The sequence below is a fragment of the Anoplopoma fimbria genome, chromosome 24, assembly GCF_027596085.1.
Source record: "Anoplopoma fimbria isolate UVic2021 breed Golden Eagle Sablefish chromosome 24, Afim_UVic_2022, whole genome shotgun sequence".
NCBI classification, from domain to species: domain Eukaryota; kingdom Metazoa; phylum Chordata; class Actinopteri; order Perciformes; family Anoplopomatidae; genus Anoplopoma; species Anoplopoma fimbria.
In genome coordinates, this window is record NC_072472.1 from 3,255,097 (window position 1) to 3,327,185 (window position 72,089).

The 72,089-nt window shown below is 37.6% G+C and overlaps 5 protein-coding genes across 6 annotated transcripts in view; 4 read left to right on the forward strand and 1 right to left on the reverse strand.

Moving 5' to 3' along the window:
* Nucleotides 1-25,188: 25,188 nt before the first annotated feature.
* LOC129113083 (solute carrier family 22 member 4-like) lies at nt 25,189-32,309 on the forward strand. Its single transcript, XM_054625218.1, has 11 exons — nt 25,189-25,395; nt 26,544-26,726; nt 28,023-28,126; nt 28,824-28,978; nt 29,117-29,288; nt 29,501-29,627; nt 30,138-30,235; nt 30,569-30,783; nt 31,309-31,491; nt 31,679-31,814; nt 32,240-32,309. Exons 1-11 carry the CDS (start codon nt 25,189-25,191, stop codon nt 32,307-32,309), a joined length of 1,650 nt encoding a protein of 549 aa, XP_054481193.1.
* A 1,281-nt stretch (nt 32,310-33,590) lies between these two features.
* On the forward strand, nt 33,591-38,898 carry LOC129113845 (organic cation/carnitine transporter 2-like). The gene is given in 9 exon segments (XM_054626321.1): nt 33,591-33,797; nt 36,184-36,229; nt 36,232-36,320; nt 36,510-36,613; nt 36,824-36,860; nt 36,975-37,075; nt 37,349-37,563; nt 37,961-38,143; nt 38,750-38,898. Coding segments are annotated over 9 exon segments (1,131 nt in total).
* Nucleotides 38,899-39,266: 368 nt separating this feature from the next.
* On the reverse strand, nt 39,267-51,114 carry slc22a21 (solute carrier family 22 member 21). The gene is made up of 10 exons (XM_054625216.1): nt 50,664-51,114; nt 48,869-48,972; nt 47,283-47,437; nt 47,002-47,173; nt 45,586-45,712; nt 44,331-44,428; nt 43,276-43,490; nt 42,196-42,378; nt 41,673-41,808; nt 39,267-39,626 (listed from the first exon to the last, which is right to left on the reverse strand). Exons 1-10 carry the CDS (start codon nt 51,060-51,062, stop codon nt 39,506-39,508), a joined length of 1,710 nt encoding a protein of 569 aa, XP_054481191.1. The 5' UTR covers nt 51,063-51,114; the 3' UTR covers nt 39,267-39,505.
* Nucleotides 51,115-57,481: 6,367 nt separating this feature from the next.
* slc22a5 (solute carrier family 22 member 5) lies at nt 57,482-65,978 on the forward strand. The gene is made up of 10 exons (XM_054625217.1): nt 57,482-57,871; nt 57,967-58,070; nt 60,183-60,337; nt 60,487-60,658; nt 60,801-60,927; nt 61,895-61,989; nt 62,165-62,379; nt 64,308-64,490; nt 64,648-64,783; nt 65,577-65,978. The coding sequence occupies exons 1-10, from the start codon at nt 57,482-57,484 to the stop codon at nt 65,680-65,682; spliced, it is 1,683 nt and encodes a 560-aa protein (XP_054481192.1). The 3' UTR covers nt 65,683-65,978.
* A 907-nt stretch (nt 65,979-66,885) lies between these two features.
* LOC129113434 (solute carrier family 22 member 4-like) overlaps nt 66,886-72,089 on the forward strand; it is an 8,126-nt gene continuing 2,922 nt past the window's right edge. For both annotated transcript variants that reach the window (XM_054625710.1, XM_054625711.1), the window contains exons 1-6: nt 66,886-67,385; nt 68,951-69,054; nt 69,143-69,297; nt 69,484-69,655; nt 70,625-70,751; nt 72,088-72,089. The exon at nt 72,088-72,089 is cut by the window's right edge and continues 99 nt beyond it. In XM_054625710.1, the coding sequence (XP_054481685.1) occupies nt 66,963-67,385; nt 68,951-69,054; nt 69,143-69,297; nt 69,484-69,655; nt 70,625-70,751; nt 72,088-72,089 (983 nt within the window). In that variant the 5' untranslated portion in view covers nt 66,886-66,962. The remainder of the gene's footprint in view (nt 67,386-68,950; nt 69,055-69,142; nt 69,298-69,483; nt 69,656-70,624; nt 70,752-72,087) is intronic.

The window sequence follows — 72,089 nt, forward strand, 5'->3', positions numbered from 1 at the left end:
TCTTGAGACAGAAGAAGTGAGTGTGAGAACATCTTTAACTTACCTTCATCAACAGTTGTGGTTCTGGTTCTGTTTCGACGTTTCATTAACCAGAGACTGAGAACCAGAAGCAGAAGGACAGAAACAACACCGGCTGTCACAGAAACAGCCACAGCAGGGAACGAAGAAACGAAATCTAGAAAACACAAAGAAACATCAAACCAAATTAGACATTTTGATGAAGTCCACATAATCAATATCCGAGCTTTTTTCTTTTTCATTTTTTTGTCTTTACAGTTCAACTAAAGCAGCAGTGGATGTGAAATTATTTAAAACCGAGATTAGACCGATACACAAGACTTCAGTAATGTACAATATCAGAGAGCAAACAAATTCTGATACTATAATTTATATTATTCTTTTGTTCTACTATTAATTAGCCAAGATGTCCCATATAGCAGGAACATATTCATATATATATATTATATATATATATATATATATATATATATATATTGTTTTCTAAATATTAAATGGTAGTGAAAAGAACTGTACATTGGCAGCTTTTTAGGTGAATAACAGTTTTGTCTCTGCTCCAGATTTTATTCTCGGGAAACCCTTTTTTTATTATATATATATATATATATATTGTACATATTGTGATGTTGCAATTTTTTTTTTTTTTAAGATGTACTGTATCTATGTTTTATTTGGTCTTGATTTGTTGCTGCCTCTCTGTCTCAGCCATGTCATTATTTTAAAACAGAAATGGTTCCTCAAAATGAATAAAGGTAAAATAAATCAAATTATTTAGCGTCTGCATGTTAAGGCAAATAAAATGGTAGTCTAGTGGCCTAAGAAGCCTTTCAGTGGAGATCTATGCTTGCCTGTAATTCTTACCTTCTTCTTTTTACATAAATTAGCCTATTATGAAGGGATAAAGTGTATAAAATGTAAATATACACTCAGTGTTGGGGTCTGCTGTTGTATTGATGTTATTCTTCTTTCCTTCAATCATGACTTTTTTTTAACAGAGATAAAAATAGAACAACTCAGACACCAAATGCATCATCCACATTTGACATAGTTTTGGCCCCAAATGAAGAATAATTTAATAATTCAAGTTTACTTTTGGCATTATTGATCCCTCTAAATATCCAGTACGTCTCTCTGGCGTCTCCTCAGTGTTAAGATTAAAGAGGTTTAAACTGGGGTTTTAACCTTCTATTTCTTTTGTGAAGTTTGAAGAATAGCGTCGCCTGTTAATTCCAGCTTTGTAACTTGTTTCTTTGTTGTTAAACTCTTGACACTGAAACAGGAAGCTGCTCTGGTATAAATCTGGACACATTTTGATGCCATAAGCTTCCTGTTTCTTTCACCAATCATCGAGTTGTGGATGTGGTTCAACCGTTGTACAGTGTGTCTTTCTCCATGTGAAAAACTAAATAACATCTATTAGTAAAAAGGAGTCTTTGCCACCTAAAAGCATGAAACGCATTTAAAAAAGTATTTCCTCTCAGACATCTGACTGTTTGGAATATCACACTTTTGTGGCAGACAATCCACAAATTTTAAGCAGTTGTGTTTAAAATACCATTTATAAGATATGCAATAGATGTTTCTTCAATCCTCAATTCAACACAATTTGTTCATGAATTATTTTTACCTACCTTGTATTTCAAGATGAACATTGACTGTTTTCAGTAAAACACCATTAGATCCAAATTCTTCCAGCATGTAATCTCCAGAGTGATTCTTCATTGCATTACCCAGTGTGATGGTTCCATTGGTGAAGAGTTCAGGCTGAGTCACATATTCTTTATGCAGATCCACTATCTTATTATTTTTAACTCTTAAAATGACATATTTATCATCCTTTTTCAACCTAATATCTGTGTTTGCTGTATTTGGCAGATGAAAGACCAGCAGCTGTCCCACTGATCCAGAACACTGCCGAGCTCCAGCAGGATCAGAGAAATTGCATTCAATAGATCCTAAAAAAAAATACAATTCTGTAAATAACAGGTAAAAAGAACAATTTCTTTTTATTTGTGTTCCTCATATTGAAAAGGAAATAATGTGAGACTATTTCAACATTTTATTTAATCATTTTATAATTGAATCATGATATTTTGCCGCAAAAGTCATATGTTTTGTCATTTATTTTACTTGCATTTCAAAATTCAAGAATTTCTACCTTTTAATTAAACAGATATTTTCATTCATATTTTACCTAAATATTGTCTATACACCACAGTTAACTGCACTAATGTACTTTTTACCTTTTGCCAGAGCTGTTGTTGCCAGAGCCGTGAAGATCACGCTGATGGAAATCATTTTTTCTGTTGTAACGCATAAATCAAATGTCACATTTTATTTCTATTTTAAACTCATTTTTCTACTTTTAAACAGTTTAAAATTTAAATCTGTAGCTCACCGTCTTCACAAAGGTGCAACGCTTTTCTTCGTGGCTGTTTGGAGGCTGACCTGTGAATCTTCTAATGACAGAAGGCGAGTTTATGCTTTTTGATGTCTTGTTGTGTGATGAGAGAAGGAAGCGGTTTATTGTTTTGACACCCACAACTTGCAACTTCTTAGAATTGGCAGCACAGAGATGAAGACCACAAATAACATGCACTGGTATCAAAGATCATTGCAAATAACCTTTGCCACCAGTACATCTTCACCCAGTGGCCTAATGTGTGGGTACACATGCTGTACATTTTTAAACGTAAATTTAAAACATTACTTATTGAGCCAGACCTTCGATTAAGAACGCTTTATAGGATTATTTTATTCACTTTTTTATATGTGTTGTATAATTTTTAATTAATTTATTTCACGCTGGTTTACTACTGCTAATCTAATATTAGCTCTTAATTTTATTTTATTACATTTAATAATTTTCATGTCTTTCATGCATTGGTCTCAAATTGTTAAATTTCATTTTTTTTATCTTCTATTTTAATTTTGTTTATCTTTTATTTAATTTCTTTTATCTTTTCTATACATTTTTTTCTGCTTAATCTGTTGTTTAAAAAATGATCCCAACATATTTGCTTGAAACTTGAACTTCAAGCTTTCTCGTAGTACCTGAAATAACAGTATAGGTCCTCTAGATGTCACCAATGAGTAACACGTTTTATTACAAACCAAAGTTCAATGTAAAGCAAAGGGTTAGGAACCTAAAATTCAATTCAATTCTGTTTTATTTTGTATAGCCCAAAATCACAAATTACAAATTTGCCTCAGAGGGCTTCACAATCTGTACACATGCGACATCCTCTGTCCCGGAACCCTCACATCGGCACGAAGAAACCTATGGGAGAGCAACAGAGGGAGGAATCCTTCTCCCAAGATAGACAGAATGCAATAAATGTCATGTGTACAGAATGAACAGCATAACAGAGTTACAATACATTCAATGTATATGACATAAATGATTCATATAATCACAGTAGTAAGCAGAGTAGCAAAGGACTACTTATAAAAGCAGCAATGACTATAGTGGAATTAAAATAATGACTCTCTGTCAGCACTGTAGCCAGGCTGACAGAGAGTCACAGCTCTGTTGAGCCGTGTATTCCTATAAACCTCAGTAGTAGTGACTTCATGAACTTCTTTAATGATAAGATTCTAACTATTAGAGAAAAAAATTATAATCTACTGCCCTCAACCAGTACCGATCGATCCATAGCTGTAGAACCTGAAATATATTTAGATGGCTTTTCTCCCATCGACCTTCAACAATTGACTTTAACTATTTCTAAGTCTAAACCTTCCACCTGTCTCTTAGACCCGATTCCGACTAGGCTGCTTAAGGAAGTTTTACCTTTAATTAGCAACTCTTTATTAGAAATTATCAATCTGTCTTTACTAAGGCCTTCAAAACTAGCTGTAGTTAAACCTCTTCTTAAGAAACCTACTCTTGATCCAGAGGTGTTGGCTAACTATAGACCTATATCTAACCTTCCGTTCCTCTCTAAGATCCTTGAGAAAGCAGTAGCAAATCAGCTCTGTGACTTTATGCATAACAATAGTTTATTTGAGGATTTTCAGTCAGGATTTAGAGTGAATCATAGCACAGAGACGGCACTGGTGAAAATTACCAATGACCTTCTAATAGCTTCAGACAAAGGACTTGTCTCTGTACTTGTATTGCTAGACCTTAGTGCTGCATTTGATACCATTGATCACCAAATCCTATTACAGAGATTGGAGCATCTTATAGGCATTAAAGGAACCGCACTTAGCTGGTTTAAGTCGTATTTATCAGACCGATCTCAGTTTGTATATGTAAACAATGAAAGCTCGATGAAAACCAGGGTTAGTCACGGAGTTCCACAGGGGTCTGTTCTTGGACCTATTTTATTTACCTTATATATGCTTCCCTTGGGGAATATTATCAGAAAACACTCAGTAAACTTTCATTGTTATGCAGATGATACCCAGTTATATCTATCAATTAAGCCAGAAGAAACTAACCAGTTCTCTAAACTTCAAGCATGTCTTACGGACATAAAAACCTGGATGACCTGTAACTTCTTAATGTTAAACTCTGAAAAAACAGAAGTTATCCTACTAGGCCCAGATCACCTTCGAAATCAATTATCTAACGATATAGTTTCTCTAGATGGCATTGCTCTAGCATCCAGCATACCGTTAAGAACCTTGGAGTTATCTTTGACCAGGATCTGTCTTTTAACTCTTATATAAAACAGATCTCAAGGACAGCCTTTTTTCATTTACGTAACATTGCGAAAATCAGGCAAATCCTGTCTCAAAGCGATGCAGAAAAACTAGTTCATGCATTTACATTACATTACAGTCATTTAGCAGACGCTTTTATCCAAAGCAACTTACAATCAGTAGTATATTACATATCATTCACCCATTCACACACTGATGACAGGCTACCATGCAAGGTGCCACCATCAGACTCTAACTAACATTCATGCAACATCCAGTCCACACCGATGGCAAGCCTTCGGGAGCAACTTGGGGTTAGGTGTCTTGCCCAAGGACACATCGACTGCCGAAGCCGGGTATCGAACCACCGATCCTCTGATTGGAGAACTACCTTGCTCTCCACTACGCCACAGCCGCCCTTTGTTACCTCTAGACTAGATTACTGTAACTCCTTATTATCAGGCTGCTCTAATAGGTCTCTTAGATCTTTACAGTTGATCCAGAATGCTGCAGCACGTGTTCTAACAAAAACTAAGAAAAGAGATCATATTACTCCAGTATTAGCTTCTCTGCACTGGCTCCCTGTTAAATCAAGAATAGAATTTAAAATTCTTTTACTTACCTACAAAGCTCTAACTGGCCAGGCACCGTCTTATCTTAAGGAACTTATAGTTCCATATTACCCAACTAGAAAGCTGCGCTCAATCAATGCAGGGTTACTTGTGGTTCCTAGAGTATATAAAAGCAGGATGGGAGCCAGAGCCTTCAGTTATCAGGCTCCTCTTCTGTGGAACCAGGTTCCAGTTTCAGTCCGGGGGGCAGACACACTCACCACTTTCAAGAGCAGGCTTAAGACCTTCCTTTTTGATAGCGCTTATAGTTAGGGCTGGTTCAGGTTCGCCTTGGTCCAGCCCCTAGATATGCTGCTATATGCCTAGACAGCCGGGGGACTACCTAGGATACGCTGAGCTCCTCTCTCCTCTTCTCTCCCTCCATCTTTATGTATTCATGTCCTATTTATGCACATTACTGATTTTGCTTCTTCCCCGGAGTTCTTGTGCTTTCTCGCCTCGCAGGTTCCCAGGAATCGGGGTTATATTTGGACTGTCATCGTGCCACCTACTGAGGCCCTGCTGACACCCACTACTACTACCACTATCATTATTAGTCACATTACTATTATTATTGCCTGTACTATTACACTTATTGACTTGCTTGTACCCTGGAGTCTTTGTGCTTTCTCGCTTCGCAGGCTTCTATAAATCGTGGCTGTACCTGGACCGTGGTCGTGCATCCTGCTACGGCCCTGCTGACACCGACTGCTACCACCATTATTATTACTAGTCACATTACTATTACTATTACCTGTACCATTAAGCATTTTAGCTTTACTTCCACCCTGAAGCCCTTTTGCTTTCTCGTTATGCAGGTTTCCATGAATCGTTGTGGAACCTGGACCGTAGTCGTGCCTCCTGCTGTGAGCCAACTGACACCCACTGCTACTTCGATTATTATAATTAATCACATTACTATCCCTATTTTCATAACTATAATTCTACTGTAATAATTGCTGCTGTTATTATAAGTAGTCTTATTATATGAATCATTTATGTCATATACATTGAATGTGTTGTATCTCTGTTATGCTGTTCATTCTGTACACATGACATCTATTGCATTCTGTCCATCCTGGGAGAAGGATCCCTCCTCTGTCGCTCTCCCATAGGTTTCTTCCTTTTTTCTCCCTGTTAAAGGGGTTTTTTAGGGGAGTTTTTCCTGTGCCGATGTGAGGTTCTAAGGACAGAGGATGTCGCATGTGCACAGATTGTAAAGCCCTCTGAGGCAAATTTGTAATTTGTGATTCTGGGCTATACAAAATAAACTGAATTGAATTGAATTGAATATAGGGAATAGTATTAGTAATAAGACTAATAATAATAATTGAAGTAGCAGTGGGTGTCAGCTGGGTCACAGCAGGAGGCACGATTTGTGGAAACCTGCAAGGCGAGAAAGCAAAAAAGGCTTCAGGTTGGAATCAAAGCTAATATGCGTAATGGTACAGGTAATAGTAATGTGACTAATAATAATATTGGTAGTAGCAGTTGGTGTCAGCAGGGCCACAGCAGGAGGCAAGACCACGGTCCAAGGTCCACAACGATTTGTGGAAACCTGCGAAGTGAGAAAGCACAAAGACTCCAGGATAGAAGCAAAGCCAATAAGCATAATGGTAAATGGAATAATAATAGTAATGTGACTAATAATAGTAGTAGTAGTAGTAGCAGTGGGTGTCAGCAGGGCCACAACACGAGGCACGACAACGGTCCAGGTACCACCACGATTCATGGACCTGTGAGGCAAGAAAGCACAAAGAGCTCTTCAACAAAGCCAATAAGTGTAATAGTACAGGGAATAGTAATAGTAATGTGACTAAGCATAATAATGGTAGTAGCAGTGGGTGTCAATACTTTACTAATCAAACACCAAAAACAATTTCATGCCAACACAAAATCAACTAAATATTCTACATTTTAAATGTTTATTTGAAAAATACAAGTGAAAAAAACAAATGCTTAAAAATTGTCAACAGCACCTCAAAATTACTATGACATGAGATTCACATGACAAAAAATTAAAAAAAAACAGAGTCACATAAAAGCATGTTCATGTTTGTAAAAACAATGCAACAATTTTAATTTTGTAGCTCAACATTCAAGAAAAATGAAATTCGGTAAGCATTGCTGGATTGTGATGCTAATAAGTGAGTCTGCAAGGGAAAGCTGTATTTATCTCAAGGTAAGACAAGGGAAACTGTTCAAAATAGGACTGTTGCTTAATAGTTTAAGGAGAAAATGATGAAGTATTCAGACGTGAGTTGGATCTAGTTCTCCATATTTTCTTTTTCATTCTAACATCCGCTTAGACAATTTCATCTTCAGTGTTACCTTGAAAAAATAAAACGCCATGTGGTTCAGAGTAATAACTCAGAGGAAATCAAGATCATTTTCATGGTATTATTATATCTGAAAGCTGAAAATAAAATATTCAGAATCTGTAAAATCCTTCTTGAGACAGAAGAAGTGAGTGTGAGAACATCTTTAACTTACCTTCATCAACAGTTGTGGTTCTCGTTCTGTTTCGACGTTTCATTAACCAGAGACAGAGAACCAGAAGCAGAAGGACAGAAACAACACCGGCTGCCACAGAAACAGTCACAACATCTAAAACTATAAAACACAAACAAATAAAAAACAAATTAGACATTATGACGAAGTCGACTTGTCAATTTCCAAGCTATTTTTATTTCTATTAGTTTGTCTTTACAGTTCAACTAAATTAGCAGCGGATGTGAAATTGTTTAAAACCAAAATAAGACACACAAGACTTCAATAATGTACCATATCAGACAGCAAAACAATAATAATAAAATAGATTATTCTTTTATTCTACTATTAATTAGCCAAGATGTCCCTTATAGGAGGAACATATTCATATATTTTTTTAATTTCTAAATATGAAATGGTAGTGAAGAAGAACTGTACCTTGGCAGCTTTTTAGGTGAATAACAGTTTCCTCTCTGCTAAAATTGTTCCAAACATGACATGTCAAGTATCCTGTCGGCTCACTGTGTAAACTGATGGTCACATGTGAAACACTCGGTTTGTCTGGTTCAGTTTTACTCCCAGACAGTGACTCGATGGTTTCTGTCCCTTTGCTCGTTGACTGACTGCTGCCTCTGGTCTGTCGGAGACCGTTCAGGGTCAAATTAAACTCGACTGCATCTCCCTCAGAGGAGCAGCTGATGTTCATCTGTTCTGGTGACAAACACATCTGGGAAACAGCTGGCTTTGACACTGGAACTGGAAGACAAACGCAGAGCATAAACAGCTGGCTGTCTACAGTTTTAAAATGAAAAAGTCAAATCCACAAACAACTCTGTTAACTTTGTGGCCATCAACTATTCAGATTCCAATATTGATTGTTATAAGAAATATTTAGTAACTAATCCTTTCTTTATTTCATCATAAAGAGGACTTTGTGTTTATAACAGTTCATAAAATAATTAAAATGATTTCCTCAAACTCGATCTCTAATTATCTCTACATTTATCAGATTTTATTCTCCAGGAATTTTTTTTATAAATTATATTGTGGTGTTGTAATTTCTGTTTTCAACTTGCCTCCTATTGCTGCCTCTTTGGTCAGAAACCAAACGTATTATTTACATTTTACATAAATATAATGAAATGATTCACACTGTTGCATTACAAGGGAGAACACTGTTGGAACTTCGATTTGTAATTTGTTTTCTAGTCCAGAGAAGTTTCTGATCACTCTAATTAAATAAGTTTAAACTGTGATTTGTTCATCTGTTATTCCAACAGTGCTAACCCTGGAATAACCTTCTATTTCTGTTGTAAAGTTTAAAGAAGAGCTTTTCTAAAGGAACATGTTGCTTTTTATCTCTTAACTCTGAAACAGGAAGCTGTTCTGGTTTAAATCTTCACATATTTTGATGTTATAAGCTTCCTGTTTCTTAACCAATGACTGGTGATCTTCTTCTATTCTTCATCCACTGATCTTTGTCTCTTCCCGTTATCGGTCTGGTTGAATGATTGTTCAGCGTTTTGTTCTCCGTGTACAAAATTAAATAACGTCTATAAGTAAAGAGAACTTTCTACGACTAAAAAGCATGAAACACATTTAAAAAATGCAGAGTATTCCTCTCAGACATCTGACTGTTTGGAATATCAAACTTTTGTGGTAGACAATCCACAAATTCTAAGCGGTTGTTTATTTTAATCAAGTTTAAAATACCATTCATAAGATATGCAATAGATGTTTCTTTAATCCACAATTCAACACAATTTATTGATGAATTCTTATTTTTTTTACCTACCTTGTATTTCAAGATGAACATTGACTGTTTTCAGTAAAACACCATTAGGTCCAAATTCTTCCAGCATGTAATCTCCAGAGTGATTCTTCATTGCGTTACCCAGTGTGATGGTTCCATTGGTGAAGAGTTCAGGCTGAGTCACATAATCTTTATGATCATCCACTATCTTATTCTTTTTAACTCTTAAAATTATATATTTATCATCCTTTGTCAACCTAATATATGTATTTTCTGTATTTGGCAGATGAAAGACCAGCAGCTGTCCCACTGATCCAGAACACTGCCGAGCTCCAGCAGGATCAGAGAAATTGCATTCAATAGATCCTGAAAAAAAAAGCAATAAAATTCTGTAAATAACAGATAAAAAGAAAAAAAAATTTAAATTTGTGTTCCTCACATTGAATAGGAAATAATGTGGGACTATTTCAACATTTTATTTAATAATTTTATTTTTGAATCATGATATTTTGCCACAAAAGTCATATGTTTTGTCATTTATTTTACTTGCATTTCAAAATTCAAGAATTTCTACCTTTTAATTAAACAGATATTTTCATTCTTATATTACTTAAATATTGTCTATACACCACACAGGATGCCTCCTGGACGCCTCCCTTTAGAGGTTTTCCAGGCACGTCCAACTGGTAAGAGGCCCCGGGGTAGACCCAGAACACGCTGGAGAGATTATATATCTCGTCTGGCCTGGGAACGCCTCGGGGTTCCCCAGGAGGAGCTGGAAAGTGTTGCTGGGGAGAAGGACGTCTGGAGGACCCTCCTTAGCTTGCTGCCCCCGCGACCCGACCCCGGATAAGCAGAAGGAGATGGATGGATGGATGGATGGATATACACCACAGTTAACTGCACTAATGTACTTTTTACCTTTTGCCAGAGCTGTTGTTGCCAGAGCCGTGAAGATCACGCCGATGGAAATCATTTTTTCTGTTGTAATGCATGAATCAAATGTCACATTATATTTCTATTTTAATCTTATTTTTGTACTTTAACATTTAAACAGTTTAAAATTTAAATCTGTAGCTCACCGTCTTCACAAAGGTGCGATGCTTTTCTTCGTGGCTGTTTAGAGGCTGACCTGTGAATCTTCCACTGACAGAAGGCGAGTTTATGCTTCTCGTTGTCTGGTTGTGTGATGAGAGAAGGAAGCGGTTTATTGTGTTGACGCCCACAACTTGCAACTTATTATAATTGGCAGCACAGAGATGAAGACCTCACATAAGATGCACTGGTATCAAAGATCATTGCAAATAACCTTTGCTACCAGTACATCTTCACACAGTGGCCTAACACGAGCGACATGAGAGAAAATCACATGCTGTACATTTTTAAACGTAAACTTAAAACATTACTTATTGAGCCAGACGGGCACAGAATCAGAATCAGAAACAGTTTATTGCCAAGTACGTTTGCACCTTCAAGGAATTTGGCCTGGTGATTGACAGAATAAAAAAATAAAAATGTGAACATTTACAATAGAATAAACAAACAAATGAGGAGAACGGCAAAATAAGTCAATATATTCAATTGTTTAAAACACCACTTCTAATTCATAACTAATGTCATAACAAGTTTGTAAATGCAGATTGAAGATGAAGAGTGTTGTTTATTTCTGCAGAGGACGTACTGTTTAGCGGCTGTGCAGTACCTTCAGAGACAGGAAGTGGCTATTCTTAAACCTTTAAAACAAACATGACAATATCTGCATCACTACATTTTCTCACAGGCAGCTCTGGTGATGTGAAATTAAGCAATGTGTGACCTGACAGTTAAAAAACACAGCTTTTTTCTCTCTCTGCTGCAGTGACTCATGAAACTATCAACTGTCTCCGCTGTAAATATAGATGGACCACCTGTTTTTTGTTTTTTGCTTGACATGAGTGTTAGTTTGCATTAAACATTTCAATTGCACCAGAAATATTCACCCGTTCAGCTGAAGGCGAAAGCATGTGTTTTATGGCATTGTATGTTTACATTGCATTTGCAGATATTTCGATTTCATTTTTAAATAACCCTAATTTAGAGGCAGAAACAACAAGGAATTAATTCACTGCAAGAATCAGGTGAAAATGTTTTAGTGTAGAATGTCTATTAAATGAAATGCCCTACTGTAAGAAAAGAAACACCAAAGCAATGTCATGAACACACAACGGGAAACAGTATCACTCTAGGAAGTAAAAGAAAATGTTTTTGTCAAATACTCTTTGTATTTAACAAACTCTTGCTCAACTTTCTCACAGGCTTCACAGGTTACAGTATCTTAAATTAAACACACAATAAAAAATTGACACTGATAGTTAAAAACCACAGCTGTTTGTACAGAGTGTCTCTTTGGCCTCAGCACCAGGTATTTTAAGCAGCACCCACAAGTGTGTGTTTAAGAGCCAGTAACGTCACATTAATGTTTGTGCATCCTTTTCTTTCAACATAGATTCATTTCATTAACTTAAGAATTTAAAAAAATAATGAATTCTAAATGTGATATCTATTATCATCAGTTGTCATTGCATCAGTTGTGTTAACTGATTATGTTTGTTTTTGGTTTACAATGTTGCTCTTGTGTTGAAAATGGACAATAACTACCTTACGTTGTGCATCCCCGTGTTGCATAATGACTGTGTGAATTGTGTAAAAGGGCAGCACATTCTGTGTGCAACTGTAATGAAAATAAGATATTAAAAAGCCTATTTGGAGAGATGGTGCAAAAGAAAACTTATCAATGAACAAGTGAAAGAGACTGACGGCTCAACGCAGACGACGCAGCTCCAGAGGAACCTCATTCTTCTGCTCGTCTGAAGCTGCTTTGCACCAGAATAGTAGAGGGATGTGGTTTGTACAACAGTGTACTGCGAGGAGTAATAAATGATGTGAGAGTGAGTAGTTGTTGCAGGGAACCTCGCACAGAGTTAAACATCCTCACCCGTTAAACTCCCTCATCCTCCCTCTTTCTCCCTCAGTTATTCCATCTCCCCGAAGATTGACAGAAACTTTCCTCCATGAATCTGAAGATATTTTCTTGACATTGCAAACGTGGTGAGTTGGTAATTTTAGGGACAACTAAGTATTTTTTGTCTGACATGATAAAGGAAGCTGACCAAGAAAGAGATGCATGAAACCCGTCTTTGCAAAATGTCAAAGCATTTGATTTAGAAGAGTTAGTGGTAATAACTCTACTGCAATACTAAGATAAATGGCGCTATAATGGAAGTCACACAATAGGTTACTTGTCAGTGTCTAAATTACCATTAAGACTATTCTTTAATTAAGGAAACAACAACTCGTAAGCTTTAATGTTGAGGTTTGGGTAAAGTTTAAGCTACTAAAAGTGCTTTGTTCATGGTTAAAGATGGGAAAACAGAAATTATCATTTTTGTACTAAATATTTTATGAAAATTAATTTCTAAATCTTTGCCACAATTGATATTTAGCTTGTCTACTGGGCTTTGAATGTCTTTTTTCAAGCCAAAGGTTTGCACAATTTGCTCAAATGTTTTCTGGTCAATGCAATTGTGACAAGGTTTCTCTCACAGCAGCCTTTTGCTGCATGTTGTTGCCACATTGTGGTCAAGATAGAAATAGTAAAGATCACTTCTGCATGTGGATTATTAGACAAAACAGAAGTTGGAGAAAAGTGTCTCTTTAAAAAAACATTCCTTAAAGTAACAAAGTCGAATGATGTACATGCAGCACCATTTCCACTGAAGTAAGTATAGACCCTGGTGTTGATACTGAAATGAACTTGAAGTTACCAAATTTAAATTATGGCCTTTGGCTCCACCGTGTGGTCAGAGATGATCACTACATTCACTCCAAGATGGTGACTGTTTATGCAGAAATACCAGATGTTCCAGATACTCCAGATGCCACCCATGATGATCTTTTATTTTTGAATAAGTAGTGACATTCCAATGTTCATGTAAAGCAAAAAAACATATTGAACTTCCTGTTCCTCCCAAAGTTGTCAAAACTCTTTCTGAAAAAAAACCATTGTTATATTATATGAAAACATTATTTCCATTGTGCAGCCCTAATTCATAGTTACAGAGTAGTATTTTTTTTTCTTTATGGGTTGTTCTGATTTACTCAAAAATGAAGAATAAGTGATGATTTACTATCGTTTTGATCTATACACCATAATATTTATCACAGTTCTGAAGTTGACCTTTTGACAGAGCTGTTATTGGTCTTGGCTCTTTACATGATGTGACAGCACAGTTTATGTAAACACACTAAATGGAGAAATTTAACAATGATTCAATGTTTTTAATTCATGAGTTGTCTACTTTTTTGCATTTTTTTTATCTGTTTATTAATACCAGCACTTCTATTAATATTTTAACTCTTTCCTACTTTGTACGTCAACTGCTGCACAACAGTTTCACCTCATGATGAAGTTATATCTTTACTTTCGTTACACCTGAGGATTTTTGGTTTCATCTTGTGGTAAAAAATGATCCCAACATATTTGTTTGAAACTTGAATTTCAAGCTTTCTTGTAGTACCTGAAATAACAGTATAGGTCCTCTAGATGTCACCAATGAGTAACACATTTTATTACAAACCAAAGTCCAATGTAAAGCAAAGGGTTAGGAACCATAAACAATGTTATGTTTTTCTTTTACTAGAGGAAACAACCTTAGTGTGAAAAAAAAATAATTTATGTTAATTTAAAACAGTTGAAAAATATGTTTTGAAAGACTTAAATCTTATTCACAATGTCGCAAACAAAGCAAATCACTGAGTAACAACTCATATTGTCACATTTGAGAAAAAAACATGGTTTGAAGATCAAAGTGAAGTACAATTTAGATATGACAACAAATATCCCAATCACACAACAACTGTTTATTACGGTCGGTGAACTAAATCTTCACCTAATTACATAATGCACCGGGTGGCGGTGGCTGGTCATAATGACAGCATGGAGCTGAACTTCCTGTCTTTCAGTTTAATAAAAAGCAGTCATGTTTATAAATACTGTTATTCTACAGTATTGTTTGTATGATTTGTTATTATATTAGATGTGTTTTTTAAAACGAAAAACAAATAGTCAAATATTTGGGCCCAGCCCTAATGTTTACACACTGAAAAGGGGTCTGTTGCTGACTTTACAAGTTTAAAAATACCAATAATGTATAAAAAAAGATGTGGATCATTGTAAAGTTTGAAAGGAGTTTTTCGTTGACAATATAAATTAGTAGAGAAAAAGCCCTGGCCGATTGCACCCGACCAATTATCCCTTCGGGTGGTGGGCCCACAGGGTGGCGGCATAATAATAGCTTTTTCGGGGCTGGGCCCGGCCGGGCCCCATGTGCCAAGGCCCGGCCACCAGACGCTCAAATGTCCTGCTTGTGTTTGTGTGTGAATAAATCAACTAAATCATACATATTTCAAAATGTTTATTTGAAAAGGACAAGTAAAAAAACCACAAACCATTTAATAAATGTTTACAAAATTGTCTACAGTACCCCAAAGTATAATATTTACATAGGAAAATAACGTGAAAATAAAGTCAATAAAAGCATGGTTATTTTGAGAAGCTCATGCATAAACACAGTTTTCACTTGTATCTCAAGAATACAGAGCAAATTAAACTATAGTCTATAGAGAAAAATAGATATGGTGACAAGTATTCTAATAAGTTAGTCTGCAAGTGAAAATTGAATTTATCCCAATGTTAGTCAAGAGAAACTGTTCAAAATATCCATTCATTTTCCATTGCCGCTTATCCTGTTAAGAGTCCAGACTAGAGAACCCTGCTGTCATTGGGCAAAGGCAGGGTACAACATGGACAGGTCGCCAGTCTATCACGCTCACATCCACACCTACGGGCAATTTAGAACATGCATGGAATGACCACGGTCCAGGTACCGCCACAATTTTTGGCAACCTGCTGAAAAACAGAAAGACTCCAGGGTAGAAGCAAAGCCAAAAAGCGTAATAGTACAGGGAATAGTAATAGTAATGTGACTAATAATAATAATGGTAGTAACAGTGGGTGTCAGAAGGGCCACAACAGGAGGCACGACAACGGTCCAGGTAAAACCACGATTTATTGAAACCTGCGAGGTGAAAAGCACAAAGTCTCCAGGGTAAAAGCAAAGCCAATAAGCGTAAAAGTAAAGGGAATAGTAATAGTAATGTGACTAATAATAATAATGGTAGTAGCAGTGGGTGTCAGCAGGGCCACAGCAGGAGGCACGACCACCATCCAGGTACCACCATGATTCATGGAAACCTGCGAGGTGAGAAAGCACAAAGACTCCGGGGAAGAAGCAATGTCAGTAATGTGCATTAATAGGACATGAATACATAAAAGATGGAGGGAGAAAAGAAGAGAGAGGAGCTCATGGAGGGAGAATAGAAGAGAGAGGAGCTCAGTGTATCCTAGGTAGTCCCCCGGCAGTCTAGGCCTATAGCAGCATATCTAGGTACTAGATAGTTGACTACACAATACTTTAACTAATCAAACACCAAAAACAATTTCATGCCAACACAAAATCAACTAAATATTCTACATTTTAAATGTTTATTTGAAAAATACAAGTGAAAAAAACAAATGCTTAAAAATTGTCAACAGCACCTCAAAATTACTATGACATGAGATTCACATGACAAAAAATAAAAATAAAACAGTCACATAAAAGCATGGTTATGTTTGTAAAGCAAATAATTAATGTGCATTAAAACAATGCAACAATTTTGATTTTGTAGCTCAACAATCAAGAAAATGTTTATTCGGTAAGCATTGCTGGATTGTGATGCTAAGATAATCCTTTATTAGTCCCGCAGCGGGGAAATTTGCAACAGCGGGGAAAAGTTGTATTTATCTCAAGGTAAGACAAGGGAAACTGTTTAAAAAAGGACTGTTGCTTAATAAAGTTTAAGGAGAAAATGATGAAGTATTCAGATGTGAGTTGGATCCAGTGCTCGAATATTTCTTTTTTATTCTAACATCCGCGTAGACAATTTCATCTTCAGTGATACCTTTAAAAAATAAAACGCAATGTGGTTCAGCTTAATAACTCAGAGGAAATCAATATAATTTCCATGGCATTACTATATCTGAAAGCTCAAAATAAAACATTCAGAATCTGTAAATTCCTTCTTGAGACAGAAGAAGTGAGTGTGAGAACATCTTTAACTTACCTTCATCAACAGTTGTGGTTCTGGTTCTGTTTCGACATTTTATTAACCAGAGACAGAGAACCAGAAGCAGAAGGACAGAAACAACACCGGCTGTCACAGAAACAGTCACAACATCTAAAACTATAAAACACAAAGAAATAAAAACCAAATTAGACATTATAAGACACACAAGACTTCAGTAATGTACCATATCAGACAGCAAAACAATAATAGTAAATTAGATTATTCTTTTATTCCACTATCAATTAGCCAAGATGTCCCTTATAGCAGTAAAATATTCATATATATTTATACATTTTTAAATATGAAATGGTAGTGAAGAAGAACTGTACCTTGGCAGCTTTTTAGCTGAATAACAGTTTCGTCTCTGCTAAAATTGTTCCAAACATGACATGTCAAGTATCCTGTCGGCTCACTGTGTAAACTGATGGTCACATGTGAAACACTCGGTCTGTCTGGTTCAGTTTTACTCCCAGACAGTGACTCGATGGTTTCTGTCCCTTTGCTCGTTGACTGACTGCTGCCTCTGGTCTGTCGGAGACCGTTCAGGGTCAAACTAAACTCGACTGCATCTCCCTCAGAGGAGCAGCTGATGTTCATCTGTTCTGGTGACAAACACATCTGGGAAACAGCTGGCTTTGACACTGGAACTGGAAGACAAACGCAGAGCATAAACAGCTGGCTGTCTACAGTTTTAAAATGAAAAAGTCAAATCCACGAACAACTCTGTTAACTTTGTGGCCATCAACTATTCAATTCCAATCTTGTTAACTTTTAGCAACTAATCCTTTCTTTATTTCATCATAAAGAGGACTGATTCACACTGTTGCATTACAAGGGAGAACACTGTTGGAACTTTGATTTGTAATTTGTTTTCTAGTCCAGAGAAGTGTCAGTGAACCTTGATCATTACTGATCACTCTAAATATTGAGTTAGTCTTTAATTAAAGTGGTTTAAACTGTGATTTGTTTATCTGTTATTCCAACAGTGCTAACCCTGGACTAACCTTCAATCTCTGTTGTAAAGTTTAAAGAAGAGCTTTTCTAAAGGAACATGTTGCTTTTTTTTACACTTAAATCTGAAACAGGAAGCTGTTGTGGTTTAAATCTTCACACATTTTGATGTTATAAGCTTCCTGTTTCTTTCACCAATGACTGGTGATCTTCTTCTATTCTTAATTTACTGAACTTTGTCTCTTCCCGTTATGGGTCTGTTTGAATCATTGTTCAGCATTTTGTTCTCCGTGAACAAAACTAAATAACGTCTATAAGTAAAGAGGACTTTCTACGACCAAAAAGCATGAAACACATTTAAAAAATACAGAGTATTTCCTCTCAGATATCTGACTGTTTGGAATATCAAACTTTTAAGGTGATGTGTTTGTTAACCATGTTTAAAATACCATTCATAAGATATGCAATAGATGTTTCTTTAATCCACAATTCAACAAAATTAGTTTTTACCTACCTTGTATTTCAAGATGCACATTGACTGTTTTCAGTAAAACACCATTAGATTCAAATTCTTCCAGCATGTAATCTCCAGAGTGATTCTTCGTTGCATTACCCAGTGTGATGGTTCCATTGGTGAAGAGTTCAGGCTGAGTCACATAATCTTCATGATCATCCACTATCTTATTATTTTTAACTCTTAAAATGATATATTTATCATCCTTTGTCAACCTAATATCTGTGTTTGTTGTATTTGGCAGATGAAAGACCAGCAGCTGTCCCACTGATCCAGAACACTGCCGAGCTCCAGCAGGATCAGAGAAATTGCATTCAATAGATCCTAAAAAAAACCAATACAATTCTGTAAATAACAGATAAGAAGAACAATTTATTTTTATTTGTGTTCCTCACATTGAAAAGGAAATAATGTGAGACTATTTCAACATTTTATTTAATCATTTCATTTTTGAATCATGATATTTTGCCGCAAGTCATATTTTTTGTCATTTATTTTACTTGCATTTCAAAATTCAATTATTTCTAACTTTTAATTAAACAGATATTTTCATTCATATTTTACTTAAATATTGTCTATACACCACAGTTAACTGCACTAATGTACTTTTTACCTTTTGCCAGAGCTGTTGTTGCCAGAGCCGTGAAGATCACGCTGATGGAAATCATTTTTTCTGTTGTAATGTTTGAATCAAATGTCACATTTTATTTCTATTTTAAACTCATTTTTGTACTTTTAAACAGTTTAAAATTTAAATCTGTAGCTCACCGTCTTCACAAAGGTGCGATGTTTTTCTTCGTGGCTGTTTAGAGGCTGACCTGTGAATCTTCCACTGACAGAGTTTCTGCTTCTCGTTGTCTGGTTGTGTGATGAGAGAAGGAAGCGGTTTATTGTTTTCACACCCACAACTTGCAACTTATTATAATTGGCAGCACAGAGATGAAGACTGCACATAAGATGCACTGGTGGCAAAGATCATTGCAAATAATGTTTGCTACCAGTGCATCTTCACACAGTGGCCTAATGTACGGGACACGGAAGAAAATCACATGCTGTACATTTTTAAATGTAAATTTAAAACATTACTTATTAAGCCAGACCTTCGATTAAGAACGCTTTATAGTCACATGGATTATTTTATTCACTTTTTTATTTGTGTTGTATAATTTTTAATTAATTTACTTATAATGCTATTTTACTACTGCTACTCTAATAATAGCTCTTAATGCTATTTTATTACATTTGATCACTTTCTTGTGTTTCATGCATTCATCTCAAATTGTTAAATTTAAAAAATGTTATCTTCTATTTTCTGCTTAATCTGGTTAATCATGGTCCACATTTGTTCTGTCTAATTTGTTGGCTTATCAGACATCTGTAAATAACTTTGAACTTCACTAAACTGTATGAAAAGTGCTATAAAACTATATATTGATTTGATTGACACATTTAGTTTTGTCTCAGTAAGTCATACTGTTAAACAGAAGTATATTACATGACTCTGTTTTCATGGAGGTGGTGGGAAACAAAGGACCATGATAATAAGTATATTGTGCACTTTTTGACTTCCATAACATCAAAGATGTGAGGACCTTCATGCAAAGAGGAATTAGATCTACCATACAACCAAACATGTACTGTAAGTTAACCTCTTGTATCCATTTTAAATTAAAGTTCTACTTTAATCCAGTAGGACAAACAGTTGTTTTGCTCAATGTAATGGAACATCACACATTGCTTTGTACATTTCTTTGAGGGATATGCATGTATACAGAAAATAAATTACGTCAAAAACTGTTACATTTAAAGAATTGTACAAATACAACCTCTTATTTTTTAAAACGGGCACAGAATCAGAAACGGCTTATTGCCAATTACGTTTGCACATTCAAGGAATTTGGCCTGGTGATTGGTGCATAACATTAAAAACACAATAATACAAGGCAGAATTCAAAAATAAAGAATAAACAAACAAACAAATGTGTCTCTTATTAAAGTGTGAAGTAAAACAGTAGCAAAGCAGTTAAACATATTTCCTGAACTACTACACTTTTTTTTGCTCTTGCAGACCAGTTTCTTTTTGAAATACCAGCTCTAATGTCATAGCATAGGGCGGCTGTGGCACATGAGGTCGAGTGCTTGTCCCGTAACCACAAGGTTGATGGTTCAAACCCCTCTACCGGCAACATGCCGAGGTGTCCTTGAGCAAGACACCTAACCCCAAGTTGCTCCCCGGGCGCTTCATTGCAGCCCACTGCTCCTCCGGGATGGGTTAAATGCAGAGAAATAATTTCCCCATTGTGGGACTAATAAAGGCTTAATTAATCAATAATAACAAGAATTTAAATGCTTAATATATATATATTAGTTTATGGATACAGGAGCTGCATTTGATTTGAGGAGAACCAAATGCTTCCTTATATCCATATGCATGGATGCTGTTGTCACTTTGTTAACTTAACAATGCTTTAATCACATGTGTAAACTCGCCTGAAGATGAAGAGTGTTGTTTATTTCTGCAGAGGATGTACTGTTTAGCGGCTGTGCAGCACCTTCAGAGACAGGAAGTGGCTATACTTAAACCTTTAAAACAAACATGACAATATCTGCATCACTACATTTTCTCACAGGCAGCTCTGGTGATGTGAAATTAAGAAATGTGTGACCTGACAGTTAAGAACCACAGCTTTTTTCTCTTTCTGCTGCAGTGCCTCATGAAACTATCAACTGTCTCCGCTGTAAATATAGATGGACCACCTGTTTTTTTTGTTTGCTTGACATGAGTGTTGGTTTGCATTAAACATTACAATTGCACCAATTTTTATCTGAAGACAAAAGCTTGTGTTTTATGGAATTGGCATGATTACATTGCATTTGCAGATATTTCGATTTCATTTTTGAATAACGGTCATTTATAGGAAGAAACAGCAAGGAATTAATTTACAGCAAGAATCAGGTAGATATGTTTTTGCATACATTTTGAAAGTAGAATTTCAATTTATGAAATTCACTCCTGTAAGAAAAGCAACACTAAAGCAATGTTATAAACTCAGAACAAACAAAGAGCATTTCAAATTGCCAACTTAAATAAATTCTTTCAGTAGGTATAAGGTCATTGTTCAAATTGTTAAACAGGAAGTAACATTTCACAGGTCTCCTCACAGTTTATTGAGCACTGTAGATGGAGCTACTTTGAAATATCAAATCAGGGAAATAATGATTGCAACAATGTGATGTTAAAATGATAAAAGGTGGTGACTTTTTCTAACATCTGGATTACAGCCGCTAATTGATCAATAAATGTATCATCTGGTTGATTAATCAATTAGTGGTTTGACAGAAACTTAACAGAGTGTTGTTGTTTGTTTATGCTTTTCTAAGCAGCCTTTGAAAACTAAAATATCTTCAGAAAAAACAAGTACAGTGCTGACTAAGTATTTAAAGGGACAGTTCAACCCAAAATCAAAAATACATATTATTCTGTACAGATGTTTACCTTCTCTCTAATATAATGGGACTATTTCACACTCAGCTTGTGGTGCTCAAAGCGCTAAAAAATACATTCTGAAAGCTCTTTCTCAACTTACTCACAGGCTTCACATGTTACAGTATCTGAACTTAAAGACACAATAGAAAATTCACACTTACACTTGACAGTTAAAACCACAGCTGTTTTCACAGACTGTCTCTCAGCCTCAGCAGCAGCTGTTTTAAGCAGCACCCACAAGTATGTGTTTTAAAGTCAGTAATGTCAAATTAAAGTTTCTGCATCCTTTTTTTTCCCAACATAGGTTTATTTAATTTACTTAAGAATTAAAACAACATTTAAAGTAATGTTAAGCATCAAGCAATTAATTGTTGCCTTTAACAACTGTATTCAAATCTTTGCTAAAGTTGCGTGATACTGCAATAATTTCACTGCAAAGTTTATTCCTTAAATTTGCCAGCTCACACAACTGACTTTGTCTTTTAAATAAAAAAGATATATATAACAAGTTATCACAGTTAGAATTAAAAAAATTAATCTTGCATCAGTTGTGTTAACTATAAACCAGCCTGTTAATAATCTGTATGGTGTTAAGCTGTCTGTATGTTGGTAAGAAACCAACGTGCTGTTTATTAACTATTCATTCCACTCATCTAAAAACAGACGATCTGCCCCAAATGTACAGTAGCTCGTCTCAAAGTTTACAAACGATTGAAAACATTTTTTATTTTCATTGATGACCTTTATACAGGCCTTTGAGTTCATGGTCTCAGTGTCATAATGTAAACAAGTGAATGCATCAGTTGGGTTTGTATCTCAATAGTAGCTGAACAGAAAGAGATATAAATGTGATAAATCATTATTCATTCAGCTAACTTATTGAATTTTAAAGTATCATGATATTTACCTTTTGCGTGCCTGCACCTCAGGGTCACCCTGGTGATGAGGTCATCGAGGGGCTTCAGCGAGGTCATCCAAACAGGAAGAAAGTCCAAGTTCTTCAGTCTAAGTGGCAAACATCAGGTCTGCACGCCTGGAGCAGGTTAACTGTTAGGTCACATTAGGTCCGTGAGTGACTGTGCACCTCTGTGTCTGTCCACGGTTAATCTCATATTCTGCTGCAGCAGACTTCACATTATTTTAAGGGGCCAGTTATGGCTGCATGCTCAATGACCTCTCGATGTTGCGGTGACTCACACTTTCTCAAAACACCTGTTTATGGCCTGTATTATACTGACATTGACTGCCTGTTGACTCCTTACTCACTAGTCTTAGTGTACGGCCCGCCACTGATGACACAGCTGAGTGCTTTGCTGACTCCCCCACCTTTTACTCTGCATCCACAGTGGGGGGATAACAGTTTGCGGTGTGTTTGGCTAACAGCTAACAGAATGGATGATGTATTTGGCTACCAGATAATAGAATGACCAGAACAAACACTGCTGAGTACCTCTCGGTTGATGCTCCACAGCTCACCTTTAATGACTAGTGTTTGGCTAACCGCCAATAGCTAACGTGACTACTAATACACACATACTGCTGAGTACATCGCTGCGACTCAGCTGCTGCTACTCAGGCAGACAGCTTGGTGAGTTGGATTTTGTTTTAGAGAAGATTGTATTGTATCTTTGCCTCATGCACTACTTAAATATAGTTAAAGGGAAAGAGTGGCAAGAAGAGACATGAAGATGAGAAAGAAAAGGAAGAGTGAAAACTCAGAATAACAAAGGGAGGTGCTATTGTGTGGTGTAGATTAACTCTGTTTGTAGAGCATGGATGGATTAATTGAAAAGCCAAGACTTCCTGCTTTATTCTTTCTTTTCTTTAACCCTTCTCTGTCTGCATTTGTCAACTATCTGTGTTCACCATATGGTTTCAGTGCAGGCTTTCTGAATTAGTGCACAAACAGAAAAACAAACCTCTTAAAGTTTGAAGCACACAGTTTTCTAGAATATTATTGAATGTTGTAGAATTAAGATTTGACTTAACTGAAACTATATATTGATTTTTGTGTCATAATATCCTTTTCTGATTCTACCACCAGGAGTCATCAGTTAGCCATTTTTAAATCCTACACAGAGGTGTTTATAATACAAAGACAAACTATTATGAGTTCCTACAAAAGCTACATTTTTGGTTTTCATATTCCAAAGAAGTCATATCACTTTATTTTTAGTTATTTCAAAACAGATCGTCAACACAGTAATATTTAGTATGCCAATATATGCTGCAATAATTGTTTGTATACTGACATAGTCTGGTGCATTCCCTTTCTTTGTAAACTTTTAATGTTCAGACTGGATTGTGTTGCATCTCTCTGTTTCTGTTCCGTCATGTTTTTCATTCAGGTTTGCTGTTTCCTGCTTTTGTTTTGAAGTTAACTTCTCATATCTCTTGTCTTGTTCTACTTGCCTTTGTTAGTTTTCCGGCTTTTGTGATTGTCTGCCCCGCCCTCATTAGTCTCACCTGTCTCTCGTCAGCCCTGTAGTCACCTGTGTTCCTGCTCACCTGTTCCCACTTCCCCATTACTCTGTCTCTATTTAAACCAGCCCAGTTTCTGTTGCGCTTTGTTTGTTTTTCTTCATTTATGTTTGGAGTTTTGGTCAAGTTTGCCTGTATCCTTTCCTGCTGACTCCTGCCTGTTCTGTGGTCAGGATTGTTTTAATTAAATCATTGCATTGTTTCTGCTACCTGACTCCCCGTCGCCCCGGTTACAGGCGAGCTGTGACAACAATTTATGGCTTCATAACGTAACAACTTAACAACAATCACCACTAATTTTGTGTTGTTCAAATGACCACAATGTACCCATATCTAAGACTTTAGCATATGAAAATAAAGCACAAAATGGATTTTTGCCAACAGTTAAAATACTACTAATAAACAAATAGAGGTTATGCAGACACACGCTTATGACACGTCTGCACAAAAGCCCTGAGGGTATACTGGCTTCACAGTTGAGAATCAAGTATTCTTTGTGCAGTTATACTCTACTGTAATTACAACCACACCTTAGTCATGTCAGAGCATCAAAGCATGATCCTTTTCTGAGAATCGCATTCCTTTATGCTACGACTGAGGCACATATGTCCTCTCTTCAGATTGCAACAAGATATTTGCTTTGACAAAAACAAATACCATGTACATTTTACATGGTATTTGTTTTTGTTGTTTTTTGTGCTACCAGTTGGGCGGAGAAACCACCGGGTCATCTGGTTTGGCAGTTTTTCTTAACTCAAGCAGGAGAGGCAGCAGGAGCTCAGAACTGCTCTTTATTTGGAAATTACTTAACAACAATGGAGAAGTGAAAATCACACCTGCGTACAATTCATTTTGAGGTGAAGCCAAATGGCCTTTATAGCGTCTACAAAAGGGAGCGAGGGCGGTGACTGGATGAGGAATGCGAATACATAATAAACTGTTACTCGGTTTATGCCCCAAGGTAAAAACATGTTACAGCGTTCAGCATATGGAATGGTAGTGATCAGAAGGTGAGGATTCTCTGACTATGAAGGACTATGCTGAAAGCATCGCTTTCCTGGGTCAGTGGGGACGTTTCCAGAAGCTCATCTTCTTCCTGCTGTGTGCCAGCATCGTGCCCAATGGATTTGGTGCCTTCGCCCTTGTTTTCCTGACAGACTTGCCAAGTCACCACTGCATTATTCCTGACTCCAACCTAACCGAAGAATGGCATAAAGCCAGCATACCGATACAGGTGAGACCATAGGGGATTGCTAAAATGATCGTCATCTTGATAGTATGGCGCTCTGCATCAACTTGCCCCTGAAGTTTTAAAGCAAAAGAAATATCGAGCCAAAATGAAGTAAATGTATTTGCAGTGATAGTTGCTTAAGCAAAGAGCCATGATCAGCTTTATGAAACATACCTGGCAAGGTTTCATTAAATGAACACACAGCAACAAAAAAATGCTATAGAGTCATAGATTATAATATGTCATGCATGTATGGCAAGGTGCCATCATTAGCAATACCGGGATGAGTTCACTGCATTAAGAATGTGACTGTCTGAGGTCTGAGTACAATAGTACTAGCTGTAGATTTGCAAAGCTTCACAGCATTGTTAAGACGTGCTCTTGTTTAAAACAAAGCATGGTCATAAACTAGTTTGAATGAAATCACAAGGTTTGAGTTAAAGGCTGTTCTGTTATTACTGTAGTTTTGCCAGAATACATAATGTTTTAGTATTTTTTGCCCCTACATTCCCAAACACTGTAATTAAACATGCATTACAAGTATAACTTTACTGAAAAATATATGTTAATAATGGCAAAATAAATGCAATAATATACTTAGATATAGAGTCATACATTCTAGTAGTTTATGCATGTATGGCCAGGTGCCCTCTTATACCGGGATAATTTCACTGAATGAAGAAAGTAATTTAATTAATTGTGACTTTGTTAGTATAATAGTACTCAGTGTAGATTTGCATTGTTAAGAAGTTTTCTTGTTTAGTATAAAGCATGGTCATAAACCGGTTCAAATTAAATCACAAGGTTTGCAATAAAGTTAAAGGTTGTTCTGTTATTACTGCAGTTTTGCCAGAATACATAATGTTTTAGTATTTTTTGCTCGAACATTCCTGTATAATAGTACTCACTGTTCGCACAACATTGTTAAGAAGTGTTCTTGTTTATGTTCATAAACTAGTTTCAATGAAATCACAAGGTTTGCAATGAAGTTGGAGTTTTCTTCTGAATTTTTTCAGAATTCCTATTGTTTTTGTATTCTTTGCCCAAACATCTCCTCACACCGTATTGGAACACGCATTACAAGGATAAGTTTACCGAAAAACAAATGTTACTAATGCCACTAATGAAGTTTGTGTCGTTGTGACTGTGAGGTGGTGGATGGGAAACAGCAGCTCAGCAGATGCAGCAGGTTCAGGCTGGATTTGGTCAGAAACTTCTCTGCTCGGGGATTCATTCCTGGGAGGGACGTCAACCTCACTGACCTGGAGCAGGAGGGATGTGTGGATGGGTGGAGCTACAGCAAAGACACCTACCAGTCCACCATAGTCACTGAAGTGAGTGTGTATGTTCAATCATTCTTTTTTATAGTCTCTCTAGTATGTTTGTGCAGTTGTCTTGTTTCCTGTTTTTGTTCTAGGTGTTTTAATGCCAGTTTACGTCACTGCATGTGTACCACATCAGAGGTTTGGTCAGAGGTTGGTGCTGTAGACTTGCACTGCGTTAATTCTGCCAGAAACCAGTACTGGCTGGAACAACTGTAGTGTGATTGGCGGATCCTCTGTTCAGGCACAACAGTCTTTTGTGTGAATTAATACCTAGCAACTGGCTAGTTCTCTATCCAGCCTACTTAATCCCACCATGCTTTAGTGCTACACTGGTTACAGAAAATAGGTGATAATAATGTATTTTCCTACAATGTGACAAGAGTATGAACCCTTGATGAAGCATTAAGATAAAAAAAAAAAGTAGCAACAGCGACCTGTCAATCACAGTAGCCCAGCTCTAAATCATATCCTGCTTTGTGGTCTATTTGACTCTAAATGGACCATAATCAACTAAATTAACATCATGCTGTATTGAGAGACTTGAAACTAGTGATTAAGACCATAAACTCATGTTTCCAATGATTACTGAGGGAATAAGGGTCCTTTTCTCAGACTTACAATATACAATACTATACAATCAGACTTCTTTTTGCAACCAGTGGAGTTTCCCTGCTGGTCAGTAGACAGAATGCAAGTTTTAAGACACTTCCTCATGGGCTTCACTTGACTGAACCGGAGGTTGCCGTCTGGTCTGGACAGAGACTCGATCGTGTTTCTGTCATGGGATTTTTATTTGCATGGGCGTGGAGAGGAAAAGCTTTTGAATGAAACCCTCAGTGTTCTCTCGCTCTCTGTTGTCAGTTCAACATGTTTTATTGTCGTCCTACTTTCAGGAGTCAAAAGACGTTCCACAGCACCACACCCATTTACTCATCACATGGTTGATGGAAGTACACAGAACAGACTCAGTCATTCAGAAACGTTTCTTGTGTAAACAAGCTAGGTTAACGAAACTAAGCACGGTTATGCATTGCTTTATAACATACACTTGTAGCTTTATTTTTTTAAATTCTCAAACATTAATGTTGCATATGATACAAAATTCTGAACAAGACGGATTACACCTGTACATTTCAAGAACAATTATTTCCTGCGTATGAAGAATTAAGAATGCAATTGCAAATTGACTTGTTGAATTCAATTTAATGATACCTAAAGAAAAGAAAATTAGCTCATAACATTAACATAGATTACCCCCCGGTCAATATATTTGATTGATTAATTGTTCATGTGTGGATATTCTAGTTTGACCTGGTATGCAGTGAGCAGTGGAAGCTGACGTTCATTTCCACAGTTTTCTTCGTTGGGGTTCTTCTTGGATCCTTCTTCTCAGGACAGCTCTCAGACAGGTACTGAGAACACCATGTGACGCACATAAGGCATTGCTTTTATGCATTTAATTACCTCTTTAAATACCCTTTAGACTGTATAGTAGGAACTAAATACTGAATTACTAATGACTGAACTTTACTCATTGAGAGTATTTCTTAACCTTTCCACCACACGCAAACTGAGTTTAAGGTCAATTGAAAATATATTTTGTAAACGCCCTCTAAGGTGTAGATGTGTGATGTCCCAATTCGTGCATGCCCATTTTCTTACCTTCTCAGAGTCTTCCTTGGCTTAATACTGCTCTTGAAGCAACATCGTTTGTACAGAATTTTGATTTTAAAACGTAGAGGAAATCTGATTGAAAAATATCTGTATACATGTAGACTTAAAGTGGTGCTTTGTTGCATTTTTGTCAATACTAAACAGTAGGATGTACAGTGGTGGAAGGATTCAAAGAATATTTTGATTGTGGTATTACTACTTTTGAGTAAAAAAAGGATCTGAGTACTTCCTCCAGCACTTTATATATGTATTTGTACTTTATTTAGCCTTAGGGTGCTGTATAACATAGACTAAACTACAACTATAAAGTGCATTCATTATGTTTGTGTTGAACACATCTACCGATCAGATCTGCAAAAAAAAAAAAGATGATTCATTTCATATACTTTTGTAGTGATTTCTAATTTTTACATTTTTCTATTTCTCTCATAGATTTGGAAGAAAACCTGTTCTTTTTGCAACCATGGTGGTCCAGATGGTGTTTACGTTTATTCAGGTCTTCTCTACTTCATGGATTATGTTCACTGTCCTCCTTTTCATCAATGGTTTGGGACAAATTTCCAACTTTGTAGCTGCTTTAGTGCTGGGTACATATGAACACTGTATTCTATATAAATACTTCCACAATAGATTTACAGATTTAACAGATTGTGTACATATCTGCTTGCATTTCACTTGTTCACCACATGTAACTGTCTTTGTATTTTATTTATCTCTGTTTGCAGGCACTGAGATTTTAACTGGCAATATACGAGTCCTTTACTCATCTTTGGGCTCATGTTTAAGCTTTTCAATCGGCTACATGATGCTGCCTCTCTTCGCCTACCTTTTAAGGGACTGGAAGTCTCTCCTGTTGGCCTTGTCGCTGCCTTGCCTGGCCTATATCCCCTTCTGGTGGTAGGTTGCACTAATTACATGAATTTCCATAAAGTTAGTTTTTTTCTGGTTTTTTTTAACCAAAGGATATCACTCCATGATATATATATTTTTTTAAAAACATAATGATCCTTATTAATGAGTAAACTTTTTCCCAAGAAAAGTATTATAGCTTTATTCACCATCTTTGAACCAGCCTGAACCTTCTGTTTATCTCTTAAATTCTGGGTTAGGATGATCCCAGAGTCTCCTCGGTGGTTACTCTCTCAGGGAAGAGTGGATGAGGTGGAGGCCATTGTGAGAAAAGCTGCTAAGTGGAACAAAGTTCATGCTCCAACCGTCATCTTTCAAGATTACAGTGTAAATTGACTTGCTGATAGTTATTGTTGAAACTCTATGAAACATCTTCTGTTATTGGTGTAAACAAAACACCCACGACACACTGGACGTTATTAACGTCGCCAAATGAATCTAGTAAATTAAAAAACAAAATAATGATGATCATTTCTTCTTTTTTACATTTTTAGTGGCATTTTAAGATGAACATTTTTTCAGCGTACATGTGCAAATATCTGAAAAGTTTAAAAACTGACCCTATTCGGGACAGACAGGTGAAATAAAAAAGTATTGCATTTGTCAGTAGTATATTGTATGAAACTGTGAAATTGATTTATTTTGCAGTACAAATATTAGTGTTGGTTTTAAATTAATGTTAAAACAGGTCATGTTGTCTCAACAAGTAACTTTCTGCTCTTTCCTTCGCGTGTATTTTATCGGTCACTTACTCACTCAATGAAACAAAGGATTTTGTGCTACTCTGAAAAGGCACAACAAACAGAGGGTGAGACTTATGGTTTTTTTATCTTCCAGGTTAATAATAAGAAACCCTCTGAAGATAAACAAAATGTCTTCAGCCTGCTGAGGACCAGCAGCATCAGAAGCACAACACTCCTTCTCTGCCTGGTGACGTGAGTAAACAGCTGAACTCATGTTCATATTTTTTCTGCCATATCAACAGAAACTCAAATGTCTGAGAGGTTCAACACATTGACAAAACACAATTACATGATAGCGTACAGGAATATGCCGCAAATGCAGAAAATAGGAAAATACAGAGGTAATGCTGCACATTTCCCATTAAAATAATTGTTTTTAGTATCCACAACCAATGGGGGATTTTGGGGGACTGCTTCTCTGACTGCCCTTTGTACAAAAGTGGCATCCCCAAGGTCTGTATTGGGCCCTCTTCTATTAAGGTTTCTTTATAAATTACGCACATTTAGCATCTTGTCTTGACCCAGGTTTGGTTCGTGTACCGGATACTACAGCTTGTCTTTCAACACATCCCAACTCCATGCTGACCCCTACATGAGCTGCTTCATCTCAGCAGCTGTAGAGGTACCAGCATACATTTCTAGCTGGCTGGCTCTGCGCTACCTCCCACGACGGCTGTCTTTATGCTGTATGTTTCTCATTGAAGCGGTGGCCCTGTTTCTCATTCAACTGGTGCCTCAAAGTAAGCAAGAAAAAAAATGACTCTATACTCAAAGATTGATGCAAATTGTATATTGTATATATGTGTATTATATTTTATTCTAAAGAACTTAAAGAACCTTTACAAAAATGAAGCTATTCTTTAAGCATCTTGGTGTTTAACACTATTAAGCTGTAGAGTTGCTACAATAAGGGAGTAACTTATCACAAATTCAAACTGACTTTATCATTTCTTCACGGTGAGCAACAGCAATGTATCATACATCTCCAATTAAAATGTGCTTTGAATCAGCCTCAGTCAGGAATTAGTTATGCGTTTCTTAAACATGTGTTTTTTAACATTATTTAGGCTAGAGGGGATATGCTCAAAAGCTTTTGTTTTCAGCATACCCTTATCGGAGTTAGAACAAAGCAAACAATGTTTTTATATTGTCTTAGGTCTCCTATGTATATGAAATGGATTCTTGTATATTTATAATATTTTACATCAATAGTGGTTGAATTGACAGATATTGTGTTTAAAAAAAACTATTTCTTTATCTTTTAGGTCTATCAAATCTGTCTATTGCACTGGAGATGTTGGGTAAATATGTTGTTACCATTACTTTCGGCATGATGTTTGGCTACATTGCAGAGCTTTACCCAACATTGCTCAGGAACACAGCGGTTGGGGTATGCTCCACTGTTGGCAGACTGGGAAACTGCATCGCACCGTTTTTGATAACTCTGCGTGAGTAAACTAGGTTCAGATGATGATTATAACCATTAATTTGACATTTCCTCTATTAAGCAGCTGCACTGATTTACCCAACTGAAGTCTGGGCCGTTAAATCTTATTTCACCAAGTTTGGAAGACTCAAATTCACACCCAGACTTTTCTCCCATCTAAACCTCCCCTTCTTTTTAACTTTTTTTAGATATCTACCAAGTACATCTTCCTCATATTATACTGGGCACTCTGGCTTTTGCAGCTGCCTTTGCTGCTTTCTTTCTACCAGAGAGCTTTGGACGACCTCTACCTGAAACTATACAACAGATGCATAAGAGAGAAAGGTAGGCTGCTACGTTTTGTTATGGAGCAGTATATACTAAGTTTTAATAGATGGTTTAACACACTTTTTTTACAGTGTGGTGTAGGTAGTTTCACAAAAGTAAAGGATCTTAATACGTCCTCCACCACTGGCTGTTTACAACTTGTTCTGCTGCCCCCAAGTGGCAAAAAAGTCCTATTTTTCAGCTTTAAGGATTATCTTCAGGCATTTACTATATTAAAGTGGTTGGCATTGTTATCACACAGAATGTCTCCCCACGAAAACTTTATAAAACATGTTCTAAGTGAAATATCAGCTAGTTGTGATGATGATAATGAAGTGGGTATCAGCAAAGGAATATTTATACTTTTTTCTCTTATTGTTGTGCTATCTACAGAACTTTACAATCAGTAATGTTTTATGTCTTTATTTTTGTCCCTATAACAGGATAAAGTGTCCGTGCATCACTGGAAAAGAAACCCCAATACCTGTGGTCCTCCTGGAAAGTCCACTGTGATTATCTAGCACTTTACTGATGTAGGTGATGTTTTGATATTGAATATCATTGACCTACTATTTGTTTACCTTTCTTAATATTTTGGTATTTATTGGGGGGTTTTAAGTTGAGTAAAATGTATTTACTTTTTTAATACATTTGAAAACATTATTGTTCTCTTTTTTTTTTTTTAGACATAAGTGTGTAAAAATGGAATAGAATAATGAAATTGTGGTGTAATAAATGTGGTCATTTTGAAGTGTTTTCTTTTTTTGTCTCGCTTTGTTTTTGTCTCGCTTTGTTTTTGTCTCATTTCGACATCTGCACATACACAAATGTTATCGTATCTTAAATGACCAAGATGAATACAAAATATTCATGGTGTCAGGTGAATTTTACATCTCAATAAAGGTTTTTGGGTGACATTATAAATAAATCTCATTCATAAATTAATAGTGAACCGCCCAGCCAAATATATTGGTTAAAAATAGAAATAAATCCACAGCAAATGTTTTCATAATCATTCAAAAACGTAACAGTTCTACATTATGAGTTACTGCAGTTTTAAGTGTGGTTTTTGTTCGAAGTAATGTTGCTGGAGAGTCTCTATTTAATTTATTTCAAAAGTGGAAAACTAGAACTTATTATGAGTCATACATAGTCTAAATCACTGTTCATTTTTTTAATAATTGGTTATGGTTGTTCTTGAGCAATGTAATACGAGACCCTATTATACACAAAAAATAAAAAAAGTTAAATCAAATTCAGGAACACCAACAACCTGTTACAGTTCTGTCTCGGCCTGAGGGAATAACAAACTGACTCAATGGCTACAATCCTTACTCACACGACCACTTGTGTGTTGTTAATTAACTTTTGCATTAAAAAAAAAAAAAAGTTTTATTGTCTCTGTAATGTTTAACCCGACAAGGACAATAAAAGAACAGAATAGCAATTTGGCTTTTAGAACTGTTACACTGCAGCTTTGTTTTGTTGGCATTTGTCTGAACAAATATAAGTTTCTATTACGGCAGGCATATGGGTGACTTGTTTACTCTTTATAGCCAAGTGTTTGTATCCCTGGCAGCTATACCAGCAGTCCTAAGTGCAAGGAATTACTTGAGAAACAGGCAAAATCTCATGTTTCAATTTTTCTCGCATGTTTTATCACGTTGCCTACAGGGCGTGGCTATCACGGCAGGTCAGGGGAGGGCATATCACACTTTTTTTTTCTGGTGCAGTAGAAAAAGAAGTGGTCAAAACGATAAACACAGTGCAAAGGACGGTTAGGATTCTGCGACCATGAAGGATTATGAACAAAGCGTAGCTTTTCTGGGTCAGTGGGGACATTTCGAGCAGGTTGTCTTCTTCCTGCTCTGTGCCAGCATCTTGCCCAATGGATTGAGTGTTTTCTCTGTTGTCTTCGTGACCGACACTCCCAGTCACCACTGCCTGGTTCCTGAGGTCAACCTGACCCAAGATTGGCGCAATGCCATCATCCCCATAGAGGTCGAGGTGTTTCTAATCACAGCTCCTTGGAATAATTGGTTTCTCATTATACGTTACTGATTTAACAATTCCAAAAGCGAGCCATGCCGTAAAAAAAAAAAGACCTACTGCAAAGTATTTTATACTATATTGCTCAAAAAATACATTTTGTATTTGCTGTGATATTTTTAGGCTAATGTTTACGACACAGTTGATATAACATTGCCGGTTAAAGAAAACATGGACTGGTAGTGTTAAGTTTAGTTAATGTTTATTGATTCAGTTCTGCATTTCAGTTAACCATTATCTTTCTTTGTTACTAACGTGACGTCACAAGTGCGGCGTTTTATCATTTAACTTAGGTAGTTCTGTTATCCAGACAAAAATACAAAACAACAAAAAGCATCCAAGTGGAGATAATGGTTTGTTAAACTGAATAACGTTAGAAATAAAAGTCAACTTAGAGTGTCCTCGGTTTCACCGGCTACCGGGCCTTCTTCCTTTTAGTTCTTCCTCGTTGGGCCGTGTCCTCCAACTATCCAGTCCACGTGTGCTTACATTACATTACAGTCATTTAGCAGACGCTTTTATCCAAAGCGACTTACAGGAAGTGTATTCAACATAGGTATTCAAGAGAACTACTAGTCACCAGAAGTCATAAGTGCATCTCCTTTTTAAACAAGCATCTTAAAGCATAAACCAGAGCAAAAGTATAGTGCAGAAGCAAATTACTATGAAAACAATAATTGCAACAAACTAATACGAATACAATAAGTGCTACAAACTAATACCAATACAATAAGTGCAACGAACTGATGCGAATACAATAAGTGCAACAAACTAATGCGAATGCAATAAGTGCTACGAGGAAGGCTCAGGGTAGTACTTCATGAAGAGGTGAGTTTTCAGCCTGCGCCGAAAGATGGGCAGCGACTCTGCTGTCCTGACGTCAGTGGGGAGTTCATTCCACCACTGAGGGGCCAGGACAGAAAAAAGCTGAGACCGGGTGGATCGGCCGCAGGGACCTCTGAGCGACGGGGCAACCAATCGCCCCGAGGCAGCAGAGCGAAGTGGTCGGGCGGGGGTGTAGGGCTTGACCATGGCCTGGAGATAGGAAGGAGCTGTTCCTTTCACTGCCCTGTAAGCTAGCACCAGAGTCTTAAACTGGATGTGAGCTCTTACAGGGAGCCAGTGTAGAGAACGGAGAAGGGAAGTTGTGTGGGAGAACTTGGGGCGATTGAACACCAGACGTGCTGCAGCTTTCTGGACAAGCTCCAGAGGTCTGATGGCCGACGCCGGGGCTCCGGCAAGTAGTGAGTTGCAGTAGTCCAGGCGGGAGATGACCAGAGCCTGGATGAGCACCTCCGCCGTCTCCTCAGTGAGGAAGGGGCGAATCCTCCTGATGTTGTAGAGGAGGAATCTGCAGGAGCGTGTGACGGATGCAATGTTTGCTGAGAACGACAGTTGGTCGTCCAGGGTCACACCCAGATTCCTCACAGTCCGAGTTGGCGTCACCACGGCATCATCAATGGTGATGGACAGGTCTCGGTGCGGGCAACCCTTCCCCGGGAGGAACAGTAGCTCGGTTTTGTCCAGGTTGAGCTTCAGGTGGTGTGTCGCCATCCACTTCGAGATGTCAGCCAAGCACGCAGCAATGCGTGCCTCCACTTGGGTGTCACCGGGAGGAAATGACAAGACCAGCTGGGTGTCATCGGCATAACAATGGTAAGAGAAGTCATGCGAGCGAATAACAGAACCCAGAGATGTTGTGTAGAGCGAGAAGAGAAGGGGGCCCAGAACTGAACCTTGTGGAACCCCCGTAGTCAGCATGCGTGGTTCCGACACGGCCCCCTCCATGTCACCTGGTAGGATCGGCCTGTCAGGTAGGATGCAAACAGGGATGCAAATCCCCTCGAGGGAGAGGAGGATCTGGTGGTTCAGAGCCAGGTCCAGGAGAATCAGGACAGAGGAGAGAGAGTTTGCCATCCACCGCAAGGAGGGCCGTCGAGGGACTGAACCCGGACTGGTGGGGGTCCAAGAGGTTGTTCTGGTGGAGGTAGGAAGACAGTTGTTTGGATAGAAAGGGTAGAAGAGAAACCGGTCTGAAGTTCTTGACATCAGAGGGGTCAAGTGATGGTTTTTCCAGAAGGGGGTGACTCTGGCAGTCTTGAAAGCCGAGGGAAAGCATCCCGAGACGAGAGATGTGTTGATGAGGTGGGTGAGGAAAGGAAGGAGTTCAGTGGCAATAGACTGAAGAAGAGGGGAGGGGATCGGGTCAAGGGAGCACGTGGTGGGGCGGTTAGATGTAACAAGGTCGAGGACCTTGAAGCAGTCTGGCTTAAGTTCACGTTTTTATGTGAAATGCAACTAATGACAGTAATGAGGTTTGTGTGGTTGTGACTGTGAGGTGGTGAATGGGAAACAGCAGCTCAGCAGATGCAGCAGGTTCAGGCTCGGGGATTCATTCCTGGGAGGGACGTCAACCTCACTGACCTGGAGCAGGAGGGATGTGTGGACACCTACCAGTCCACTATAGTCACTGAGGTGAGTGTGACTGAATATTACACTACAGTTCAGTAACTGAGCTATAATAAATCATTAAAGCTGAATGGAACACATCATAAAATCTACATATTTAACTTTGTTTTGCTCAGGAAGAAAATGTTTGGTTGATTTTTTTAATATCAAAATGGATCCAGGTTATTTTTCTTTGTCCATGCATGGATACTCCAGTTTGACCTGGTGTGCCGAGAGCAGTGGAAGCAGCCATTCACCATAACAAGTTACTACCTGGGATTTCTGTTTGGATCCTTCTTCTCAGGACAGCTCTCAGACAGGCACTGAAAACACCATCTCATAATAATGAAAATATATACACACCCTTTGCTTAAAACCTTTTTACATAACTTTTGCTTAACGAAAAAAATTGTTGATAAAAAAAAGAAAGACAATTTTAAACTTATAGAATCTTAAGCAACCTATACTGTAAATATTTTTTACAAATATTTTCATTTTCTCTTATTTTGTTGTTTGACTTCTCATTCTAGGTTTGGAAGAAAGCCGGTTTTCTTCGCCACCATGGCAGTTCAGACAATTTTTCATAACAATTCTTCTAGCAGTTGTTGAGACATTTCATTCTAGACCAAAGTGGTGGAATGACACACCAAACTGCTGGTGTGACAGTTTTGTATCTTGCAGGCTGATGAGACAAAGACACATCCAAAAGGACATCACAATGTCTTCAACCTGCTGAGGACAAAAAACATCCGAAACACGACACTCATTCTGTGCCTGGTGTGGTAGGTGTCCAGTCTGAGCATTTCGATCATGAAACACGTCAACACAATTTGATTCTTGGCGTTATTAACATTTGCTCATTGACAGCACTGATATTACTCGGTTTTGTCCGTCTTTAGTTTTATTTCTCTCTTCTTGTTTGTTATTTTTATTCAAAGTCCTAAATCTAATGGTCTCAGTCTGCTGGTGGAGCTACTGAATGGTACCTGTCAAATAATGTTTCTGTAAATATTTCCATTGAAACCTCTCTGTTGCCTTTATCCATGTCTTCCCAGGTTCACTCTGAGTACCGGATATAATGGCCTGTCCCTGAACACATCCGGACTTCATGCTAACCCCTACATCAGCTGCTTCCTCTCAGCAGCTGTAGAGGTACCAGCATACATTTCCACCTGGCTGGCGCTGCAATACATCCAACGACGGCTGTCTGTCGTTTGTATTTTGCTCCTTGGAGGACTGTCGCTGTTCTTCATTCAACTGGTGCCTGAAAGTAAGTCATAACTGGGTGCATCCCAGTACTGTTATATTTCCAAGCAAATCTTTTTTAGCCCTTAAAACAGTACACAGTTTCAGTATTGCAAAATTGATGCAGCAGAACAAGAGGTATCTTTTTGTTTTGTTTCCCATGCATTCATCTTTCATCTCAAAACCTAACCCAACTCCAAAGCCGACAGTTCACTCGGCTGTCTTATGCTAGTAGAAGCCAAAATTGTAGACTTAACCAGAGATTTTTTCACAAATGCAGTGGATCCTCCCAAGAGCTGTGAGCTGAGATAATGGCTGCATGAATTAATGGCAGGGGTTAAAAATGTCGTTAAATGCATTTAATCTGCTGCCGAGTGGGTCATTCATGGACTTTCTGAAACAAACCATTTCTTACCTTTCAGGTTCATCAGAGCTGTCTGTTGCTCTGGAGATGCTGGGTAAATTTGTCGTTACCGCCGGTTCAGCCCTGATGTATGCCTACACGGCAGAGCTTTACCCAGCGGTGCTCAGGAACACAGCGATGGGGACATGCGCTACTGTTGCCAGAGTGGGCAGTTCCCTTGCACCTTTTTTGTTACAACTAAGTGAGTAAACTGGTCTCCTATCGTAATTACTCAGTAACTACATAATTTGTTTAACCTGAATTATCATTTGAAGTTACTGTGAGGAACTTTTAACTTTATTGAACTGTCACAGCCACCGGGTCGGATTCTGTGCAAAATGCAAAAATGATACGATGCAGTTTACCAGAAACTCATCCGTTCAGAGCTCTGCTCCTGGCAGCAGTGACTCTTTTTTCAGCCAGGAGCAGAGCTTCTCATCTCTGCCCTGCCGATCCCCCTTGGAAACCAACACAAACACCACGCTGGTGGAGACCCAAGCCGTATTGCGGGACACACTGGAGGAAAGGGAGGCACTGGAGAACCAGAACCAGGTCTGAGCAGGGCAGACTGTTTGACCCTGTTGAAGTAATATGAGAGGTTTTCTAAAGGGACTCTGGTGCTTGGAAACACTACCACTTTTGTCCACAGGGACCGTCAAAATCAATGCGAACTTCAAACAGATAAGCATCTGATTTCACCTATTTTTAATTTGGATGTGAGACACACTGATTCATTCACTCGTAAATGTTGACAGTGCACAATAACCAGGACTTCCCTCATCCAAATGTCCCCTTCTTGTTTGTACAGGTGGATACTTTAAGTACCTGCCTTATATTGTAATGGGGACTCTGGCTGTTGTGTCTGCCATTGCTGCTCCCTTCCTGCCGGAAAGTTTTGGACGACCTCTACCTCAAACTATCGAAGAGATGCATAAGAGAGAAAGGTGGGTTCCTTAACGAATACAAACGTATACTCAAACTCTTCCTATGTCAATACACTAATATAGACTACAGAAGAAAACTAGCTCTCTAGCTAACTTTGGCACATTTGCATTGAGTTGGAAACTGAAATGTTGATTAATGTGCAATTTCCCTGGTAAATAAATATATAACTAAATAAATGAACTACCAAATTATTGTACTTAAACTACAACTGGTTGTTCAGACAAGAAAATATATAAAACAAAAACGGTTACAAAAAAATGTAAATATTCTTTCATTATGACCACCAAAATGATTCCATCATCATCATCATTATCATCAAGACTTGGACGATGTGACAATGTTAGCATCAATAAAGATATTCAGAAGTGAAAAGATATTCAAACATTGCAGATTTTATTAAAATGTATTTTTCTCTTAATTCTGAAACCAGTGCTTTTCGAAAGTCGACTCTGATTGTCTAAACATTACTTAAATTAGTCCATAAATATTTTACTTTTAACTACACAAGTATCTTTCCTACTGTCCTCACTATCCAAAACAAAAAATCCAGCGACAGATTAATCCTTTCAAGTTGTGTCCATTTAACAGAAACATGGACAGAGATGTGATGTTTCTCCAGTTATTCGCCAAAAGCCGGGTATCGGTGTGGCTCCTTGTTCAAACCATCCTTAGACTTCCTGTCAGCAGCGTTTTCCTTTTCTTCGCTGTGTGTGAGCGTATACGGTGTCTTCCGACAACATCTAGAGAAAAAAAGACCAGTTACAGGAATGATTAACAGACATAAAACAACTGAACAGCTGAACCAGCCTCCAAAAAAACTAAGAGGAAGTGAACTATTTTTAAAGAAATGGATCTGATTCCCTGACTTTTTAACTTTTAAATATCTATTGAAGAGGAATATTTATCAAATGAATGAATTATTGCTTCAAACCTCACACAGTCTTGCTCAGATTGTCCTGAGTCAGCGTTGCTGGCTGATCTGTGACTTTTACACTTAAATGACAGAGATAGAGATATTACAGAGATATTACACGTTACACGACAGTTAGTCAGTAAATGACTGAGACTCCAAGTTCAAATTCAATAAAAAGTAATACTTCAAAGGATCTGTTGAGTGCAATATGCTGTACATGCATTGCAATATACTTTACATGTTGTGTTAAATAATTGTACTTGTGCCATGTAGATTTGTTTAATCACTGTATTTTTAATAAAAAAAAGACTGAGGATTGATACCATAGCATTATATTTATTACTATGATATCTTTTCGAAGGAACAGTTTAAAGAAAGTTAGATGAGTTAAAATGTATCTTAGCTCAGCACAAAGACTGGAAACGAGATCCGACTACCAGAAAGATGGTAACTGACAATTTGTTTAAGAAGAAAAACTACAGGTGAATAGAGTAAGACATTAGACTTTAGATGTAAAGAGTCTTTGGGTATCTAGAAAAGCGCTATATAAAATTAAAGTATTATTATTATTATTATTATTATTAAACTAACTTAATATTATACTTTGTTGACAAATGAGAGTCAAAGGTTTTTATTGAGAGAACTTGTGAGTATCTCTTCGTATCAATCCATAAATCAGAAAATACTGTCAAAGGCCATAAAATAATCAATTTTCTCCATGTTATTAGTAATATAATGTTGTATAAATCAGTCTATGATTGATATATGAACAAACCCCTCTGTGAAAACCTTTAGAATATAGAGAGGAATGAAACTGTAAAGTTTGGTGTATGTAAGAGCTACTGAAGTGGAGATTTATGGATCAGAGTCTGAGAAAAAACTTATTTAGAGAAAACGGCCTTTAAAGAAATGTTTTGTTAAATTACAGACATTTGAAGACAGGACAGGTGAATATGGTAAAACAATTAACAAATAGATATCAACATGAAACTTCACCAGTTGATTACTGAGATTAAGACAATCATTTTTTGTATAACAAAATTTCTTAAATGTTATGTTTTAATATGCAAATGAGGCATTATCTAATGCTAACTTTTGATGAATTTAGTAGAAATCTACAGACGCAAATAGACAAAGTGGTAAACCAAAAGAAAAACACCTGAATGTTTATTTTGGATGTTTTCTTTCGACTAGTCTGAAAGAAGACATCTGATGGAAGCAAAATAGCCAAAAATCTCACAATTGATCAGTTAATGAAAAATGATAGTTTTGCCTTTAGTGTCTCATCTTATTCCTGACTAAAACCAAAGTGGATAAAAAGTTTTTTGCTGCAGAGACCAAATGTCACCCTATTCATCTATGTTTGGTTGTGTTTGTTATAGTGTGTTCTTTGCCTTTAACTGGTTACACTTTGTGTGACTTATTGAGCAACTTTTCATCTTTTTATGGTTGAGCTGGACTGTAAAAAAGTCAAAGGGTGAAATGATTGTGTGCTTGCATGTGAAAATACAGTTAATCATATTGAATCTGTCTCTTCTGCAACAAATTAACCAGATTCGGGGAAAGACATAAAAAAAAGGAAAAAGAAAGTATTTTATTTTATAATATTATTATATCTGTCTGCCAAGTACAAATATTTTGTCCAAATTGACATAAAGGTTAAGTTTTTCTATTAATTGAAAAAAATGTATTTTTGATGAGCTTAAAAAAAAATTGTCTTGTCTACATTTAAAACTAAACTATAATAAATAAGATAACTCTTAATGATAGTAGGAAATTAAACTTTTAATTGAGAACTGCAGGAAACTGAGAACAAACGACCGATCTGACTCTGTAATAACGCTGGTCTCATGTGGGCGGTCGGCTGTCTTACCCGGGGAAGTGTTGCATGTGATCGATGGCGTCGGGCAGAGGCATTCCATAGCTCTCGGGTAGCAGGAGACTCAGCAACCCTGACAGAGCTGTAATGCTTCCCATCAGGATGTAAGGCAGTGAAATGGAATAGCTTCCTGTGGCAACACATTAAAGAGGGAGGTCGGTGAAAAACAACAACAAAAAGACAAAAGGTGGAAAGCACTTCGATGTGGCTGCATCAGTAGTTTAAATCCGATCCGCTAAATCTTAAAAGAAACTTCTACATTTGAACTGAAAGCTTTTTCAGCAGACCGGTCCATTATGTTTTTGTTCTGGTGACTTTTGTTCTTGTTGTTTTGTTTCTGTCGAGGCACCAGCTTCTTGTTAGTCTTCTTGTTTCTGTCAGTTGGGAAAGAAACAGCTTTTTCCTCACAGTTCATCCAAATAATTTCACTCACTTCCATGCAAAATTAAAGCGCCGTCAATTCAGAAAAAGAAGCCCTTGTCAACCAAACGGTACATGAACATGAGAGCATTCTTACTTAAGTAAATGAAGTACGGAGCAATGATGCTGCCTATTCTGGAGGCCATGGAGCAGGCGCCCACCGCCGTGTTCCTAACCACGGTTGGGTAGAGTTCTGCTGTGTACGCGTACACAATCGAAAACGCCACAGTCACGGCAAATTTCCCCAACATCTCAAGCGTTATGCCGAGATAAACCAGGTCTAGAAGGGAGAAAGCATTACATTGTCAGAGGTTGAATGTGAGTTAAAGATAAAGGGTATATTTGCCTGTTGAGAATTTAGCATCTGATCATTCGATATAAGGAACAGTCTCACGGCAGTTTGTAAAATAGTCATGAAATTACATCTATTTGTTTTGTGTACAGGGACGTGAATTTTGTTTTGTGTCCCTCGCAACAACAATTCTTTGTCTGGACTACATTACGTAAAATCAACAAAAGTAAGGTTGAGGCAACAAAACCAGTTACTTAGATTAAGGGAAAACATCACTGCTGGCCTTAATATAACTACGTAAAGTTAGGTTTAGGCAACAAAACCAACAGTTTGATTTAGGCAACAAAACCTCTTTCTATAAAAGCACAAAGTGGTGTCGAACACGTCATGGTTGGTCTTAAAATAACTACGAACAATTAGGTTTAGGCAACAAAACCAACAGCAAGGTTTAGGCAATAAAACTGCATACAGTTATGTTTATGCAACACATACAGTTTTTAAAACTGACACCAACAGATTGATTGAGGCATAAAACTTCTGGTTGCAAGTCCTTTTTTGGGACCCATTCACTCCCCCTCCCAACATCCAATAGTTGTATTTTTCGAAGTAATTCACTCTGACTGTTACTTTGGCACAGCGATGCATTTAATTTATTTGTGTCCACCACGAATAAGACTCCTAATTGACTTTCCATTGGCATTATTTTTGTCTGAGCGAAACGAAAAAGAAATCCAGACAATTTGTGTCCCTGTACACGTGACCAATAGATTGCATTTCGTGACTATTTAACGAACTGCAATGACACTGTGCTGTGTATAAATGAACAAACGAGAGAATGGACACTTTAATCTAGTGTTAGAACATTGCCCATTTTAAGTGTCATACTTGATGGTATGAGCTTTATGAAGAGTAGAAACAATCCACCCATGAAGAGCGTTGAGGAAAGACTCAGTCGTCTGGAAAACCAGCGAAACATCACCCACGACAGAATGTAGGCTGGCATCTCGACCACGGCCGACAGGAAAGAGTTGAAGTATGCGTTCCCGTGAAGGTTTGCCGTGTTCAGGGAAAGAGCAAAGTAAGCGATGGCCACAGTGTTCCTGTGGGGATAGAAGGTTGTTATCATAGTGTTTCTTGTCTAAAAATTACCCACAGAGTCGAGTAGAGGTGCTTATATGTGCTTATAGAACTAGGGTTACGGTATCGTAACCTTCACTCCCTGCTGTTAAGGGCAGCTGTTTTCCCGTAAAAAGCACTAAAAACCTTATTTATGCCAACTGCTCAGCACAGATGGACAAAGTGAAGCAATAAGAAGCTAAAGAGCCATATATTCCCTGAGGAGACCAAAACAAAGCAAAAAGGAGTCATTCAACAGTTGCCCAGAAATACACCTCTAAATCTAAAAGCTACGAGCCATGCTGCTGCACGTATTAGCTTAAAAGGTGATATGTTGTTGTTTTTTCAACCTGTTATTTCCTAACTCCAACAGGCCAAAACAAATGTTGTTGTAGGTTTCAGACATGTAACAGCATGTTCTGTATTAATGACATTGAACAAAACCATTGAGATGTAATGATCAGAAAAACCTTATACTTCTGCATCCTTGATTTGATGTTTTACTGTATGAAGTCCTTCAACTTTTGATTTTCTGCAAGACTAAATGAAACTCTTACTAAATCAAAGATAATGCATCACATTTGGTGAGGGAGTAAGCACAGGAAGAAAGCAGGTGCATACTGTGCAGTTATAAAACCTGGTTTTGATCTGAGTCGCAGGCTTCACAGCACCTGACAGGTCATTATTTGTTGTTAGTGAAATGGACTGACATGTGGTCGAGGTGATGCATGAACAGAGACTGCTTGTGTTTTATATCTCTACGTCTGTGTGCTGGGGGGTCACTGTGCTGAATGTGGAGGTCAGGTGGGACAGCAGGGACTCACCAGACCAACCACAGCGTGAGAGAGATCCAGCGGATGTTTCTGGAACGGAGCAGGTCACAGATGTTGTGGACCTTGCTCCCCGCGCATTGAAGTTCTTTCTGTGGAGCAGCAGAGCCGGAGGAACAACAAACACTTAGCGAGCAGAGCCATCAGTCTAGAAATAATTTCATTAGACAGACGCTTGGCGAATGCGTGGACGCTCGGTGAGGGAACACATGCATGTGTGCAAGTGTTCACAAATGTAGTACCAAGACGTCAGGCTTAATGGAGGCAAAAGTTCACTGTGTAATGGAAAGCTGAGGGGGGCAAAAACATTCTTGTAGTAATTAGGAGAAGATGGAGAGTAAAGCTGGTTTATTTTTCCACTGTTAAATGTCCCACTTGGGATCTGGTCACCATTATTTAAAGAACCAATCAAAGAGATGCATATGGAGATTGTTTTTGTTGATCAGATGATGTATCATTATCATAATTTTTTAACTCTCTGATATCATTACCAGTATCAGCCTCAGAAATCCAGTGTCGTCCAGGCTGTAATTAAAAACATGCATTTTTCTTCATTCCAGTCTTCATTCCGTTCACATTTTGTATCACTTGTTTATTAGTGCTCCTACCATAAGCAGAATTATCATATTGTAATTGTAAGATATTAATGTGCCTTGCAATTTTCTTGGATCGTCTAGTTCCTACATTTTAATACTATATTATACACTGCTATAACTGCCATTACAAGAAAGAAGAGCTTTGGGCTTTCATTCACAGAAACACTGTCTCCGGAGGAAGGAGGAGCGCTCGGCTCCCGGCAGCAGCAGCGTCTACTCCTCCTCCTCATCCTCCAGGAGCAGAGCTTCTCCTCTCTGCTCCTCTGGTCCACGCTGGGAGCCACACCGACACTACACTGCTGGAGACCCAAGACGTATTGCTTGGCCCACTAGAGGAAAGGGAGTCACGACTGAACCAGAACCAGGACCGAGAGGGGCAAACTGTCAGACCCTGCTGCAGTAAAATGAGAGGTTTTCTAAAGGGAGTCTTGTGCTCAGAAACACTACCACTTTAGTCCACAGGTACCGCCAAAACCAAACCAGAATGAAAGTTCCTCGATATAACAGAGAGATGCTAATTTGTCTTGCTAAATATATGTATAAAGAGTGACATATCATGATTGTTTTTTGTGTAAAATGCGAATAACTCCATGACCTTGGTATTTATGCAGCTTTATCTTACATGAGCCATTTTTTTTACAGTGAGATCTCACCTGCAAAGGACCGAAGATGACCGGCGGAGACTCGATTTTGTTCCTCTTAGCAGCATTTCTCAGTATGGCCTCAGCCTCCTCCACTCTTCCCTGAGAGAGCAGCCAGCGAGGAGACTCTGGGATGTACCTGCCTCATTACAGGACAGAGAGAGACACCGATGGAACAGAGGAAAACATACCGTACAGTAAAGGTACGATTGAGGTTTTCATTTTACCTGGTTTTCAGTCCTTATAATGCCCAATCGAGTGCCTCGATATAAGTAAAACATACCTAGCAATAGCTGTTAACTCTTTATAAAGTTGGTATGAGCTGATGCTATTGTGGTTATTAGACCACATCATTATATATTTATTTATTCATATGATAAAAATGTAACTATATATATATAATTGGTTAATTATTGATTATTCTGCCATATATTTTATTTGTTTAGTCTTCAAAACGTAGTGGAAAATGTCGATCACAAATTTCCAATGGTCCATCCATCTTCAAGTGTTTTGTCTGACTGAAAATCAAAATCCCCAAAAAATATTCATTTTACTATGAAAGAAAATCTGCAGATATTCACATTTGAGAAGCGTGATCATTTTAATCTTTGGCTTTTTGGTTTACAATGTGAGTTAACAACGTATCCTCATACAACGGTACGTATGATATATTACCAAAAACTGCATTTTTCTACGAAAGACAGCAACACGTGTCAATTTCAGCTCTTATATGCGTGCTGTCTTTTCAAAATAAATTCCGTCTTCACAAGAAACAACTTAGTTAAATTCAGGAAAAGATCGTGGTTTGGGTTTAAATAACTAAAATATAGTACGCAAGTTACGTGACAAATAAATCAACGTTGCCTCTTCGTTTCACACGGGGAACGAACATCTGTCTCCTGGCTGAAAGCCTTGTGAGTGTTTCAGCGGTCTTTATACTTCCTCATTCATGATTACGTGGAAAACATACAAAAAAATGCTCTATTATTATGTTTCATTGGTGCAAAAGGTCCCCATCTGTAGATAGACCATTTTATAATCCATAACAAATGATTAACCAGAGCCCACTTTGAAAATCACAAATGTAATCACTTGTTTCAACAATCACTTATCATATAGATTCAGATTTAGTCTATTAATTCTAAAAAAGGTGCAGAACAATCCGTCCAGATAGTTATTGTTGAAGGAATGATGCCGATTGACTGATTGACCTGCCTGAATCTACCAGGTACTCTAATCACCTGTCAGCACTGCAGAAGAAAATCCCTGAATTAAGTCACATGAACTAGAAATAAATAGATAATAACAAAGTCCTCACACACACACACACACACACACACACACACACACACACACACACACACACACACACACACACACACACACACACACACACACACAAACACACAAGCAAACACACCTACCTACCACCAGAGAGGCACATAGAGGAAGCCTGGCAGCGTGAGGGCGAGGAGGAGCATCCTCCAGTCTCTGATGAAGTAAGCAAACAGCGGCAGCAGAATGTAGCCGGCTCCGAAGAAAAGATTCACACCGGCTGTGGAGAAAATCGTCCGAACACCTGGGCCCAATATCTCCGTCCCTGATGAACACAAGGAATAATGAATGACACGTTTTTTTTGCATCGTCATGACACCAATTGCAAATCGTCTGAGAATCGATTGAGCAGAGGCGAACTAAAGTAGCCTTACCGAGCACGAACGCAGCCACATAATTGGAGATATGTCCCAACCCAACAATAAAGTGAAAGACGCAGAATATGGTCCAGGACGGAGAGAAGACCTGACACAATGTGAACACCGCCTGCACCCCCATGGTGACAAACAACACGATTTTTCTCCCGTACCTGAAAGAGACAAAGAGGGTAACAATTATTGACCAAGTAAGCATGCTGGTTATTTGGAAAGGGCAACCAACTTAACTTCTAGTGCAGTGGTTCCAAAATGTTGTTTTTTTCTTTCTTTTACTTGCATTTAACACCCCTAAAAAAGTTACAAATCCATGAACAAAACTCTTAATTTGAATGAAGTGAATCAGCTTATTTAAATAGTCGGTTTTCTATGAAATCCACTTTTTTAAATGAATATAACTCATCAGTTTCGTCACCATAAATCCAGTGATGCCATCTTGACGGATTCTATTTTTGGACTTTTGGAGCAACACTCCAGGAGTTGTTGGAAATCAGGCGGTAAACATCCGGTACTGCGGATTGATGATGCGAAAGTGTTTTAAAACTTGCATCATCTCTACTGACCAGCAGGGGGCGACTCTTCTTGTTGCAAAAGAAGTCTGATTGTATAGAAGTCTATGTGAAAAGACCCTAGTTCTCACTTGATTTATTACCTGTCAATCCCAATAAGCCCACCCTAAATCATACCCTGCTTTATGGTCTGTTTGACTCTAAATGGAGCATCATTTACTAAATGAACATCATGCTGTATTGAAGAAGACTTGAAACTAGAGATTGAGACCATAAACTCATGTTTACAATGTTTACTGAGGGAATAAATCAAGAGAGAAGTAGAGTCATTTTCTCATAGACTTCTATACAACCAGAGGAGTCGCCCCCTGATGGACAGTAGAGACCATGCAGGTTTAAGACACTTCTGCGTTGGCTCCACTTTTTAGAACCCGGAGGTTGCCACCTGTTTTTTTTACATCACATATTGCAACTCTTTCTACATTTATGGCACGGTATATAGGATTTGGTAGCATTTAACGTGAGCCGCCGAGTACGTAATCGTGGTGATGCTGTTCGACTCACTCAAGACGCCATCCTTACCACAATAACACTATTTAATGTGTCGGCGAACTATGGTGGCCTCTCTCTAGAGCCAGTGTAGATATGAAGGGGCTCATTCTAAGGTAACCGAAACCAAAATATTCTTATTTTAGGTGTTTATACATGAATGAAAACATAGTTATGAATATTAAATTGAATTTCTGCTAGTAGATCCCTGTAAATTCTACATTTTGTCCTTTGAGGCACATTCTTTATGGGCTTAAAGGTGCATTTTTCTTGCAGTTTTACTCCGACTTTTACTGGAAACTATGAAAAGTACATTTTAATTATTAATAGATCCATTGACTAACAGTAGAGAACACTTGCTGCTATGTTGAGATCTCAAAGAGGACATGGAGTTAAAGGTTATAGAGGCAACTTGAACGGATTAGCCTTTCACCTACATGGATTGGTGATTTGGCAGAAAACGATGCACAACGATGTGTTCGTGTGAAGCATTGAGTTACAAACTAAAGTTAATATTTTGTCCCAAACCTGTCAGAGAGCTGTCCTGATATGAAGGAGCCAGCGAGGACACCACAGAAGAAGAGGGAAGAAGTCAACGGGCTCTTCCAGCTGTTGTCACACACCAGGTCCCACTGCAAACACACAAACAAAATCAAATATTGAAGTTGCAATTTCTTCGCAAGAAAAACATCCACCGCCTTTAATAATTACTATTTTAAAAGAGATAAAAACAGTATAATTCAGTCACCAAACATTTTATTTACAGTTGAAATAGTTTTTAAAATAAGAAGAATTAAATGATTCAAACTTCCATTAAGTTGATGTCCACACAGTGTTGCATGACGGGGAGAATACTGTTGGATTTTAGATGTTGTGCAATGTTTTCCAGTCCAGAAAATCATCAGTGACCCTCGATCATTATTGAACTCTGAATATTGAGTACGTCTCTCTGGAGTTTACTCAATGATATTCAAGTGTTGCTCAGAGGAACCTTTGTCTCTTTCAGTTTTCTATCTGGTTGAATCATTGTGCATCATTTTGTGCTCCATGTGCAAAACATATATATATATATATATATATATATATATATAAAGAAATAAATATACTATTTTATGCAGAATTTTAAATGTCCACTTTTGTTGAAAATGATTTCGACTCAATTATTTCATTTTTAAGAGCTTATTTTCTTGTGTTCTCTCCCTGGATATCGATTGGTATCTTCATTAGCATATTCAAACATATAGCCTATTTAATGAAAGTTCAAAATTCAAACACTTTCTACAAGCTTAAAGCATGAAAGACATAACAACATATATAGAGTAGTCCTTCCAGACATCTGACTCAAGCTTTTTGTGGGAGAATATTTATTTATTTATTTGTTTTAACTTTCATAAGTGTTCTCATAATGTATCTAAACTATGTTATTTTTAACCAAATATTTATGTAACTTTAAAAAAAATGTTAATAAGGGCAAATTTTCTTGTGTTGTTTCACTGGATGTCTATTCAAAACATAAAGCCTGATCTAAAGAGGGTGGACAAAATATTAGAAACACTTAGAAAAATGTGATCCATCCTTCTTGTATAATGTTTTGGTGGATGATACATTCTTGTGCAGATCTTGAAAATATTTTTAAATCTATTTACATTTTTTGTAGTCAAGAATAATCAAGATAAGTTATTGAAAATCAGCGGGATGCTTGTAGTAGTTAAAAAAGTTAAAAATAGTTAAAATAGTTGTTGTTTTTTTTCTCTGTCTGTAAATATAATATTTCAGTTATTGTTGTTTTTTCTACTGTTTTTTTTATTGCTTATTTATAATACTTATTTTTTATTTTTTATTTTTTATTTTTTAGCTTGTCGTTCTTCTACTATGTCTCTTGTGTGCACTTTACTCTATGCTGTTGTAAGCCTGCAAATTTGCTGCGGGACTAATAAAGGATTATCTTATCTTATCTTATCTTATCTTATCTTATCTTATCTTATCTTATCTTATAGGGCCACTGCCAGGACATTATTAGAAACACTAAGAAAAATGTGATCCATCCTTCTTGTATAATGTTTTGGTGGATGATACATTCTTGTGCAGATCTTGAAAATATTTTTAAATCTATTTACATTTTTTGTAGTCAAGAATAATCAAGATAAGTTATTGAAAATCCCTTTAATAATCATTGACAGCTATTTGACAGGTTTATATAAGTGGCCTATACATTGTTAATAATTGTAATGTGTGTTTTAGTGACCCAGTTCATCATGTTACCCTTTTTAAATGGTAACACAAGCAATATTAATTCACTGAAGCTGCAGCCTCCTACACCAACCTCAGATATGATGGTGGAGATGTACTGGCTCTGGTCGTACTCCCATCCATCCACACAGCTCTCAGTGGACACATTGGAGAGGTCGACATCCACCCCTGGCAGCAAGCCTCTGTCCGAGAACACCTTCACCTCCTCCAGCCTGTACCTGGAGCACTGGCTGCGCACAAGCATCCCACTGTGGCTCTCCATCACCTGAGGGATGCTGCTGTTCCTCCACAATGCGGTCAGGTTCAGGTGTGCAGGGATTAGGCACTGGTGCTGAGGTGTGTCGGCGATGAAGACGATGGACATGCCGGTGAAACCATTCGGGACGACGGTCAGACAGAGCAGGACGAACACCTCCCTCTGGAAGCGACCCCACTCCCCGAGGAAGGCTGTGGCAGCCTCATAGTCGGTCATGATGTCTGTGGTGGAGGCAGAAGCAGCAGACTGGAGGACTTTGGACGGAGTTTATCACTAAACCATCCCACCGAGCACCACCCGCAGTTTCTCACATTTGGCTGCGTTTTTTTTTTTTTCCTAAATGAACACATTTTGATTAACTGACCTGTTAGTCTGTCAAAGTAAAACCAGCCCTCCTTTTCTACTGGATATCCATGAAGGTCAACATGTTAGATTAGATTGCATTAAGAGCTGAAAGAGATAGTCTTTCTTTTGATGTTCAAAAAGGTTTGTATGTAAAAAGTCAGCTAACATTTACATACACACACACACACACATATATATGTGTGTATATATATATATATATGTGTGTGTGTATGTATGTATGTATGTATATATGTATGTGTGTGTGTATGTGTGTATATGTATGTGTGTATGTATGTATGTATGTATGTATGTGTGTATATGTATGTGTGTATGTATGTATGTGTATGTATATATATATGTATGTATGTATGTATGTATGTATGTATGTATGTGTATGTATGTATGTATGTATGTGTATGTATGTGTGTATGTATGTATGTATGTATGTATGTATATGTATGTGTATGTATGTATGTATGTATGTATGTATGTATGTATATTTGTATGTATGTATGTGTATGTATGTATGTATATGTATGTATATATATATGTATGTATGTATGTATGTATGTATGTATGTATGTATGTGTGTGTATGTATGTATATGTATGTATGTATGTATGTATATATGTATATGTATATATATATATATATATATGTATGTTTATATATACACAGTAAAATCGGCAGTGTCAATTTAACACTTAAAGAGTTTTAACATTAAGTCAGTGAACATATGGTCCTTATCTACAGAGTGTTAAAGTTACACTGAACATAGTGTTAAAATTTCAGAGTCAATTCAACTCTTTTAAGAGTTAATATTTTACACTACGTTACACTGAGAAGTGTAACTCAAATTTAACACTATGGTGTAAATAACACTTGTAGTGTTATTAACATTTGACACTTTGACACTAAGTGTTAATCAAAACTAACTCGTATTAAGTTACTCTACATGAGTGTTAGACCTACTTGACACTTAGTGTTGATTACGAAATAACTCCAAATACAGTGTTGATTTTTAACTGACTCTTGCCAGTGATAAATTATTTACTCCTGTATTCACTCCCTTTTAGTGTTATTCTTACCTAACACCTTATGTACAGAATAACAATAATAAGAGTTTTTGCATTTACTATGTCCAGCTAACACAGTTTACCCAGTAAAACTCAAAATGTTTGCAGGGGAAAAACAACAAACACCATTATATCCATGTCTTAATAACAATTTATTAAAAATAATAACAATATCAATTTTTTATAAGGTTTTGAGATGCAAGTGTAACTCCCATTCAGAACATCACAGTGCCATCACAGTGAGGAGTCAGTCAGACCTTTCGTCCGGTTGTATTCCTTGACAATACGGTCTCCACCAGGTTTCTTGGCCAACGCAGATTGAACCAACTGTAAAATGAGAGTAAACGACAGGAAAATATTCACTAAAAATTAAATGATTGACCGTAGATACACAGGATTATTATCTTTTTTAAAGGGGGCAGTCCCTAAAGGAAGCTCACAACAAACATTTTATCAACCTACCTGTTTGGCATCTTGATCTTCCTTCTGCCTTTTTCTGCAAGGACTGTAATCCTCACCTAGGACGACTGTATCACCAGAGCCGCAGGATATGAGTTCAAGGGTGACCGAATCTTCAGGACCGCAGCCTGAAAGGTCCAGCGATGCATTGGTTACGACATCAATCGATGGACTGCCTGATGAACTTGCTCCTTGGGGATCTATGTGTAGTTCCGGAGAAAGAGGGAAGGGAGAAAACACCTACAATTTGTTGGTTTTTCAAAACCTTAAAGTGTAACTAAGTCTTAGTCAACAATCCATGAACTATGCTGAAAGAAATGGTTATCAAGATTGTACAATTTTACCAATGTCAAATCTGATAGTAAAAACACCAGCGTTGGGCTGCTCTGCTACCCGTCTCATCATATACTCTGATCCCTTCAGTGACAGGTGGGATGGAGAACTTCATGAAAGCTTAAGAGAAAAAATACATATGAGATACCAAGAATAAGTAAGGGTTTAAACCCAGACTCTAAGTGATATATTTTGACTTTGCCACTAAATGTAGCTCGACAGAAAGTGAGACACTGAAATTATTTTCAACAAATAGCACAATGAGGTGCATCCTCAAAAGTTATGAACTGACACATCTACTTTCCTTTTGTTTTTACAATGGCATATGAATGATGACCTCCCAGCATTCAAAAATTCATCCAAGCTCGGCTCGCTGATCTTGACATATTTCTGTTCGTTATAGATTCTTGTTTTAATCAACATGATGGTGTCTGTAAAACGACAAAATTAAACCGTATTATAATCTGTTACACAAAATACTTTGACAGTAACATCAGCTCCTGTTGGCATATAGTAGATTGGAAAACCATATTGTACCATTCGGGCTTTAAAAATCCCAATCAGCATTTGCCCAATTCCAAAGTAACTGGACTGTGTGGAGCTCCTATGGCATGCAGGCAGAAATCATTTTGACATGTGTGTAAACAAAGACCTCTGTTTGTGTTAATTTATCGAAATGTTACCTACCATCACTGAACCATAGCACGGAATGGGGAAATCTGAAAAACAAAGTAGAGAAATTCCATGTACTTAAAAGGAATAAAGGTAAAACAATGTTTGTTAGCTTATATCCGGGAATGATACAATTTTACAAAATACTGTGTCACAACAAGACAGTGAGATTAGATAAGTGGCCAAATCTATGACTCATCTTTCTGATAATATCAGATCAGATTGCTCAATTAGGCTCATTAGGATACAATGCTGTGATGTTTCATCATTAGTTGTCTATTAAATAAAGGTGAAACATTCCATCAGCCTTGTCCACATAAACAATAGTATTTTGTCCTTTTTTCTCCTGTGCATATTTTGGTTTCTACTTTTCCGTCTCTCTTCATCAGGCTACATGATTGTGACAGTTTGCACGCCATTAGCTTGCATATTTACATTAGGCAGAGAGCAGAAGCAATAGTAGTAGTTTTGAAGCATAATATACTGTGTCTATACTGTTAAATGCATAAGCAGTAACACAACTTACTCCTCTCTGTCAACAGGATTCTGTCATCATGCCTTCACCCCACTGTGCTCTGTTAATTCATCTGTAAATATGACCTGCTAGCTGGTGCTAGTGACAATAAAATGCACAACAACGTCAGAATGTGACGCTATTAGAAGCGTTAACGTGCTTCACTTATCAATACTACAGGCTCTATTCATTTAGGAAGCCTTACCAATCAAAAACAGGACGGAGTCAGTAAATAACAACACATGCAGTAACATGACGTTATCTTTATGTTACTGAGAAAACACGGTCAAGTTCAATTTAACACTGACAAGCTTTTGCCAAACACACATTAGAAAGGACTGACAGTAATTAGACAGCAATGTGAAGCTCACATTGCTTTGAAAAGTGCTTATTTAGTGTAACTTGCCAAAAGAAAAGTGATTATATGCAGTAAATAATTCACACTAGGTTGAAAGTTCATCCTAAGAACCTGCACACAACGTTAGGTTGTTCTGGATACTTTACCTAAAGAGTTTAACATACATAAATACTGCCATTCACAAGTTTCGGATTGTGAATTTAGGGGTGTTTATTTTGTTGTAGTAAATTAGCCATTTTAGCAAATTAACATATTTATTATGCAATTCAAAGCCTGCTGAACTTTTGCTTATTTAGTGTAACTTGCCAAAAGAAAAGCGATTATATGCAGTAAATAATTCACACTAGGTTGAAAGTTCATCCTAAGAACCTGCAAGGTTAGGTTGTTCTGGATACTTTACCTAAAGAGTTTAACCCACTTCCCGCACATGAAGTCTCTGCTATTTTAATGTCATCTATGGACATTCAAAATAATACAACACTATTCCTTCACATTGACCTCTCTTCCCACATTGTCGAGTTTCAAGTTAGCTTGTTAGCCTTCATTGGACATTGATGTTGTCGTCACATTTAAGCAGCTTTCACTCGGTCACGTTTGCTCTCTGCTATTCCGTATTTCAAGACACAAAAACTGCTCGACTAAAGTTCGCTTTAGTTATTCTAAAATGATGCTTCTGCTGAAATGTCAAAATGTGGTTTCATAAGTGATTTAGAGAAATTTACCACAGTCATTCGAAAGAGTAAAAAGGCGCGGTGGTGAAACTGGTCCGTTTGAAGGAGAAGGAGAAGGAGCTTACCAGAGTACAGAGTACTTTAGAGTACAGAGTACTTTAGAGTACACTAGTCTTGTAACAGTCTTGTAACAGTGAACATTTTCATCAACACTGTGCAGCGTTTTACTCTTGCTGTTGTTGTAATAACACTGAAATAGTCAATGTACTTTTACACTGTCTATTTTACACTAACAATTTTAACTCTGAATATTTTCACCAACACTGGTGAAAAATACTCAATTGGAAAGGAATGTTTTTAGTTTGGATTTAAAAGAACTTAGTGCGGAGTAAGTTTAAGATAAGTAGGCAAACTGTTACATTCTTTAGGTGCACAAATACTGAAAGCCATCTTAGAGGAAGTTTCTTGGTGATGATTGTGGAGTTTATATTGCTAGAAAATATTCATCCTGCAGTTAAATAGTGTAAAGGTTAGATACATAACTCCGCCTGAAGACCTGAGGTCAGTCCCCTGTATTGAATAGCTTTTTCCTGGCTACAGTTCTCTTGAGGAGATATTTTTTGTGCATTGAGAAATCCACTCCTGGTTTAGAGTTTACATGAGTTGGACCGTCACGCGATTATCATAACTTGGTGAGAATAAATCATTTAAGCTTATTATCCACTTATGAGAAACCTGGTTTGGATACAGCAACTAACTTACTGTAATATTAAACCTACAGTAGCATGTGAGTCACATTCAGTATTGGTTTACATCCGGCAATCAATTCTCTTTCCTGCTTTTGTGCGAGTAGATTATTTAATCTGTGATGAGTCGTTTGTGAAAGCCATTTTGTGTCTTCACTGATCAAAGAACGTGGCGATTAAAACATTTGCATTCCTTTAGCTCAGTTGAAACATTCCTGATTATCTTCCTGAAAGGTAATTCATTCATTCAAGCACTGATTGAAGTCATTAACAGTGTTCCTCTTGAGGAGTAAAGACTACTGTTACACAAAACACCTTAATCTGTAGTTAAATCGGGAAATTCAATATGCAAATTTACAAGGTTTTGTGGAAGGCAATCCCAAACTTGTTTTTGTTTTATATATGTTTTTATAAATAAGATAAAAAATAATAAATAAATAAATAAATACATAAATAAATAAATATGCATATAATTGTATACATACATACATACATACATAACATAACATACATACATACATAAATACATAATAAATAAATAAATAAATAAATAAATAAATAAATAAATAAATAAATAAATAATGCATATAATTGTATACATACATACATAAATAAATAAATAAATATATGCATATAATTGTATACATACATACATAAATAAATAAATAAATAAATAAATATATATGCATATTATTGTATAAATAAATAAATAAATAAATATATGCATATAATTGTATACATACATATATACAAACATACATAAATACTGCCATTCACAAGTTTCGGATTGTGAATTTAGGGGTGTTTATTTTGTTGTAGTAAATTAGCCATTTTAGCAGTTTATTACAGTTAAATTAACATATTTATTATGCAATTCAAAGCCTGCTGAACTTTTACATAAAGGCATGCTTGCGTCTGCAGTCTGGCTTAAAAAATAGTCAGTCCTAATGCTGCTTAGCAACATTTAGAGTACAGGCACGTGCACTTCTTTTGGGTATTTAAAAGTGTGGAATGTTGTTTGGAGAAAATGGCTCTTTGACCAGAGTGGTGCTGGAGCTGGGGGGGTAGATTGGTCACTCTGAGGCTTTTGATCATTTTACATCCATTCAATCAAATCAGTGAGTGAGACGACTCTCATTCACCAACCAGAGATAAATAGTTGGCTCATAAACTGAATGAGAGACGCTGGAGCCGGCATTCTGAAAGTACTCTGGGAGGAAAAAGTTATCCCCTTTGAAAAGAAGGTTTAAAACTCTCTCAGGACGGGAAAGAGAAGTTTTTTATTTGTGCCTCCCGTCCCACCGAGGGACCAGCTCACTCTGCTCCCCAGAGGGCTCAAACCCAACACTAAGCTCTAGACCTTAAGAGGGACACCACCACGGCTCATACTCTGAAGAATTTCAGAGTTCTGTTTAACTCCCTCAAGAGCAGGGAGGTGTTTTGTTTTTTTCCTCATAAAGAATGGGAGACTATGATGAAGACACTGCATTCCTCGGACAAACCGGTCCTTTTTTCTGGACCACATTCTTCCTCCTGAACACAGTTTTTGTCTCAACTGGGTTCAACGGGCTTTACATTGTCTTCGTCGGGGCGGCTCCAGAGCATCACTGTCTGGTTCCAGACGTCAACCTGACCGAGGAGTGGACCAGTGCCATCATTCCGTTCACGATAGTGGATGGTAAGGAGGTGCAGAGCCAGTGCAGCAGATACAGGTTAGACGTGGTGAGGAATCTCTCCGCTGAAGGATTTGTCCCTGGGACAGATGTGAACCTCACTGGCCTGCAGCAGGAGAGATGTTTAGATGGATGGAACTACAGCAAAGACATCTACCAGTCCAACATAGTCACAGAGGTCAGGACGATTGTGCATTGTTTTCTGACTTGTTTTAAGTTTTGCTTTGTTCTTCTTTTTGTTTTAACATGTTTGTAATTCCCATCTTTTCACAGTGGGACCTGGTTTGTGACGACCAGTGGAAAGTTCCCTTTGCATCCTCCACTCTCTTTGTGGGATACCTCTTTGGGTCCCTAATCTCAGGATATCTTTCTGACAGGTATTTCATCCTTATTTATCAGTTATAGTTCCCTAAATGTATTCCTGCCATCGTCCAATATGAACCTTGAATATTTATGTATAGAAACTGCTTTTGTCCTTTATTAGGTGAGCTATCTTATCAAATGGGTTTTTATCATGTATGAAATGTTTGTGGATGCTTATAAGAAAAGGAAGATTAACAATATAGTGAATGTTACTGGAGAATTGATGATTTCATTATAATAACAACAGCTCCATCTACTGTTGAAGTTGATCTCCACCAAGAGAGGTTGCACTGAGATTCATCACCAGTCTGACAGTGATGGTTTCTTAAACATCCTTTGTCTTAATCAAATGGTGTGGGGTGACAGAAAGCCTAGTAAGGACCCATGATGTGATGTCTTCATGTGTACTCAGAGAAGAGAACTTGTTGACTGAACTTCATCCATTACAGGAAGAGTTTTAAATTCTAAAACGTTCTTTGTGCAGGATGGACAAACTCATTCACCTCAATTTGATCTCAGGAAACCAGGACCAGTGAAACCATTGCATAATAACCTTTAAATTACAACAACCTTCATATTTTTCTGAAAACATTTACGCAATTCATGAACAATCCATTTTCAAAAACAGATGATGAACAAGACTCAAAACAGACTTTACATTTTTCTTGGAAAATGCAACACCTCTGTGTCAACTTTTGCCCAATACTTTTCCACCTACGGTTGACAGTGTTGTTTTCATGTAGCCTGTACAAAAAAAATGCTATTCATACTACCTGCCACTCTTATGAGGACAGAATGACCCCAAGTGGACAAATAGGAATAGTATTTTATTGAACAATTCTCTGCAAATGACACTCATTGCATAATATCATCCTGCGGTCCAGATTGAACCCTTAGGATGTCCTATTCTGGGCCTCTGGTTGTATGTTTTACATTCCTACCTTAGCGGTGCTATAATTGCTCTTTGTTATGGTTATATGATTGAATATACAATGTAATTGCTCCTAAATACATGGAGTATCTGATCTTAGTTGTTGTAAGCGTTTTGCTCAGACAGACATCAGTGTCGTGCGTCTTTGATTGGAGCATAAAATAGCACAAGACACAGCAGTGTGGCGCACTTGAGTGTTTAACTATTTAGATCTTCTGCAGCTGTGAAAACTGTCCGCCCAACAGTGGAGGAGGGGGGGGTCAGGGCCTCTGAGGTTCCAGAGCTGTTTCATCATTGTGTCACATTGATGGGTAAATCTAAGACTTGTATGTCACAAGCAGTTCATGAGAAGACGTGATTATATCAGTCCTTATATTTTGTAATCCTATCCCTAACAATCCAATTTAACCAAAACACAATTTGAAATTCATGACAGGTGATGGTGAAAGTCCCTGGCAATGGGTTTATGATCAGCAAAAGCAGACTGTTTTTACAAGCTTTCATGTAAATCATGGATCGTATTCTGCTCCGAGCAAAGTCCTCTGCAAAAAACTAATTAACTGTCTTGGACTACAGTAAGTCCACTTTGTTCCTGATCAAAAGTCATGTGGCTTGTTGTCAGCATTTTGTTTTGGCTGTTGGAAGACGTTGCAAAAAGTTTCATTTTATGTAATGCAACTAAGTTACATGCAGTTTCCTATTCCTTGCAGGGAGGTGCACCAAAAATTAAGTTTGGTTACATACAGCTGAGTTTCACAGGAAAAGTTGCTACTTACATTTACTCCAACACAGTAGATTTTAAATAAAGTAATGACTATAAGGGTAGCAAGTCCTGATTCTCAACTTGAATCTGAGCATGTTTAGATGCACAATACCTGCCTCAACAGTACAGACATTATAGATATTTTAACATATGCAATAGTCCCCCAGTATTAAGAGACTGAAGTAAAGAGGTATTTGCTTGCTAATGTTTGGTGAGCATTTTCTTCCCTGACTCTGGTCTTCAGTAAGTGAAACAAACACTAAAATGTATCAAGGCCAGGTGGCCAGTCAACAGCATTCCTCGTTCTGTTGTTTATGCCCAGCTGTATTATCCTTAAATGGAGGGGTTTTAGTATAAAAAGGGACAAAACAAATCTAAATGCACAGTGTTTGTGAATCACTGTCAATGACATGCATGTTTTTTTCCCTCCAGGTTTGGGAGGAAGAAGGTTATCTTCATCTCTCTTGCAGCCCAGTGTCTTGCTGTCCTGCTTCAGTCCTTCTCTCACTCATGGAAGATGTTCTGCATCATGTTCCTCTTTGTTGGAGCCTCCCAGATATCCCTCTATATTTCTGCCTTTGTACTAGGTACGCATTGCAAACTTCTCCTATGTTTGGTCTTATAGCCAGAGATCATTGGCGCCTGCATGATTGGATACTTTGACATACTATCTGCTGATTCATCTCTTCTAAATCTCATGCTCATCACTAAACTCTTACGATTATATCTCGGGCAGGAACCGAGGTTTTGAGTAAAACTATGCGAGTGCTCTTCACAACTCTCGGGGCGTTCCTTTTCTATTGCATTGGGTACATGACTCTGCCCTGGATCGCATACGGCATCCGAGAATGGAGGACTCTGCTGGCCGTTCTATCCATGACTTCTGTGGTCTACATCCCACTTTGGTGGTACGTTATTCATAATACTCATTGATAAAGTCATATTTTGTGCCCAAAGTCAGCATCCCTGATTCAACAACAAGATGTGATAATTATTTAAAAAACAACTTATTTTGTTGACACTCATAGTAAACATGTATTTATTGTGCAGGTTTATCCCAGAGTCTCCTCGGTGGTTGATCACTCAGGGACGATTTGAGGAGGCTGAGGCCATCGTGAGGGAAGCTGCGAGGAAAAATAAGGTCGAAGCACCATCTGTGATCTTTAAAGAATCCGAGGTGAGCTTCACATATTGTCATTAATAAGATAACTCTACTTTGTCTTTGTGACCTTTTAATTATGGCAGATAATGTTAGCACCCAGGTGTCAAAAGCCATCGACACAATTCAGGTCCGGGAGGAATAGCAAATATGGCTACTTACACCTGAGCCAACAATGATATTTGCACAAATGAGATACTTAATGTGTATATACGTATCATACTGTAGGTTATGCATAATTCTCCTTAACCTAACCAAGTACACTTGTTGCCTAAACCAAACTGTGACTGAAAATTGAAAATAATAGTAATAAAAAACAGATAATAATTAGTCGACTAGAATTTGAACCCTTGTGTTGGACCCATTCATCAACCACAACTTAATCCCTTCTTTGTCACTGTTTATACAAATACTACTATTACTACTAAATATTTCATCCAGAAAGCCTCTCTGCTAGCTAACTATTGCTAAATAAGTTGCATATTCAACTTGACCAGGTGTAAATTGCCGAAAAGGTTGCCGTGTTACTATTCTCACCAGGTTGCAAATAGACACTATTTATTGATAATGTCCCTTTCAATATTTTGGCCCCAATAATCTGTCTTTTCAGACATGAGGACACTCAATAAAAGTGTCTTCACATGCATTCCTCTTCGGTTTCATGTGTGCTATTTGTTGTTATATCTGATGACATTTCTCTATCAAATTCCTACACAGCATTCTTCCAAATTACTGTTAGAGACAAAGATGTTATTCTTGGTTCTTGACACATTATCTGTAATTGATTAAATATCATGTGAATGCTTGTCTTCGTCTCTAGACAACATGAAACTCAGCCAATAGTAGCTGACGTAAAAGAACAATTAAAACTTGCCCAATTTAAACAAACTCCAAACCCTGAAACCATTTGTCAAGTTGCCATAACATGTTTGAAATATTCTGGAAAATGTAACCACATGAATTGTCTTGTTTGTTTCTGTTTTAGCTACAGGGCACCTCTCCAGGCAAGACATACAGCATGCTTGATATCCTGAAATCCAAGAACATCAGATGCATCACACTGATGTGTCTCGTTTTGTGGTGAGTTTTTTTCTTTTTTTTTTCATCATTATGAAGTAGTCATCATTCACATTAGATGTTGTTGTGACAAAAACAAAGTGACACCGTAACTAGAAACCGGTAGAAAAAAGAGCATTGTAAACCTGCATGTCATGACATTTACTTGATAATACAAATTACTTTTTTCCTTTTTCAGGATGGCAATAAACATTGGGTATTTTGGATTATCCCTGAACACCTCCAACCTGAGTGGCAACCCCTTCATGAACTGTTTTTTATCAGCAACTACTGAGGTCCCCGCCTACGTTGTTTCTACTTGTCTGCTGAGGAGATGTCCAAGAAAAGCACTTCTGTCATCGTTCCTCATCCTTGGAGGAGGAGTTCTTCTTCTAATCCAGTTCATCCCTAATAGTAAGAGCCTGTTTAACGTTCTCACACACATATTCACAAAGTGTCCTATCACACAGCCATAATAAATGATACTGCATACAAAGACAAAACACCAGAGCCATGGGTGATGAGCATTCTGAAACAAATAGCAGCATGACATTTAAGATAAGATAAGATTGAACTTTTTGTAAATGTGTATTTTTTACAAATACCAAGAGGAATTGTACCAAGAGGAATTGTTGTGCAGCATTCGCATTACAAAGTAGGAGATGAGTGAGTTCAGGCAAATTACAAAGGCCATGCAGTTGTTCTTTTATATTAGCTTGTGTTTTCCTGAGATTTATGCTGCACTCCTTTAATTTGTACATGTTTATTTGATAGGATTGTAGCACGTTAATCTAGTATAAATAGATATAATCAGTATAAAAACACAACAAACCTGTTGGATTTAGCAAGAATGCTAATAAACAACCATGATCCCGAGGCAGGAAACACAAAAAAAAGTATATACAATTGTATGGTGTTAAAGTGTACCTTTTTCACATGACTTTTGGATTTTAACATAAAGTCCAGTGTGACCCCCAAGGTACTTTTAAAATGTCAAGCTCCTACCCTCTCAGGAACACATTTGAATATTTCATCATACAATAAGAGACATGATTTAGTAAACTAGTCCAGAACATATCATTGCAGATGTGAGTTTGAAGTGGCTTCTTGGATATCTTTTGCTTGTTTAAAAATAACTTCATCATCTGCATACAATTGAATATTGATGTTTTGGCATACATTAGGTGGTTCATTAAGATATATAGTGTGAATAAAATTGGTCCAAAAATAGAGCCTTGTGGGACCCCTACAGGTCCGTCAAAGTAAGGAGATTTGGTGCTGTCAACACAAACATATTGCCTTCTATTGGATGGATAGGATTTCATCGACAGGATAGCTTCTTCAGAAAAATGTAAATGTGTATTTTTTACAAATACTATCAATCAAACCTCCATTGTATTGGTGCAGGCACACATCTAAGAGACAGATATCTCAACCAAAACATCTGCATGTCTTAATATCACTTTATATCATTTTGGGTAGGTGAGAAAATACATAATATATATTTTGAATGCATAAAAACATGATGACAGTGTCATGCTTGCTGCATACATACATTTGTAATTTGGCTGAACAGACTCTTTAATAGCAGTTGCTTCCTATGAGGCACATTTACTTTGCAGCAGTTGTGGAATTTAACTTAGCACTTTAACTCACATACTGCAAGTACAAATCCGAGGTACTTGTACTTTATTGTAGTATTACTATTTTCTGTAAACTTTTACTTCTACTTCACTACATCTCAGAGGGAAATTCTCACAGTTTTTTATCCCCTTCCTGTACAGTGAAAACTGAAAACTAGATCTATACTTTCCAAAAGAGGGTGCAAATGTGCAAGCCCGGGAGTTAATTATTGTCTATGCACTTCCACATAGAAGTAAACTCATGATGAATATATAAGAAGCATACCCTTTCTGAGAAGAGTGTTGAAATGTCTGTTCCTAATGTTCCTCTTGAGGCAAGCAAAGCAAGTCCCAAAATGTACTTTTCCTGTTTCACGTTTTTCTAACACGTGGCAACGATTGAAGACATAACAGTCAGTGTTTCATCAGATTGTACTTTTGAAGCTACATATTAAACAAACCAAACAACACAACCCCTTCCACCATCAGCCAATTGACAGCCCACATTTTTTAAATAACCTACTAACATGTTCATTATTCTTTTCACCTACAAAGAAGAAGTATTCAATTGAATTCAATAAAACTTTATTAATCGATGAAGGTGATTTGCTTTATGGCAAGAAAAAACAGAGATGAAAAAGACTATATATACAGCACACATTTGGGGATTCCATTCATAACTCACTCCAAATATCTTATCTTTCTCTTTCCCCTCCTCAGCCCTTCAGTATGTTGCTCTGGCATTGGAAATGACTGGAAAGTTTGGCTTCACCATGGCCTTTAGCATTGTCTACATCTACACCGCCGAGCTTTACCCCACTGTACTCAGGAACGTCGGCATGGGAATGTGCTCCTCTGCTGCGAGGATTGGAAGCATCACAGCTCCTTATGTCATCTATCTAGGTGTGTAGCCGTTGAGTACAGTATCTAAAGAAATAGTATGCCGTTTATAAAAACAAGACTGCATAGGGTAATGTCAGTGACATCTAAATTTGTTTCTTTATTCTAGTAAATGTTTGTCAATTTCTAATGTACACTTTTGCTCCTCTGTTATTGGCAGGCACTTATAATAAGGCTCTGCCTTATATTCTCATGGGAAGTCTAACAATTGCTTCCTCCGTGGTGAATTTCTTCCTCCCGGAGACCCTCAACAGAGATCTTCCAGAAACAGTGGAGCAGATGCAAGAATGTCAGAAGTAGGTGCATTTAACTCAGGCAACAACCTCCTTGCATTCTTACTAATGGCCATCAGGGGGCGACTCCTCTGGTTGTATAGAAGTCTATGAGATATTTACTTGACTTCTCATTTGATTTATTACCTCAGTAAACATTTTAAACATGAGTTCATGGTCTCAATCTCTAGTTTCAAGTCTTCTTCAATACATCATGATGTGCATATAGTAAATTATGCTCCATTTAGAGTCAAATAGATAGAATAGTGATTTGACAGGTCGCTACCAGAGCCGTATACGGCGTCTCTACGTCAATCCTCTGCATTCCAAATATGGTAACTTCTTTTCACTGGTTGCAAAAAAACAAGATGGCCACGGCCGTAATCCAAGATGGCAACGGCCAAATCGCCGACCTCGAGGCTTCAAAACGGAAGTGGTGACTTCACGATGACTACCTCCACTTCTTAAATACAGTCTATGTTTTCACTCAGGTCACTGCAGTTCACATGTTTTTCAGGTCTCCATTAAGATGGCAACGGCCAAATCGCCGACCTCGAGGCTTGTTTACTGAAGACTTAGACTGACCCCCTGATAGCCTAGAAGATAAAGTGGTTTTCCTAGAAAAAGCCTTACAGGGAAAAAAACCTCTTATCAGGAATCATAAAATTTGCTCATGTAGTGAGGCATATTTTCTTCTATTTTTGAAGGCTATGTCTTTCTTCAAGAGAAGTAGAAAATATGAATATGTTGACTGCCATTTCTGTATCTTGGTTAGCTGCGTAGCTATTTTTTACCATGATGTTTCTTTCTATTGCAGGTTGTGCAAGGGTCCCAAAAAGAGGAAATATGCAGAAAATGAAGGAAGGAGGAACCCACCCATTCAATGTGAAGCCAAATCTGAAGTGCACGCTCTTCCTCTGTAGTTTTTCTCAATGGCATTGCTTCAAAGAAAGACAAAAATCATTTATCTTCAAAGTAATAATCTCAACATAAATTCCAAAACATGCACAATGGGATCCAAAAGTCCTCTGGCAAGAACTGTTGTTTTTATCATTTTTAAAAAACTCTTTATTTTTCTACTCAGTTGATGCTAATTAAAGAACAGTTTTTTAGAAATGTGGTAAAGAATATTTTTGGATCTTAAAATGTGTGTATGAAATTGAAATTTGTGGCTGATTGGTCCACAATACATGTGATTAAAATATGAACATATGAACCTTCACAGCACACAGTTGTTTTCATCATTTAACAAAACAAAAATGCATCCTGAATTAATGTTTCTCAATATGATGTTGCTCCGAGTGAAAATGGTTGATATTTTTGGAAACATGTGAAAAACAAGACCACTCACATGTCTGTACGGTATTTTAAAGCGCTAACCAGCCCGTTAGCTTAGCTTAGCATAAAGACTTGAACTAGCCGGCCATTCGTCTCCCTGGGTTGCTTCAACACTACTAACTACTAACAACGACCACCATTTTCTCTTTGTAGTTTTCAAATGACCACAGAAAAAAGTTCAATGTACGTTCAACTCCTTTTAGAGAAAGTTAGCTAATCAAACTGGCGGGAAATAACACACAAGGCAGGAAGTGGTGTAGTGGAGAGGTAGTTCTCCAATCAGAGGGTCGGTGGTTCGATACCCGGCTTCGGCAGTCGATGTGTCCTTGGGCAAGACACTTAACCCCAAGTTGCTCCTGAAGGCTTGCCATCGGTGTGGACTGGATGATGAATGTTAGTTAGAGTCTGATGGTGGCACCTTGCATGGTAGCCTGTCATCAGTGTGTGAATGGGTGAATGATATGTAATATACTACTGACTGTAAGTCGCTTTGGATAAAAGCGTCTGCTAAATGACTGTAATGTAATGTAATGTAATGTAAAGTGAAGTGTTCTGAAACGAGAGGAGGGACGAGTACAAAAAGTAAAACAGGAAACACTAAACAAGAGTAACATAACCTTGGTGGCACCTATCAGCGCCTTTGTCTTGTGCAGCTGATACCAAGCCAAACCCACACTCCCTCCTCATTTTTTTTTTTTTTTTTTCTCAAAGCAATATGTAACTCTGTAACCTCCCAGCTGGTATATAAACCATGAACTCAGATTTATTGCTGATATGAATGTCATAGAGCGACAGAGCACAATCTCTGTTGTGCCTCTAAGAACTGACGCAGTCTTTACTTTATTGCTTGTCTTCTTTTGTAAATATGAAGGATTCAGGTGATAGCAGCTTAAAAATTAGAGACTATGAGAGCATCACCTCTTTCCTTGGAAATTGGGGACCCTTTCAGCGAAGGATTTTTTTTGCACTGGCCATCAGCATTCTCCCAAATGGGTTTTTTGGTGCATATATAGTATTTGTAGCTGCTACGCCACCTCACGAGTGCTTCATCCCTGAAAACTACAGCATCAGTGACATGTGGAGAAATGTGACAATCCCTCTGGAAAAGGTCGATGGCGTTGCAAAGCCCAGCTCCTGCTCGAGGCTTAACCTGGAACTTGTCCGGCAATACTCTCAAAGAAATATCACCCCAAATGTGGGAGTGAATGTGAGTGAAATTCCTTTGGAGAGCTGTCTGGATGGTTGGACATACAACAAGGACATCTACCAGTCAACCATTATCACAGAGGTGAGCAATAAGTTATCAATTAACTTCCACAAAGAAAAACATCACAGTATTTAGTCAGCTTTTGGTGTATAATTCACAGGGAGCTAAAAGTTAAAGTAATAAACTTTAAAAATAATCACCATATCAGCTTTTTTATTTTATTACCTTGTTCAATCATTTAATGACCAGTAACACGTGTAAGATAAGTAAAATCCAAGATAAAGGATTTCGTAAACTGTTTCTTAACTTAAATGTAGCCTCATTATGATTTTATGTTACTCAGTGGAGATTAAACACTAAAATAGCTAAATAGCAAAACCTGTGTGACTTTCAACCACTAGTCCTTATTACTACTTCAAGGAGTAATAGTACCATCTTTGTGATTTCTGACTACTGCTAATTATGCTTTATTTAATAATAGATTAATAGTACTATAAGTGTTGTCACTTCTTCTGAACATTGTGGATACTGCTGCTCTTATGTTATATTGATTAAAGGTGCTAAATTCGAAATCCAGAGTATTAATATAGCAGCTAACAACTATTGGCTATATAAAGATATATTGGAGTATTTTCTACCTGAGCAGAGAATGAACAGACTTTTAAGTGTGTGGATCTTTCAGTATCTCAAGATTAAATTACGATTCTTAGGGTCATAGGTAAAAATAGGTCATAGTTAACATTTATTAATTCGTTTATTTCTGTGGTAGATCAGGTTAAAGTTACTGTGAGAAACTTTTAACTGGTCCTGAATCAGTCTCAGTTTAGTCCTGATCCTCTATAGACCTCCATCAGTAAACAAGACCACCAGAGAGAAGATCGTCTGTTTCTATAAAGTTATTCTTAAAGCTCGTCATCGGAGCCACCGGGTCGGATTCTGGTGAAACCAGATGAAATCATGCAGGTTCACCAGAAACTCCTTCAGCTCAGACTCCAGCAGAGACCAGTCCACCGTGGACAGACCCAGATCCAGCAGAGACCAGTCCACCGTGGACAGACCCAGATCCAGCAGAGACCAGTCCACCGTGGACAGACCCAGATCCAGCAGAGACCAGTCCACCGTGGACAGACCCAGATCCAGCAGAGACCAGTCCACTGTGGACAGACCCAGATCTGGCTTCACCTCAGCCTTCAACCTGCAGTTGGAGCTGCAGGAGAGCTCTGCTCCTGGCAGCAGCAGTTTCTCCTCCTCCTCCTCCTCTTCCTCCTCCAGGAACAGAGCTTCTCCTCTTTGGAAGCCAACACCAACACCATGCTTCTGGAGACCCAGGACGTATTGCTGGACCCACTGGAGGGAAGGGAGGCTACTGGAGAACCAGAACCAGGACTGAGACGGGCACAATGTCAGACCCTGCTGCAGTAAAATTAGAGGTTTTCTAAAGGGGCTCTGGTGCTTGGAAATACAAACACTTTCATCTACAGGGACCGCCAAACTCAGCACAAAATCATAGTAGTTTTACAGCTTTTATATGTGATTATAGGTTTCACTTTATTAGCACAAAAGAAAAAGTCCACAAGAGATTTTAATTATCTTTGAAATGTCAGTGGCTGTAACTAGAAAGTGAAAAAGTCTGTTGATTTTTACAGTGGGACTTGGTCTGTGACAATGCATACAAATCTCCACTGGCCACTTCAATCCATTACGTTGGTGTTCTAGTGGGAGGGTTTCTCTCAGGCCAGATATCTGACAGGTCTGTACTGTTCACAGCATTACCTAAAATCACAGTCCAATTTAACTGTAAGGTATTAAAGTAACTATAATCTGTATTTCTTCCACAGGTATGGAAGGAGGCCGACCCTCTTTCTCATGATGCTTCTTCAGACTGTGTCAATCACAGCACAGATATTCTCCCCGAACTGGGAGATCTTCAGCTTAATCTTCTTCTTCGTGGGTGCCGGGGGAAATTCCAACTATACCATTGCATTTGTGCTGGGTGAGCATCTTGATCACGCAATGCTATTAATTTACGTCATAATGGCCAATCTGAACTGGATGGTAAAATCTTTAATGTTGAAAAATACATGTTGGAAATTTAAATTTGCCCCGAACAGAACTGACTAAAAGATTGTGTCTCAGGTTTGTGTTGATCATTTTGTTATACAATGTTTTACACCTACAGGTACAGAAATTCTAAGCCCAAAAGCCAGAGTGTTCTTCTGCTCCCTCGGCGTTTTTATGGGCTCAGCTTTGGGTTACATGGCATTACCAGCTGCAGCTTACTTTCTCCGAGACTGGTGGACGCTGCTGATCGCTATTGCTGCCTCTGGCCTGATCTACATCCCTCTATGGTGGTAAGAACATTCAAATTATCGTATTTCAGCTTGCCCTTTTTTAAAGAAACCTATACTGCAAATAAACCAAGTAGAATCTTCTAAAAGGTGCTATTCCAGAAGCATGTTCTGTGAAGCAGGTGGTGGTGGAAGCCTATCTAGAAGGCCATCCTTATTGTAATGACACTGCTTTAGGAGCAACAAAATTCAGACAGCTGGCGTTACCACGGTTTTGCACTCCACTTTTTTCTCAAGAACTTCTGACTTTATAACCTTGAAAATGTTTGGGTTTTTCTCATTATTGTGTCATCCACGTTTTTTCTCACAATATAACCATCTCACCGGTCATTTTTAGTGTAGAAGGCTTCCCATTGAAAAGCCGAGGGAAGCGGCTGCTCTTCATCTGAGGTTGGGGAGTTAACCAAAACAACCAAGTTATCAACACAACAGAAGGCTTCTCTCTCATAAAACCAGAACATACTGTTTTGAATTACTTCCCATTTAGCATAAATCTGCAAACCGTTGTGGGGCTTGTTGCTACCCTCAGTGACTCGTGGTTGTAGTGGGTGTTTCCTGCTTTTCGGCCTCAGGAAACAGTAATGAACCTGCTCTGGCTTTGTGCACTAGAATGAGGCATAAAAGGACCTCAAGTTAAAGATGATATGGTTGGTTTGGCAAATGTGTGTATTTACAACCTCTATTGCGCACATTGTTCTGGCTGATTAGACTTAAATGCTCAGAGCTTTTGTGGGAATTTATTTGGTCACAAATATTTAAGGTTTAATTTGTCCTGCCCAAATCTGCCAGATTAACTGGATGTTCAGATGGTTAATATAGTCAAAATGATTTGCATTTTGGTCGATAATTTGTTGCAATAAATGCTGTTTTGAACAGTCCCCCTAAGGGTCATGGTTAAGGACCACAGATTGGTTTGGTTTAGTGCCCTTTGTCCTGCTGATCTGGTTGTAGCCTTGTGTTTTAACCCTCCAGGTTGATCCCAGAGTCTCCTCGCTGGCTGCTCTATCAGGGAAGACTGAAGGAGGCTGAGGCCATACTGAGAGACGCCGCCAAGAGTAACAACGTTGAGGCTCCAGAAGACATTTTTACACAAGCTGAGGTAGCTAGTTTTTGATAATTAACACATGATAAACATAAACATGCCTCAGAGAGGCAAAGAAAATCAAACTAGACTTTTTGTCGTTTATAGCAGTGTCACTGTTATACAGCTTCATAAATAATCCTAAAGAATACAATACCATTTAACCCCTTGTAGACTATTGTCGCAAATTCGCTTCAAACCGCTTCCGGTCTTAATGCAGCCGAGGTGGCGTATGTATCCCACTAATACCTGTTGATGCATAGTTTACACATACCAAGGACACATCTCCACTTCATTTAGCACTTCATTTTGCATCTGCATGACAGCAAAAAACACAAATAATTAATTTTTTATATAATTGTAAATAAATTCAGGCAATACCTTTTTCAATTTGACAACATAAACATTCTTAATGGGCCAACTGTTGTATTTCCTGTATTTTTGTTTGTTAAAGTGTTACTTCACCCCCAGGTTTTGTTTTTGTAAAGATCGTTTTTCATTCTTGTTCTCAAAAACAACATAAACACGGTTTTAAAAAAACGTCCTGTTCCTCAATATAGTGGAAGTATTTATACATTAATTTGTAAACATGTAAACATTTGGTTAGCAGGTTAGTTTTCCATGTCCACTGCTCATCCATGTATTTATGCTGCCATTGCACGACATGTCGCAACCAGGCAGCAACCTCCGGTTCTGTCAAGTGAAGCCAATGCAGTAGTGCCTTAAACCTGCATTCTGTCTAATGTCCATCAGGGGGCGACTCCTCTGGTTGTATAGAAGTCTATGAGAAAATGACTCTACTTCTCTCTTGATTTATTCCCTCAGTAAACATTGTAAACATGAGTTTATGGTCTCAATCTCTAGTTTCAAGTCTTCTTCAATACAGCATGATGTTCATTTAGTAAATGATGCTCCATTTAGAGTACAATAGACGGTAACGTTTAGTATGCTTTAGGGCGGGCTTACTGTGATTGACAGGTTTGTTTAATTTCATTAGGTTGATTAGTCCCAAGCGGTCAACTATATCTCAGAATTGGCCTTGAAGGGCTAATTTAAAACAGAGGTTTGGTGTTTTGAGTAATTTTCAAGCATGAAATGACGAATGAGAAATGTCCATATTAGCACCAGCATTGATGTGTTTCATCACAGTACAGTTATATAATTTAGATTTAAACTTATACACATATAAGTATGTAGTGACTCAGCTGTCAGGAAGAAAACGGGGACTTAAGCTGTTGCCCTAGCAACAGAACTGCAATGAAAATGATCAATATGTTTACGTGGGAGGTTGCTCATGGACCTTTTTCACATTTTAATTCTTTGTTAATTGTCTCTTCTACTTTTTTCCCCCCAGAT

Excerpts from the sequence above, each read along its gene's own strand:
- LOC129113083 (XM_054625218.1), top strand. The coding sequence starts at position 25,189 with ATGAAGGACTATGCTGAAAGCATCGCTTTCCTGGGTCAGTGGGGACGT. Across the intron at positions 25,396-26,543 it reads AAGCCAGCATACCGATACAG|GTGGTGGATGGGAAACAGCA; the intron begins GTGAGACCATAG and ends TGTGACTGTGAG. Across the intron at positions 29,628-30,137 it reads TCATCTTTCAAGATTACAGT|GTTAATAATAAGAAACCCTC; the intron begins GTAAATTGACTT and ends TTTATCTTCCAG.
- slc22a21 (XM_054625216.1), bottom strand. The coding sequence starts at position 51,062 with ATGACCGACTATGAGGCTGCCACAGCCTTCCTCGGGGAGTGGGGTCGC. Across the intron at positions 47,174-47,282 it reads TGTGGCTGCGTTCGTGCTCG|GGACGGAGATATTGGGCCCA; the intron begins GTAAGGCTACTT and ends TGTGTTCATCAG. Across the intron at positions 39,627-41,672 it reads CACATGCAACACTTCCCCGG|ATGTTGTCGGAAGACACCGT; the intron begins GTAAGACAGCCG and ends TTTTTTCTCTAG.
- slc22a5 (XM_054625217.1), top strand. The coding sequence starts at position 57,482 with ATGGGAGACTATGATGAAGACACTGCATTCCTCGGACAAACCGGTCCT. Across the intron at positions 61,990-62,164 it reads CTGATGTGTCTCGTTTTGTG|GATGGCAATAAACATTGGGT; the intron begins GTGAGTTTTTTT and ends TTCCTTTTTCAG. Across the intron at positions 64,784-65,576 it reads CAGATGCAAGAATGTCAGAA|GTTGTGCAAGGGTCCCAAAA; the intron begins GTAGGTGCATTT and ends TTTCTATTGCAG.